The sequence below is a fragment of the Crotalus tigris genome, unplaced genomic scaffold (genome assembly GCF_016545835.1).
Source record: "Crotalus tigris isolate CLP2741 ecotype Arizona unplaced genomic scaffold, ASM1654583v1 scf7180000018559.1332295, whole genome shotgun sequence".
Lineage (NCBI taxonomy): Eukaryota > Metazoa > Chordata > Lepidosauria > Squamata > Viperidae > Crotalus > Crotalus tigris.
In genome coordinates, this window is record NW_024097076.1 from 470,523 (window position 1) to 542,611 (window position 72,089).

Below are 72,089 nucleotides of genomic sequence, written 5' to 3' on the forward strand. Positions count from 1 at the left end.
CTTTTTGTTGATCTGATCTTTATTCTTTGTAATTGATTATTTTTTCATTCTATTTTAGTAAGAACACTCCAAAAACACTTCTAAAGGATCATTAACTTTTTAAGCAAAAACAAATGGCAACCAAGTAAATTGAATTTAAATATCTGACATATATACTTACATGTCTGACATCTTACATAAATTATTTTCTATTGAACTAATCTTAGATGTGCTCCAAACTATGTAGAAGAAAGAAAGAAACTTCCTGAAAGTTAAAAATGACCATAACTTTGAAAACTATTCACACTCACATCAATAGTTTCCAGGAGACAGAATTTAAAATTTCCCTATAGCTTTTCAAATATGCATACATACCTAGAACTCACAAAAAGAGATGTGAAGGAAGTTTCTTCCATATTACAGTATCTGGTTGGGGTTTGGGGATATGGTAAAGGAGAATCCAAGGGAGTTAATTAAGCAATTATAATGAAACTATCATCTGTTGCCAGCTTTTTTGTAAATTAAAACTAATTGAGAGTCAACCATTGGCTGATTATATTATAATCTTTTGTTGCTTGAGGGGTAAGAGTAATGGTACATAAAGCTTTTAGCATAGGGGGACTACATTTATTCTGTAGTTCCAGACTTTCACTGAAAGTTATTTATTTGGGACAATCTCTATCTGCAGTATTTGTACTGCTCTGGAACCAGAATTGTGCCACTGTGTCCCAATGACATTATCATGTTTTACTAGCTACTTCAGAATGAAACTAATTAATATCTGCCAGAACAGTTCTTGGTTTTTCCCACTCTTCTCACTCCACACTAAAACAAAAACTGAAAAGCCACATTGCTTTGTGACTACTTCTCTGTCCCTTTTAAATTAAGCAGCTCTTTCTCCTCCCTGTTGAAGTCAAGGCACCCTAACACCTAATCACCACTTCACTTTGCTTCTGGAACAGAATAACAACACTTACTCTAATCAGCCCTGGTAAGAGGACAGCTGGAGTACTTTGTAATGTATAACATATTGCCAGGAGAATATTGCAAATTAGAGAGGGTTCAGATGATAAAGGGACTTTAAGATACATTCTATGCAGATAGGCTGATGGAAATTGAAATGTTCAGTCTGGGGAAAAGAAGGCTGAGAAGAAACATGATAGCAATATGCATAAGAGAGTCAGAGAGAAGATGATGTGCAATTATTTTCCATTGCCATAGGAACAAGGACCAGGGATAATGGGAATAAGTTGCTTCTGCCTAGATTTTATTTAGGTAAACTTCTTTGCTATAGCAATCTGTCAGTGAAGATTGTGGGTTCTCCACTTTTGGAAGTTTTAAGAGGAGACTGGATAGCCTCATGGCTATGTCTCATGGATAGCTTAATTGATTTTCCTAGTGCAGAGGGTAGGACTAGATGATTTTTGACATCTCTCCCAATGCTACAATTCTATGATTGTATACCTACTCCCTCTGAAAAAAACATACACTGATTTTGAATATTTGCCGATGGAAGTGTCACTGAGGCATGGAGGGCAAATATGTGTAACAATAATGGAGGATTTGTGAAGTGCAGCCAATGGCTATATGGAAATGCCCAGGCATTCATGTTGTAGAAAAAGAGAAACCAGTAATTGTTGAAAAAAGAGGTAGTAATTTCTGGCTAGGCTTCCATGAAGTGAATTCAGCACTATATAAAAAGCAGCACCCTTCTGTGCAAAATTATATAGCAGCCTTCCATAGCCCACTCCTGTTGTTTCTTTGTAAATCAGCATGAGACTTTTAGATGAACAAGAAAAAGTTAGCTTCTTTACAACAGCAAAACTGCACACAACATTTACTCTTCTGAGTCAGCTTTTTTTGGTGAAAAGCTTCCCTTCTCAGTTAACTTCTACTTCAGTTATTTCTTCTTCTCTTCCATGAAGGATGTTGGTTTCTCCTTTTATTCACTGAATATGTTCACAATTCACTGTAACTTCCAGCCACCATTTAACTGCAATTAAACCAATTGTAGCATTTGTCATAGCTTTGCTTACACCAGTGGTTCTCAACCTTTCTAATGCCGCGACCCCATAATACAGTTCCCCATGTTGTGGTGACCCCCAACCACTTATACATCACCGGGTGCCAGGGGCGTGGCCAAAGAAAAGGGGGGAAAATGGCGGACAGCCTTGTTTGGCAACTCCCTTGAAATGGTTGTTCGACCCCAAATGGGGTCCCGACCCACAGGTTGAGAACCACTGACTTACACTTTGAGGATTGCAAGCATCCCATACTGTTTGGTGGAAAGGGCATCAACTGTGGACAGCCCCATTCTATAACTATCATCAGGCACTTTGTGGTAAATAATCTTATTCTATAACATTCCCAGAGAAGCTGGGAATGACACGTTCTGCAGATGACGGATGCTGAATGTCATTTGCTACTCCTTCCAGTGCAGCATGTGTTGGCTCAGGTGGTTCAGTGGCTTAAAGACACGAGGTGGTTGTTGCTCTGATGATTTGAGTTCTAGCACCACATGGCCGAGTGAGTTCCCATCACTTCTCTCAGCTTCTGCCCCATTTAGCAGTTCAAGAGCATCTACATGTAAGTAAGTAACACTTTGGTGGGAAATATATGATGCAGAAGGTTGGACCCCCTGGCAGGGCTGGACCTGCCTGGTTGTGATGCCCAACTGTGAGATGTTAGTGATGAGAAAAGACCCTGGATGATACTGCAGGATGCCATTCATTTTTCTTTCTAGTGTGAAGCTAGTTTGCCCCCTGTAATGCACCATAAAGAGTGTGTGAACACAAACAACTACTACCAACACTCTAGTCTCCTGGCTAATTGTGACTTCATCACCATACACTAAATAAATAAATCCGAGGTTGGCTATTTCATTGAAGAGAGGTGGGGAAAAAAGAAAACAAGATGACAACTTCATCACTTGTTTTTTGAACTGAAGCTAGGGCAAAATAAACTTGAAACTTAAAAGACTTGACAAGCAATTGAAGAGTAATTCTTTCTTAATTTGTGATGTGTGCAATTTTGTAATTATTATATAGAGATGAGATTCTGAACAGCCTGGGCATGAGTTACAGTGTCTTAAGAAAAGGAGAGAAGCTTGCAACCAAATTTCATTCTCACTAAGAAATGCCAGCTCAGGCTCACAGTAGAAGAATGGGTTAAAAAAAGCAAGGGATGTAGCAGAGATAGGAAAATTGACTGTTTTAATTAGAGAAAAGAACATATCCAGTTTTATTTTTACTTGGCAACCACTTTGGATTTTATGCTCAAGACAGAAAAAAATAATGAAATGTTGAATTTGAATTGTGCTGGTAAACTAGTTTGTTGTTATAGAAATGGATAGTATTTAAGCTGGTAAAGTAAAAAATTGAGTTTGTTATAATTCTATTTTGCATTTTGCTGTGCTGAAAAAAAAACATTGAAAGTCAATGCTTTTTTTTCTCTTTCTCGTGTTCCTTTCTTTCCTCTCTCTTTTCCTTTCTCATTTTCTTACTTTGTTTATTTTTATTTTTATTTTATATGATGATAATCTTAACAAACATAATTAATAAAAAAGAAATGCCAGCTCAGGGTTAAAACTGAATTTCTGAAGAATACTTCCTGTCCTGCCTCCCTCCTTTATGTATCTTTCCCTAAGCAGCGAACAGCTGAAACTGTACTCAAAATATTCATAGCTTTGTGTGATATAAAAATAATAGGAATTCTCAGGTTGCTGAAGAACATGTAATTCATAACTGCAAAGAAAAGGAAGGATATAATACATCAAAGCCAACACATAGCGCTTTTTTGAAAGTTTTAGGAATTTTACAACTTTGCAAGTGGCACTACTCACAGAGATGAATCTGAATGCAGACAGGTAATTGAACCAAAAAATAATTATAGAGTTAATGAATGTAATTTTTAAAAAAGAAACTAGCACAGTAGTTCATAGAAAATATAAGACAGAAAAATCACTGGTTTGGCGTTAGAACTAATGAAGGCCAGGAAATTTTAGAAAGAAAATTAAGATATGAATCATATTATTTCTAATATGCACAGAAATAAACCTGATCCAGATTTCCAATGCACTAATTTTCTAAGGATAATTTTCCTCATTGTGATTAACATTAATCAGGCTTAGTGTTAAATCTGTATTGTCATTAACCAGAGCCAGTTTCATAATTTTGCTAATTTCCCTACTCCATAACCATTATAATTGTACCTGATCTCTATATTAGATATCCTTTCAAAAAAAGTATTACTTTTACTATTTGTTCACCTTCTCCTGGTACATTTAACCCTGATATTCATCAGCTGAGTGTCCCATTTTTTAAATAGCTAGAATAATTCCAGGGGATCTTTCCTCATTTTTAAATTACAGTGCTTTTTGCTCAGCTTAAAACAAACAAATGAAAATGGAATTTGCTGTTTCCATTGTTGATCCCTATTTTGTCATCTCACTTCATCTCAAGGTAATGGGTGACAAACATTCCAGATTTTATATACCTTGATGTTGTCCTTGGACAGAGTTGTCATAAAATGGAAATATGCACAGATACAGCAAATAATAATTTAAACATCTGTCATTCATGGAGAGGTCACAGCCAGAAAAGGAGAGGAGAGGGGAGGGAGTAGAGTAGAGTAGAGTAGAGTAGAGTAGAGAAGAGAAGAGAAGAGAAGAGAAGAGAAGAGAAGAGACATCTTGCAGGCCCATCTTCTTTCCCTAGTTATAGGTAAATGGGGAAAGGCTCTTAGTCTCTGCCAGCTTTAGAATATAAAGAAGAAAGCCACATGAGACTCGGGCTCCTCCAGTTTGTTACTATTGATACAAGGTGACAATTTTCTTTTTAGCACTTTTTCAATCTTGGCCAAGGATTCTGAAATTCACACCTGGGACATTTTTCAAATAACATGACTATCTGAGCTTTTCTGTCGACATCTGTTTCCTCTATGGTTAAGAGGCATTTAGCATTCAAGTATATTTCCTATTTACCTGTAAACAATATTGCACAGCTTTTAAAGGTCATGAATCTGCAGAGATTCTCAGGAAGCTTGTGGCGAGAAATATAGAAGAAAATCTAGAAATGTGAACATCTGTAACAGCAAAGCCAAAGTAACCTTTGTCTTCTGCCCAACTTCTTGCTTGGCTAAATTACTTATTTCCTATTCCTGTCTGTAGGAGTAAGCAGGACATTATTCTATCCATGGAAAATAGGAAGGAATAGTAATCAGTTGAATTAAGTAAGTAGAAAAATTGGAGAAACCTTAACTTCATCTTCTTCTTTTAGAGTGGGAGAAAAACAGGCTGAGGTTCAACGCTAGCATCTGTGGATTCACAGATGATCTGGTTCCAGGATCCTTGAGTCTTGGAAGGAATGCCCTTTCTATGTGGAATGTATAAGTAATTTGGGCTTTTTTATGGACTCATAGTTGCTGCTGAAGGACTGAATAGGCACTATAGCTAGAAAAAACTTTATGCAGATTTCATCCAATCCACCAACTGTGGGAGGTGGGAACCATTGTTAATTGATCTATCATCTCTACTGTAAACCCCCCCCCCAATTGGGGAGACAGGCTAGCTGGCAGAGCCAAGTCTTTAGGCTCTTTCAGGAGGTATGGAGGATTGTGTCTGACCTCACACCAAAAGGACAAGATGTTCCACAGGGCAGATGCAACAGCAGAGAAGGTCCTTCTCCTGGCTTCCACCAGCTGGAGTAATCAGGTTGATGGGGCTCACAGCATGCTTCCTCTGCTGGCATGGATGGGGCAGGCCTCTGCTGGATGAGATGGTCCCTCATAGCCTGGACCTATGTCATGAAGGGGTTTAAAGATAATTATCAACATCTTGAATTGTATCTGGAAGCAGACCTGTAGCTAATGCAGCTCACAGAATAATGGTGTTACATGGACCATTCTTGGGGCCCAAGAAATGCCTGCCCCATCACTCTCTGTACCAGCTATAGCTTCTGAATACTCTTCAAGGGTAGCCCCAAGTAGAGTGCAATACCACTATTTTTAGATGTTGTAGTTTTTGTCCTCCAATATGGCTGTTTTCTTCATATTTGAATTATATTGTTTTTAATTCTTTGTCAGCTGCTTATTAATAATTAATAAATTCCCAAGACTCATTATTTTCTTTCAGAAACAATGATATATTAATTTATTTATAATTTATTCAGGATTTTTTTACATTAATCAAACAATTATGAGGAGCTCATGGTCTTACATTTAGTAATAGGTTTGAAACAATACCAAAAATACCAAAAATATCAGAGAAACAATACAATTCTCTCACTTCAACAGTCTGTTGTCTCTATTCCTTGGGAGACTTGAAGCCCTTAAATACAATAACAGGATGTTTTATTCAAATAATTTATAAAGCATTTTAAAAATTACCTCTTGTTAGCTTCCCCAGAGTCTTTCAGATTGATAAATGACTGAAGCTTTCATTGCGATAAGTGTGTGCTTTTTATTGTTCAGTTTATTGAAGAGGGTCCCCAGAGGCTTATAATGGTCCTATAATTTAAGATTTATTGTCACATATGTACAGGCTGAATATAAGCATTAATACTCCAATAGATCTCTATAGATCAGTGTTTCTCAACCTTGACAATTTTAAGGCATGTGGACTTCAACTCCCAGAATTCCACAGCTAGCATTGCTGGCTGTGGAATTGTGGGAGTTGAAGTCCACATGCCTTAAAATTGTCAAGGTTGAGAAACACTGCTATAGATGATCACTGGATGTAACATAGAAATAGAGTTTTCTGAATCTCTTTGAAGCTTTATGGGTCAACTGGAAAGTTAGCCATTTGAGACCCATGATGGGGTGAGCTCCCGTTCTTGCTTCAGTGCCTGCCAACCTTACAGCTCAAAATCATACAGGTGCAAGTAGATAAATAGGTACCATTTTGGTGCGATGGTAACAGTGTTCTGTGTGCCTTGGCATATAGTCGTGCAGGCCACATGACCACAGAACCATCTTCGGACAGTATTGGCTCCCTCAACTAGAAACGGAGATGAGCAATGCTCCCTAGAGTCAGAAGGACTAGTCAGGAAACCTTTATTTTTTTTGCCCTTCTCCAAAAGTTTTGCAGCTAAAATATGTTAATCTTATCCTTTTCCTCATTATATTTATAAAAAGGAACACTTAATGCTATTAAATTTTTCAGAGAAAGAGATCATTTAGGTAAGTAGATGGAGGGATATAACTTAAAATTGAATTGCACTAAAGATAGGCTCTTTACCTTCTATATTCAGAATCTTAACTGAACAATAGTAAGGATCTTAAACTGAATATCTAATCATATTTTTTTTACAAAAACTCTAACCACAATTCGTAACCCATTTCAAATGTATTTGTGCTAAATCTTCCAAACAACATTTTTTCCTATTGTTTTCATGTAAAAATCATCTGTAGAAACTGTAGAAGCTCAAAGCAATTCTTAAGCCTTAAAGTACCTGGCAATTTGTAAGAGGAAAATGTGCTTGAAAAATTAGTGCTCAGGAAGACTGACAAATCATTTATAATCAGCAGACTTGTACACAAGGAAAATAGATGTCTCCAAAAACCCAATCAAATATTACTTGAAGGCTTTGAAAAGAAAAGAAAAACTTTTTCTTCAGCTCATTGTCAGTCTACAGAAAACTTTTCTTTAGGAAATTTCATCTAATCTTGCAACAGAAATTAAAGCATTAGTAGATAACATTCTTATTACAAACTAACAGATCTAATTAAGTGAGGAGTAAAGTACAGAAATGCATTACATAAAAGGTCAAGATAATTGAATATGGTCCACCTGGAAAGTTTTGTGCCATTGCACTCAAGATCCATTCCTTTTGTAGAACATCATAACAATGGCACACTACTCATTTCCTTGTTTGCCCCTAACACTACTTTAGGGATCTTTGGTGTGCAGTACTAAGATTTAATTCCAAAATGTTGCAGGGGATGCACACACAATATCATCTGCAACTCTTTAAAGTAGCTATATATTTTCTTGGAATCACGTGAGTGCAGTGAAGTGCAGCTGTGCCAATTTGGGAAAAGATACAGTAAGTTTAATGAGTTACGGGAGATGTTATGTTCATATCCCTAGATCACAGGTCGGCAACCTGCGGCTCCGGAGCCGCATGCAGCTCTTTGAGCCTTCCCCTGTGGCTCCCAGCCTCCTCTGCCTTTGCAGAGAGAGAAAGAGACAGAGAGAGGCAATTGCGCTTCCCTGCTTCTCGCTCTCGCTCTCTCTCTCTGTGTGTGTGTGTGTGTCTGTGTGTGTGTTGTGTGTGTATGTGTGTGTGTGTGTGTGTGTGTGTGTGTAAAAGAGAGTGCATTCACAGTGTTCTCCGAGGAGCTGAAAAGCTTACTGGGCAGAGCTCCTCCCTTTGCTGCGTCTCTGCAGGAAGCAGGAAGCAGGAAGGGCAGGAGAGAGCTAGATAGCCCAGCTAGGCTGACTCAGGAATTCTGGGAGTTGAAGTCCATGAGTCATAAAAGAGACGAGATTGCTTACCCCTGAGCTTGTTGGACAACAGCTTGAAGCTTGCCAGGTGAGCAGCAAGTAGGAGAGGGGGAGAAAGAGAGGGAGAGAGAGAGAGGGAAGGAGGGAGGGAGGGAGGGAGAGAGAGAGAGAGAGAGAGAGAGAGAGAGAGAGGAAAGAGAGAGAGAAAGAAAGAGAGTGGGGGGCAGACCAAGGGCAGATAGAGAGGGAGGGAGGGAGGGAGGGAGGGAGAGAGACAGAGAGAGAGAGAGAGAGACCCTTTTGACATTTAAAATGAAGATAACACTGCATATATCCTTTTTTTACCTTTGTGTGTATGTAATTTTATTCTCTTAAAGCATTCTCTTGGTGATCATTGTTTTAATAGTATGGATAGTCCCAAGAGTGATATTTTTACTTTTATTTTTAATGTGTACATATACATATACATATACATATACACACACACACACACACACACATACACACACACACACACACACACACACACATACACACACAAACACACACACACACACACACCTATAATAAAGGTAAAAAAGGATATATGCAGTGTTATCTTCATTTTAGATATCAAAAGGGTTTTGCGGCTCCCGGTGTTTTTTTTTTGGTGGGAAACCGGTCCAAGTGGCTCTTTGAGTGTTTTGGGTTGCCTACCCCTGCCCTAGATGCTTCAAAGCAGGTTTTTGTAACTTAATCAAAGCATTACACACTGTATTTTTTATCCAGTGCTAATATTAAAATCTGTCCTAAACACCCACTGCAGATGTAATCAATTGGCTGATATCCTGGTTGTGATTATGTTGTAGGTACATAAATTCACAAAATAACCATCAACCATCAATCTTTAACTCTAACCCATTTGACTGGAAAATAGGGCAAGAGAGCCAAAATAAACAGCATTATCAAATGGTGCATAAAACTTACTGGAAGGCAAAAGAGGAACAAGAACAAATTCTCTATAGCCTTTTTCACACATCATGCCAAATTATAATGCGGCTAAGCATGTAGTACAAATCTAGGAATTGCTTATAAGTGGTCATTTATAATTTAGCCTATTGAGAAAACCCATCCAATTTTGAGTTATTTAATAAGCCATGATTGATCAAACCCAAGCTTTGTTCCCTATGTGAAGATGTCTTTTCATTTAATCATAGGTCAATTTCATCCTGGAAAGTTTAAAATCTCCACTACTTGAGAAAAAAAACTGGATTCCATTCCTGCCTTCCTCAATTGTCTCTTTGTTTCAGAACAAATAAAGGTCCACTTGTAGGAAATAAATATAGATCAAAGCAAATATGCCAATGGGGGCAAGATGACAAGAGAGGTCTCCATTGCAGAAGTGTGAGACAGGTTTAGAAGTCATTCTCGATCTTCTGTCATCAATGGCCCAAGGAAACTGCCAAACAGAACTCCACTTGAAAAACCTTTCTCCCAGCTGTGTCCTGAGAATGCTAATCAAAGACGATCACAGTCAGTATTTTGATCTGTTGATGATGCAATCTCCCACTAACAAATTTGATTGAAGAAAAAGAGAAAAGTCATCTGAAAATATTAACAGCATGGAAAGAGAAATGTACATTTTTATGAGTGTCAGCAGCGATGGGGAGCTGGTCAACTTTGAATTACCCTATAGTGGAAGAGCAATATTTTCTCTCTTGTCTGCAGAATGCGGAGGGTTTAAAGGGACTATAAGCTTAAACCTTCAATTTCACTGCAATAGGCTGGTTTTTCTCATTCTGTGTGGGATTAGAGGCCAATAAAAGTGATACTTTCAGAAGGTATAGCAACCTAAAAAATACCATAATGTCTATAATTTAAATGTAGTACAATTTCATTGGAACATTTGGGTGCAATTCTAACTTAGCATTTGAGTTGATTCAGAGAATCAGTTCATGTAAAATGTTTAAATCAGCAGAGAAAAATCAGTCTGGCTTAGTACAAATTTGTCCAAGACCTTGGACTAAACTGATTTAATTAGGACTGATATGAACTATTACAATAAATAGATATATAATCAGTGATTCTCTGTTCAGCCTTTAGTAAGAAATGGTGGTTAACAAGCTTAGTGAAGACTAAAGCAGCAGCAGCTGTTTTTGAGCCCAAAATTTCTGTTTGTTTGACATTTGTTGAGTGAGTTTTGCCCCATTTTATGACCTCTCTTGCCACAGTTGTTAAATGAATCACTGTGGTTGTTAAGTTAGTAACACAGTTGTTAAGTGAATCTGTCTTCTCCATTGACTTTGCTTGTCAGAAGGTTGCAAAAGGGGATCACGTGACCCTGGAACACAGCAGAAATCATAAATATGAACCAGTTGCCAAGCAGCTGATCTTTGATCACATGATCATGGGGATGCTGCATAGGTCGTAACTGTGAAAAATGGTCATAAGTCACAATTTTCAGTGCTGTTGTAAATTTGAATGAACTGTTGTAAACTGAAGACTATCTGTACTTGGCAATGCCAAACATATGTTCCTCCACATTCAGAGAGTTGACCAGGAGAAAAGAGTAATCCTTTTCTGCAAGAAGCCATTCTAAGATCAGGGATTTTCAAACTTGGCCCTTTTATGACTTATGGACTTCAACTCCAAGAATTCCTAAGCCAGTGTGCCTGGCTGAGAAATTCCGGGAGTTGAAATCCACAAGTCATAAAAAGGCCAAGTTTGAAAATCTCTGTCTAAGATGATTGATTTCACCATCACTGTCTCCTGCTATTCAGTTTACATCCATGGTCAATAACCAAATGTTTCGTAATTTAAAATTAAAAACAGTTTATCTCCCTTTTTCATGGAAATTTCTTTCCTTATTTACACAGAATGTCCTACACATATAAACATGCACACAACTTTCTTATAAGTCTGGTCACGAGCAAGTTATTTTGCCTTAATTGAGTAGATTTGATTCTGGATTATTAAGTCTAACCAGGTTATTAGATTGTATTTTCCATGTATTGATCTATTTCCTTTTATGCCATTGGATTTCTTGGAGCTCCCAGTTGAGCTGAAAATGAAGGATATTTAAATGTAAGATAAATATGCACATAGACAGGAGGGAATCTCTTGTGAGGGAATCAGCCTTTCCTAGTTTAAGTAGTTAATTCCTTTTGAGAAAGAGCACATTTAATCAGAGTAATTCAAAATAAGATTTTGTTTGATTACAATGAATACTAAGGAGCAGTTCTGGACACCTTTTGTAATCACGCTCAAACACTTCACACAACACATACATACCTGCACACCCAGATACGACCTTTCCCTTAAAATAGAAAGCGATAGCTTCCCAGTGCTCCTGTTGGCTGCACATCTGCAGTTGATAGAAAGAGGAAGCATGTTCTAGGTGCTTGTTTCTTTTCTATATAATCATCTGTGTATTTTCCCCATGTTTGTTCATACGTAGTAAAAATCTTTTAAGAGTCCCAAAGAAGATAGTGGAATTTTATGTTGTGATCGAAGTACTCTGAAAATGTCCAGCAAATGCATTTGCACTTGAAAACAAATGAAATATTGATTTCAAAATTCTATAAATTCCATTTGACTTTCTGCTTTAATTCAGAAAAATCCTCCCCTGAGGTCCTGCAGTCAATAATGAATACTTCAGAATGTGAAGAGGACACATTTCACAGAGAGGGATCAAAGAAAAATAGATGGGGCTTTGCTGCCAACAAAATATCTCTTCATTAATGAGAGACCACACTTCTATGCAAGGAACAGTAAAAAAAAGGGGAAAAAATCGTTTCTCCTTAAAAAAAAAAAGGAAGTCTGCTAATGTAAGTTATTTGCAAAAAAGATTAATACTGGCCAATTGTTGTTTAAAGGTTCTATAGTATAATGTTTCTCTTTATGAAATTGTATAATTTACATCATAATGTGTCTCAATAGTGCAGAATTTAGCATCCTTTAACTTTATGAAACTTTAAGTAACATTACATAGTCCATTATTCATCCTTTCTTTAATTTGCACAATATTGCCTCTATTACTTTAAGGAGAAAAAAATCACTCCAGGTTTTCATTCAGTAAATGTCTCTATTTCATGGCAGCTTCTTACTGAAGACAGTTCATTTAAGTATAATTCAATATTTGAAGGTATAGTTTGATGTAAGAAGCATGTTTAGAACCACATTGCAGGTGATTGAAGGGGGGTGTCAATAAAAAAACGGTCTGGATATCATTTTGAATCAAAGGCCTGGACCAGATTTTGCTTACTCTGTGAAGCGGTTAACATCCTTTAAAAGTAAAAGTTGAAATATGAAACCTGTTTGTATGTCAAGAACATTTTAAAGATTTAACTGGCAGCCTGTATACCTTTATCCCCATCTACTTCCAACATCGTAGTTGGTTATTTAGTTCATTAATTTTCATACCAGCCATCTCATTGATACAACAACTCTGGGTAGCTCAGAATATAATAAAAAGTTTTTTTTAAAAAAAAGATGAGGCAAGAAAAGGCAATTAAAATTAGGAGAGTTAAATTGGAAAATATGTCTTTCCAGTATCAAGGAAAGCTACCCTCCATCCACACATCAAAGCTGCTCATCCATACCAAGATGCCAGGTCTACAGTAGGAACAATTCCAATACTCTGTTCATACAGAATGATATTTTCAGGATTGAAACCATACCTTGTTATTAACACTTGCCAAGCTGCATCAATGTCTGTATGAAAGTTCACTTTTCAGGGGTGCTCATTCCAGTGCACATTTCTCATCCTGTCCTTCTTACCAGCAAAGCCAGTTCACATATATCTATGTTTTTTTTTTAAAAAAAAAAAACAAACAAAATGTAAAATGCACTCAGCAGCATATCTATTAATTGATGGTTAACATAACTAACACAGGAAGGTCCTAATATTATGTCACATATTTTAGCTTGATATGCAAATAAGAGGATCAATTACATGTTTCTCTAGAGAGAACTGCATGCTTGTATGTCACCATGGAAGAAGCCTTGCTCAATCACCAAATTATGGGAATGTCCACTGCTAATGGCTTGATCAAGGACAATCTGTGTTTAGATATGCAAACAGATTCATGTGTAAATAGTGATTGTGTCATGGTTCCAATAGATGAGACCAATAAAAGCAGAACTCCAAAGCAAAAGGTTTATTGGCTGCAAAGTATCGGCACAGTCAAAAGTGAAAGCAAGTCTGGAGTTCCCTCCCAAGCGTTACAATGTTACAAAGTTGAACTTCCCACCCCAGCACATTCCCCAATAGAATACTTTGGCAGGCTTTCTAACGGGAGGCTCAGCCTGCTAAAAGTCAGGCAGCTATGACCTTGGTTCTCACAAGACAAAGTATTGTTTAGTCTAACCTTAAAACCACTCCTCCCTCCTCCTAGTACTGTGACAACCCAAAACAAAGCAAAAATGGCTTCAGCCAAGATCAATGTATAGATGGAAGGACAGACAGACAGACAGATGAGAGAGGTTTCTAGCATCTGTAGTTCTTGACCATGAGTTATGACCACTCCTCATACTTACAACCATTGCAGCATCCCCAGGTCATGCGCTCAAAACTTGGATGCTTGGCAACCTGCATGTATTTACAACAGTTGCAGTGTCCTGCCATTGTCATTTGATTGCCATTTGATTGCCATATGCAACCTTCCCAGCCAGCTTCTAACAAGCAATGTTTATGGAAAAGCTGGATTTCCTTAATGGCTGCATGACTCACTTAAGAACCATGGCAAAAAAAGCTGTAAAATAGGTGCAACTCACTTAACAATGGAATGGAACACTTAACAATGGCAATTCTAGTTATAAATAGAGGTTTATCTGTAATGTGGAAAGTTCTATTCATGTTTAAGTAATGCTCTGTTTAATTCAGGCAAGCCAGTAAATAAACAAATCCTTGTTTGGACATAAATATTTGCGCATAATTTCTATATCTGTTTGTTGAAGAACAAATGTTGAGGAAGAGCCAGCATGGATTCTGCCAAAGAAATTCCTGTCTTTTGGAGAATGTCAACAGAGGGAGATCCAGCAAACAATTTGATAAAAGAACCTTAGATGCATAAATGTACATTTCTGGAGTTAAAAACTATAGCACAAAATTTAGGAATCCAGCAGGAGTCATCCAACAGAACCAGTGTGATGTTCTAATGTTCTATCTGAAATTTTTTCCCCCTACAAGTTATTTGCAGCTAATGCTCCTGCAATGGGGATTCTGTAACGAAGACACCTGAGTTCTCCTACTATTTTGCAGAACTGTGGAGGTAAGCACAAAATCTTCAACTAATGATCCATGAAGCTGTAGCACTGCTGATTGCATAAAAAAGAGTAACGATAGCATTCATGGATTTTAGGTGATTTTTGTACTATACTAGAACAAAGAAAAGGTCATAATCATGACCCTTAAAATGACATCTGAAAGCAAATGGTTACGTCTTTCTCCATATCTTTCTATAAGGGCAACACTTAACATAATTTATTTCATAACTGACTTCTTTTAAAAATGTCCCTGAATGGGAAAAAAACTGATTTAGCATCTCATATGTGGGAACTGCTAGAAGTGGTTGCAAGGAACTCTAAAGGTAGTGTTTAAATCTCTTATAAACGTGACATACCCAGGCCTAAAAATTAGTACAAGGAAGATAACTCTTGCCTTGACTGATATGTTGAAATAATTGTACCATATATCTGCTAGTGTATGGTTTCTCTGCATGAGGTAGGCACAAAATAATATAGATGAATATGCTATGAAGAGGATAAGAACACTTACGCACATTTCTGAAATATGTTTTATCTTGCTTCTAGCCTAATGTCTTGTCTCCAGACTAGTGTGAGAAGAATGATAGGCACCCATAAAGGTTTATTTCTGTCTGCTTCCTTGCAGCTTCCATCTTTCTTTCTTTCTTTTTTAAAGTATGATTCAGACTAGTCTCTGATATAGGAGCCTTGTACAGATATTTCTGAATGTAAATCCTAACACATGAGGAATGGAGAGCAGATCTTGCTGTCTCTTAATTGGTGACACCGTTGAAGAACCAGTTCCATGACTAGTGCACTTGTCCAGGAAGAATTCACATGTATCAAAGTCTTCCCAACACCCTGAATCCAGAAATCCAAATGACATGGATGCCCTTATGAGTTACCCATCCAACTAACATGCATGCCCTTTGTACAACAAAGGCTTGTAACTGGAGACAATCATGATGTACTTTTGAAAATGTGATCTTCAGTGAAGTCATCAATGCAATGTGGAGAGGGGAGGGACTGCTCATCCCTTCTCATGTGCTGAATTCTGAATGTAAAGGGATTATCTGAACATGGCTAAAGACATACAGTGCCCCTGTATAATCAGAGAAAATTGGAAAAATCTATCTTGTAAGGATGCAAATTCATCAGCTTGGTGCATTCAACCAGCTCTCTTAACTGGGTCGTATCTTGTGTCATGATGTAGAAACTTTCATCTTTCAGAGGCAGAGAGGAATGCAAGGAAAATTATAGAACATAAAATCTGAACAAAGGTGATTTCAGTCATTCAAGTCTGGCCTTAGGTGAAATTCTGTAGCATTTTAGATGCACATTTCAAAAGCTTTCCAATGGTATTTCTAGATTTAAATTCAGTTGTTTGCAAAGTCAGCTTTCTTCCAAAAATCACTCATCCCTTAGCCTCAATGATACATGGATAACATTCATTTTGGCAAGAATGTCAGTTCTCTAAATCCTCTACGTTGCTTATATTATTGACCAAAATTGTATTCACTTTCCATTTCAACAGGAACAAATCCTTTGCATGCCCATCATTAATTCACTGAACAAAGATAGGCATGTCACCCTGTCAGATGAAAAAGTATCATAACCTCAATTAGCCATTATGCTATCCTTGCACGAAAGAAAAGAAAGATCATTGTTTTTTCATTCCTGATTCCCCAAATGTCAAGCATTCACATTTTTTTTGAAACAGTCTTTGCAGAATTGGAGAGGGTTTCTTTTTTTCTTCACAGATTTGCGCCATTTAGACCAAGATGATGACACATATCATATTCTTAGGATAAATGTGCAATTTTTCTTTCAAGCAAGTTGGAATAAAAATGTGATTACTGTATCTTTTTTCCCCTCTCACTTTCTCTCTCTCCTCCCTCTGTGTGCATTTGCAAACCTGCCAAATTAATTCTGAGAATGTGATATTAAGGCATTTTACAAAGCAGCCCACACTTTGATTCAAGGATTTAATGAAATAGACTTTGTGGACAAGGGGAAAGGAAGCTTTGCTGTACAGATGAAGCAGTCCCTTTAGTATATTAATAGAAACAGATGAAAATTCAGAGAACTTGAAGTAAACCTGCAGAGTTTCAAAGTGAAGCCAAGGGGTGACTCAGAGGAAAAAACAAGAGAAATAGCAGCCTGTTACTTGAGCCTAGTGGCTAGGGATTTTCCTTTTTTCAGATGAGTTATTAGTCCCTTTGGTTGCATTATATTGTCTATATATGTTTGATTATTCCATTCCTATAAAGGAGAATATGTGTGGCTCAGGATTGAAATGAGGGATCCTTGGTGCGCTCTGAGCTTAGTTGTTTTCTTGCAGATGTTTCATTACCTAAACTAGGTATCATCATCAGTGCTACTGCTAGCATTGATGATATTACCTAGTTTGGTAATCAAATGTCTGCAAGAAAACAACCAAGCTTAAAGAACACCAAAGACTCATTCCTTTTGGTTGTAGATATTTAAGTTACTGTTTGTTATTTTTGTGTTATATTATTGTAAATGTTAGCTATAATAGAACTATGTTCAGATGGTGGGAGTATAAATGAAATAAATAAAGAGGTGTGCAAAATAGTTACTGTTTACACGTGCTTGTTGCAGCTAAAATACATTGGCATAAGATATATCAAGGTCTCCCTAAAACAGAGAGATGAAGATCTTTCATTTGTAGATCCAGGAAGAAACATCTATTATATGTTATCCATTCCTAACCACGACCAGGATCATCCTTATAAAATATGTGATCTTCCTCTCATCTAATCAGATTTTGATTGGTGTACATGAAATCCTCTTTTACTAGCTGATCTATTAATTATTGGGTGTACAGCATTTTGGCCATGGGTATCCATTTTCGGTTCAAAAAAGTTAATAGGGCAGCCACAACCCTGTGGCACATAAAAAAGTAGAGGGCTTGTATCTCATGATTATGAGCTTCATTTTGATTCTTCTTGAAGCCCCTGATGACACTCCAATTTGTAATATTTATTTATGAGATTTTTTTTTAATTCTTTATTACTTTATAAGAAACTTCAATGGTGTCCTGATTTCTAGTCTGGTGCCTTAACACTAGACCAAACTGGCTCTTTTTGGTCCTAATATTAATGCTTTGCCACTTTAAAATGTAACAGCACCTGAAACTGCAGTAAATTTTTGATTACACAGGTACACTGTGAAAGGGATGTGAGGTAGCTGAAATATCACATGGCTGCCTGGCCAAACACAATTATCTAATGAATCTTGGTTGGAATGAAAATATGATTTCAGTATCTTACTTGTCTCTTGGTTGAGACTTAGATGAGAAGACTGATTGGAATCCTTAAACAATCTCCAATCTATTTATTGGAGAGTTGGATTTATTCTTATATTCAGAATAGAGCTGGAAGAGATCTTGGAAGTCATCTAGTCCAACCCATTGCTCAAGCAGGAAACCCTATACAATTCCAGACAAGTGGCTGTCCAGTGATGAAGCACCCAAAACTGGTTATTTTTTTCTCACTGTTAGGAAGTTTCTCCTTAATTTTAGGTTGCTTCTCTCCTTGATTAGTTTCTATCCATTGTTTCTTGTCCTGCCCTGTGGTGCTTTGGAAAATAAGCTCTTTGTAGCAGTCCCTCAAATCCTGGAATACTTCTATCACGTCACCCCTAGTCCTTCTTTTCTCTAGTGTCTAGACCAGTGGTTCTCAACCTTTTTAATGCCGCGACCCCCAACCGGTCGTAAGTCAAGGACTACTCAACCGGTCGTAAGTCGAGGACTACTCAACTGGTGCAGCACCATTTGCAGAATGGGACTTTTGGCGGGCTCAGCAGGGCAGAGACAGTCTGGACAATTCCTATTGGCTTTTGAAAGCCAATAGAATTAGATTCTATTCAAGAGAGTCTATTCTATTGGCTTTCAAAAGCCAATAGAATAAAAGGGATTGCACAGCTAAGGAAAAGGGGGGAAAAATGGCGGACTGCGTTGTTTGGCAACCCCCATGAAATGGTCATTCGACCCCAAATGGGGTCCCGACCCACAGGTTGAGAACCACTGGTCTAGACTATTACTAGTCCTTTTCTCTAGACTATATTGTTCTTATATGTTCTTCCCATTGTTGTGTGCTACCCAGAATCCTCTGGGATTGGGGCAAGTAATAAAGACAACTCATAAATAAATGGTTTTGTATAGTGTTTTTCCTTTAAGGGCCCAAGTCAGTGTATATGAAACAGTCTCCTCCTGTTACCCCCATAACAACAAACATCTGATTTTAGCAGGATTGAGAAAGCAAGAGACTGGACTAATCATCTCATTACTGATTGAGGTGGATTTGATCTCCCAATCCTAGTCTGATATGTTTTCCATGCCTCTGTCTGTCTTCGTGCCTAGGGAGAGCTAAGCACTTTTTCTTACAATTACTTACCAATTTCATCTACCTAGGAAGGCAGCTTTTAATATTTATTTTTGAACACCAAATTCCTGTGTGTTGAACCGTTTTTGAGTTGTTGAATTATGATTTCCTTTTCTTTGACAGGTTCCTCACATGACATGGTTAAAAAAATTACTCATTAAAAATCAAGTATTTTTATATGACAAGGGAACTGTTTATGTGGAAAACCCAGAACCAGAAGCAGAGGAAATATTGAGTAGGGAGAGGGAGACCCTTCTTAACTCTTTAAGAACTCAAACTTCTTAAAAATTTGGAGGATTATTAAGAAGAATGAAGATAGAATAGGGCAATAAAACAAAAATATGAATAATCAAGGAATTCATATCATAAAGAATTTCTCTATGGGAAAGAACCAATTTTAAAATATATCTTAGCATAAATAAGGGAATGAAAAGAGTGAAATAGATGTGCTTGTTTATTTTTATTCATGGCTTTCTTGTCTATGTTTTGTTGTATATTTTCACTCAAAGATTTGGAAGCAAAAATTATATATCTGTGATTTATCACTTTATACAAATATCATGTTCTCAGGTAACTAAAACAGATTTTTTGCTTCACGGTTTTGATGTTCCAGCTTAAGTCTATGTCACAAATGCACAAATGCCTTGGGAGATGACTTGGGAGAGAAGAATTGTAGTAAAAGCAAGTGCACTAAACAGCTGAAAAGAGGCTGTAGGGAATTAATTTAGAACATTTCTGTTTAAAAGTTTAAGATGGTGCTATCTCCATTGAGAATAATTGCACAGAAGAGTGAGAATTTGTTCTTAGAACTTAAAATTCAAATTGCTTAGAAGCAATTTGAAAATTAAGCTATGAATGTAATAGAATACAAAACTGGCAGATATTTCTTTCTATATTTATAACTGATGCTTTGACATTTAAAATGCTAGCAGCAAAGCAAAAAATGCATCTCCTTTTTTGTTACATGTTAATCAAATGCTAAATTTGTTTGAAAAGACAAATTGCTTCTTTTTAATGTCTCAAAGAGAAAACACTAATTTTTAAATGAAAGATTCAAGCAGAGCAATGAGACAGTAATTCAATCAGCAGTAAGGAGATGTTTCTTAAATTTTGCAGATTTCTACATATTTTCCTTGAAGCTATTATTTAATCCTTGAAGCATCTATCTTCCTTTGGAAAGAAGGTTAATGATTCCTATTAATTAAAGGGTGCAATTAAAGATTCTTATATATATGCATACCTGGAACCTTAGTAATTTATCTAAATTGGATGGATCCACTTAGTCAATTGTCTACTCTGGGTGGCATATTCTAAGTTTAATGCAAAAAGCTATACATTTTTGGCTTCTCAATATTACTATCATTATAATGCCATCCTTTGTATAATTGTATTCCCAATAATGCAAAATAATATTCCTCCTATCTCTTCCTTTGCACACTGTGTGTCACTTCTCCTCCAATTCAATCAATCAATCAGTCAGAATAGCGCTGGAAGGGACCTTGGAGATCTTCTAGTCCAAACCCCTGCTCAAGCAGGTGACCTTATACCATTCTGCAGAGGAAGAGACATAATGGATGAAGCCAGCCTCACATTTCTATTCAAATCCTTTATGTTATGGACAATAGTTTGAGTTATGGGCCTGATGTTTTTGTTTTATTGTTTGGAATCAAGAAGGTCATAGGAGCATGATGATGGTAGAATGACATTCTCAGAAAAATGGAACTTAAACTTTGAACTTTGCTTTTGAGGAGTTCTGAGAGTTTGTGTCATCCTTCAAACAGGTATCTGGGAGACTTTAAAACAGTGTTTCTCAACCTTGACAATTTTATGGCATGTGGACTTCAACTCCCAGAATTCCACAGCCAGCATTGCTGGCTGTGGAATTCTGGGAGTTGAAGTCCACATGCCTTAAAATTGTCAAGGTTGAGAAACACTGCTCTAAAATCTTATTTTGTCAGAAAACCTAGAAAAAAAGTCTCAGTGGCAAGATCTTGGGAGTTTCTGTCAGCCACAAAAAAAAAAAAAAGCTTGAACCTAATGGTATGTGAAGAGTATAAAATTCCCACCCTTTCCATTAAAGCACGGGTGTCAAACTCGGTGTGTCACATGACGTGTCACAATGTATCGTGACTTTTTTCACCTTGCCGGAGCTGGGCTGGGCGCAGCCTTCGCATGATGCAACTGGTCCATGGGCTGGCAGTTTGACATCCCTGCATTAAAGCATAGGAATTTCCATTCAAGCTTGAGTTTGTTATATTTCTAAGATTTTTCTACTTCTGTGTAAATGTTAAAAAAACTTATAGATGCACTAGACTTCCTTTTCTCGTTTCTTTCTGAAATGTTAATCCTTCAGAACATCATAAGTAACAATTCTAAAGGGGATTTCCATTATAATTCATCTCTAATGAGCATACCTTTTTTCTTCCCTACTTTATAATATGAAGATGTTATGAACTATCATGAAATGGCTTGTCGAAAACTAGATCTAATTGGCCAGATGGTGAGGACTCTTAAGGGACACTATAATTAAAGTGATACACTATAATTAAAGTGATACACTACAATTGATTCAACATGTTCAGCCACCATACCACCCAATTCTTTCTAATGATAGCTCATTCTTTGCTTTCCTAAACATTAGGAATTAATGTTTAATTCTGGCAATTAAAAACTGAGAGAATAAATAGTAGGAGAGAAGAATGTATTTAGAGGCAAAAAGAAGCTCTTTGGAATTTTAAAATTCAGTCATAAATGAACTCAGTATTTAAAAAATCTATTTAGACATGCAACTATGCACTGCAAAAATTGGAAAACGTGGTGTTGTTATCTTACTGGGCTTAGCTCCATGTAGTTATAAAGTCATGTTTTGGCCAATTATCAAATTATATGTATTTATAGTTTTCCATTTTTTAATTAAGCATTTTCTCCTTGTACTTTCTCCTAGTTAAGCACTGCTGAAAAGAACACATCACCTATAAACCTTGAGGATTTCAGCATTATTCTAAATTGCCTCTTGAAAATTAATGAGCTGCTTCCTTCCATGTTTGCTTGAATATTCTAAGCAGATATGACGTTTTTGCAATGAAAATATTATGATTTTATAGAATAATTCCAATCACAGACCCTATGCAGATTCAAGTCAAAGTTAAAGAAATCAGTTCGAACTGTATTTTACCAAACTTCCTTTGTCTGATGGCTTCCATAACTTCCTTTGATTGTTTATTAAAAATTTCAACTGTTTTTGTTCTCTTTATTTCTAAAACACATACCACTTTTAGATGTACTTCTGTGGGGCTTAGGAATGATAAAGTATTTAGTTTCCAAATTCTTCCCACTATAGCTGGCAATGTGAAAATGATTCAAAGCATACTGTTCCAGTAGACCAGGGGTGTCAAACTCACCATGTCATGTGACAAGTCGTCACATATCATGACTTTTTCCCCCTTTTGCTGGATTGGTGCAGCTTCCACATGACACATCCGGCACGTGGGCCAGTAGTTTGACACCCCTGCAGTAGACCATACAGTAATGAGCAATTTACAGGAGAGCAAATCTATCATACGGGGGTTGGCTCAGTTTCAGGTTAAGGTTAGTTTCAACCTATTTCTATAGCAGTTGAACATTTTTCATGCACATTTCTCTGACATATGTATTTGTGTAAGTATGTTCCAGAATACATATTTTGTGTACATTTCTCTGATTTTAGTGTGAACTGAGCTGAAAAATCCATAAAACTGTGGATCTCAGTGTATAAGCAAGTCCTGGCTTACATATACCCAGCCACTGGTTTAGAACCAAACAAAGTGAGGTGCTACATATTATTGGGAAAAGGGCATATGGGGAAAAAGTTAAAGAATGCTTCAGTCTATCTTAATTATATGCTATCTTAATTATATTAATGTCTTCCTAAAACCTAACTGGCTATTCTGCTCATTCTGTTGGTTGGAACTGTATGGAATACAAGAAGAAATTAAGCATTGTGTGGATTTTTTAAAGAGGTTTCTATTTGTTATATGTTGAAAATAATATTCATACAGAGAATCACCAACTGACTAATTCGTTAGCCTAGAACAGGGCTGGGGAATTCTGAAATCCACAAGTCTTAAAGTTGTCAATTTTGGAGTCCCCTGGTCTAGCAGCTCATGATGATGATGTTTCCATTCAGTCAATCTGATTCTTGGCTATTCTAATGGAATAAGAGAGATAGCTGAGGAGAATGCTGCATGTCGCTCACGACTTCTTGTAGAAATAATAATCTGTGGCAGAAAAAAAGAAAGTATGGTACAAATTCTGAATAACAAACACACTATTTACAAGGACTGCTCCTTAAATTAAGTAGCCATCTTAATTTTCACTGAACGTATCAGCTGCTTGCTAAATTGCCATCATTTGTATTCTACCTGGGCAAATTTCTCTTTAAGGATCTCCTCCTAGTGTAATGATAAGCAAACCATTCAATGATTGATTAAATATTCTGTTTTATTCCTCCATTTAAGATTGTGAATTCCTTTGCTTTGCCTGTTAAAATGGTTGTATTAGGGTATATGATAAAATATTCAGAAAGTAATTTAGAAACTACTCACTCATGCTTGCGAGAGTCGCTTCAGCTGCTTCAGAGGCAGAATTTCCCTTCTTATATTTGCAGTGAATTAAAATTAGGCATTTGGCTATCTGAAAAGATAAAGAAATGGCTCATACTGAAAACATCACTGTGCTGATGTTGCTATTGTATTATTTAGTTGTGCTTCTTCCCTACTTATAAGTGGATCTTGCATTGAGTTTGGGGACAGCAGGACTAATCCATCATGATTTTTTTATCTGTATTCTAAGAATTTGTTAGGTTATGGGGATCAAATGGCCCAGCATTTGCTCAGAGTATGGTAGTCTTTGCAAATTTGCATCAGGAAAGACATGAGTGGGATAAAATGTTCTCAATATCAGTGTTTGTGTAGAATCCTGACCTGGACATATAGTTATCAAGACTGGTTAATGTGATAAAATAATTCACTTACAAAAATGATATTAATATTTTATACTAATGGGCAGTGGTGGTATTCAAATATGTGAACAACCGGTTTTCTGTGTGGATGCCACTTCTGGAAGCCTCTTCTGGGTCTGGGCAACCAAAAATTAGCTACTGGTTCTGCCGAACTGGTGTGAACTCGCTGAATTCCACCACTGCTAATGGATATATAAGAGAACCACAGTAAACTCAAACATTCAAATTCCTAAGTGGGTAAAAAGTGAATTTAATTTGGAAAGTAAGAATCAAGCTTCTGATTTGGGTCTTAACAAAAGAAGAAAAAACATACAAACAAATTTTTCCATTATCTTGTAGCTCTGCTTTGAGTCTCACAGGAAGAAAGAGGGAAGGCACCTTAAAAAAGAGGAAGCATCCACATTATGAACTCTTGACCAACTGTCTCTTCCATAAGGGAATTCTCTTCTCTTTCCCTTTCCCTTCCCTTCCCTTCAGAGATCCTTGCCAGATCAACATACCTTTGAACTTTATTTTTCTTTTGTTTGCTTCCCCCTTAATAGCAAATTTGGTTCCATTGTCTTTGGTCTTAGAGAACATTTTATTATGTCTTGTAAACATCAGCCAAAATCTCAACTATTTCCATAATTTCTTCAGCATAAAGGGGAAGAGGTCTAACACTGTTGAGCTTAGAGCCAATGGTTCTTCAGAATTCCCTTATTCTCAATTGAGGACTCAAACAGGATGGTTATGAATTGGGGCAGACAGGAAGAGAGAAGAAACATAAATAGAAGGCAGAGGTGCAAACCAAGGACTATTTTGTTTCTCTTTTTGTTAAAGGGATTCTTGCTTCATGGTGAACTTTGGATTTCTGATTAAATATTAATTGGCTTAAGACTTTCTATGATTTGCTTTGAAATGATTTTTGCTTTATAGTACATGATTTCATTGGAACTGGATGAAATGCTCTTTGTGGACACTAGAAATTGGCATTAAACCTTTAATTCCTAGAGTCCTTGGAAATTAAGGGATGTTAATATAAAATATATCAGATTCAATATTTATAAATGTTTATATTTATTATTGTATTGTATTTTCAAGATTCATTTTTTTTGTTGTTATTATGATTGGTAGTATACCCCAACCTTCTTCTTTTGTAATGTAAAGTTATCGAGCAATGTTTTATTTCTTTTTAATTTGAGCCCCACAAAGGAAAATGTTCGGCTGTGATTTTATTCTTCATTCTCTGACATTTCCATTATGAAAAATGAAGAGGTAGTTGAACATATGATTCTTTGAAATGTTCCTTGAACATTTTCTAACTAAGAAAAGAAGGTACATATTTTTGACAGATAACAAATCTGTCTGAGGGACCATCTCTTCTCCATCTAACCCATGTGAGGAGACAAGGAATGTTGCGGATCCTGTCTTCTAAGGAGGTATATCTGGTGGAACCCAGAAGTGGCTCTCTCCCTTTGGAATATCATCACCACAGAGATTAGACTGGCCCCCATTTTGACACTCTTTCACAAGCCCCTGAAGACTTGATTTTGCCAATGGGCCTGGGAATCCAGAATGAGATTAAGCCCATCAAATGGCTCATTTGATTGTGTGTTGTCACCAAGGGGGTGGGGATAATTGTTTTTTATTCTTCTATATTGTAGTTTTTATTGTTTGTAAGCTGACCAGACTCACTGAGTGACCATATAATCTTCTAAATAAATAAAATAAGTTGAGTAGTTTTCATAAAGTTTCATTCAGAAATAACAGAATAATAGAGTTCAAAAGGGACCTTGGTAGTTTTCTAGTCCAACCCCTGCTCAAGCAGGAGACCCTACACCATTCTGAACAAATGACTGTCCAATCTTTTCTTAAAAACCTCCAGTGATGGAACACCTAGAATTTCTAGAGCACGGGTGTCAAACTCGCCACATCACGTGATGTGTTGTGATGTATTGCAACTTGTTTTTGCATTGCCGGAGCTGGGGTGGGAGCAGCCGCCATATGATGCAACCAACCTGTGGGCTGGCAGTTTGACACTCCTGTTCTAGAGACAAGCCATTCCACTGATTAATTGTTCTCATGGTCAATAAATTTCTTCTTAGCTCTAGGTTGGATCTCTTCATGGTAAGTTTCCTTCGGTTACTTCTTGTCCTGTCCTCAGGTGCTTTGGAGAATAGATTAACCCCTTCCTCTCTGTGACAGCCTCTCAAATGCTGGAAGACAGTTCTTATGTTATGTCTACTTATTCATTTCGTTACACTAGACATACCCAGTTCCTGCAACCATTCCTCATATGTTTCAGCCTCCAGCCTTATTAAAGCTTAATAGTTAGGATTCTTCTCATTTCTTCTAAAAAAGTTTTCAATGAAATAAATTGAAGAAGTCTTTTCAATAACTGCAGAATATTTTCTGTAGCATTCAGATTGAGTCAGAGTATATGCAAAAGTACGTTTCTTTGATCTTGTTCTATTTATGGACCAACACATTTTAAAGGAAGTTGCTTGAGATCATGGATATTCAGATTTTCTGTGCCACTCCATTCTTCTGTCCCATTTTAAAAGTATGATATGCATCATACCTGTTTTTCTCTCAACATTTTAGATTCTTACTCAAAGTGTTATACATCTATGCCATGTGTCTACAGGTAACCTAATGTGTACTTAAAATAATTCAAACAGATTCCTAGGAATGCTTCTCAGATGGTATAAATCAGTTTGACTCTTTTTTAAGGAGCAATGCCAGAAATATGCCAAGATGTGGCTCTTCTCAAATAAAACTGTTATATATTATGTATCATCAAGGTTTTTATGAACAGAAGCAGAACAGATGGAATTATTTTTATATGTCCTACTCATAACTGTAGGCAGTAATGGAGTGTGGATAGCTAGGGAATGGTTTTATAATTCGCCTTTTATTGCATTTATGCAGGAAAAAATATGACTTTCTTCCATTATAATTGTTCCATTTTCAACGCTATATTTATGGAGTCAAATAATTTATATCAGTGAATCTCTTCTCTGACTATTGTCAGTGAATGTTTCTTTTTTCCATACTTTTAGGAAATTGAGCCTGAAATTACAGTAATATTTAAAGAAAATATATCACAATGCTCCAGAATGGCATATTAATTAATACAGACACAGAATATTACATATATTGTAAGGTGTAATCAAGTGATAGTTACTGTCCAAACATTTCTCATTAAAGTCTTTCAAAGGTTCTTCTTGGTGATATATTCTATAAATAGTGCTAAAATGATTTAAGGTACTAATTCATACATTGTATAAAATAGTGCTTTTTTTCTGGGCAGTAGTACTAGAGAGGCCAATCTGTTTTTTTTTTTTTTTTTTTTTTAAAAAAAAACCCTCTACATATTGAAAAAAAATTTCCACAAAGCTTTTCTAATTTTAAACATTCTTTTCTAATTTTCATATGATTTTTTAAAAACATAGCAGCATGCCTTTTTTTGTATTATAGAATAGTATCCAGAAATGTTATTTTACTTACTTATCAAATATCCACACCACCCATCTCCCATGAAATGCTTTTTAAATATATAGGTCAGGCTGAACAGTAGTCAATGTAATGTTTACACCTCACTTTAAAGTGATGGTTGCTTAAGCATGATTTATTGAATAAAACTAAATGGTTGGATTAATTTAACATGCTCAGTATGGTTTTCAGTGATTGTATTCATGTCATCTACTAAACCAAAGCCAAACAATCCATTGGATGGCTTATCACCAAGTATGAATTCAATTACATAACTGGTAGAATGACTCTTTGAAATTCAGTTGTGCTAAAGCAGAAGGGATGGGTTACAATTGCACCTTATTCTGTTGATAGTACAGCTATAATAAAATGACTGAGTTAGGATATGGCAAATGGAACCTTTAGTAAAAGATGTCCATTCTTTACTCTTTGTTATAAAAGTTTTGAAAATACAATATCTTGCTATCTCCATTAATACTAGCTGACAGCTACTATGATATTAATGGACACTTCTGCACTGTTATAACTAATCTTGTATCAGTGATGGAAATATTACAAATTATGATGCCTGTTCTTGGGGTGGGGGAACTCTTTTCTTTTCTTCTTCTTCTTCCCCTCTTGTTTAGCATATAAAAATGACCAGCGTGGTTATTGCTAAGAATTCTGGAAACTGAAGTCAATATGTCTAAACCTGAGGAAGATGACTTGTTTTAAAATGTTAAACTAAGAGAGGATTGATGGTAAATCAACATACATAAGATTTAGCCTTCACTTTAATCAGGCTTTCCAATTTTAGTATTAAATTCAGTGTCCATTAAACTATTGAAAACGAATCTGTAAGAATTTTATTTGGACTCTTTCTAATTTGGTAAAATTGCAGTAAGAACAGACTGCCGCCTGAAGAAGCTACTTGGAAAAGCATCAAATATTTTAAACAAAAAAAAAAAAAGAAGAAGAAGAAGAAGAAGAAGTCCAGTTGCCATGACTTAATATCCAGACAACAGGACCTGCATGACTGAGAATCTCTTTCAACATATTGCAGTAAGAACAACCTTAGAGCTATCCAATTTCTGGACCAGAATTTCAGTCCAGAAGACTTTCATCCTTATATCAGTTGTGTACTGTTCTTGGCTCATCCCAAGTCTTGTTGCTCCAAAGATCATTCTTGGTTTATATCTGATTTATGGCATTGCAGTGGATTTGTAGGAAATGACCAGGCTGAGCCTGAGGGGAGGATCTAAGTTCTCTTTTCATAACTTTGAGAATTAAAAAAAAAACAGTATTTCATTATTGATAAAAGTAAAATAGTGATATGTTTGCCAGCTAATTTTGCAGGAAGGAAATCTGGATTGTTCAATATGTTAATAAATTAATATCAAATTAAATAGTATTGAGACTAATAGTCATCCCTGTTGGACTCCTCTGTGGTTTGTGGTACATTTTAGTACAGACCCTGAGTATTCTAATGAAGGCAATACTATAAAGTAAGTGAATGAGCAAAAAATATCATGTATGAGTAAAGAGTGCCTGTTTAGATTGTCAGAATGCTACAGACATAATATACTTTGATTTTAGAAAAGCATAAAGAAAACTAATTAAAGCTGGTTAAGTGCCATAATAATTAAGTAGATCTCAAACTGGATGAAACATCATATTCAAATTTCTAATCATTTATTCTGCATCTAACCGGAAAGAGATGTTAAGTAGGGTGCCACAAGAATTAGTCTTGGGCCCATTACTCTTCAATATTTCTATTAATTGTTAGGTGATGGCATGGAGAGTAAGTGTATGACATTTGCAGATGACATGAAAATAACAATGAATGAGATATGGCAGAAATAAAATTTAAAATGATCTTGATAATTTGGAGAAATGGGGTGAAATTAGAGAAATTTAACAGTGTTTATGCAAAATGCTTTTCTATTGGGAAACAAAAAATAAATTCAGAAGTATAGGATTAGAAATATTATCTCATAATAATTGCAAAAAAGAACTTGACATATTAGCTGATTGCAAATTGAAAATGAGCTAGAAAGTGACATGGCTGCAGAGAAAGCTAATGCAATTTTAGGCTGCGTGAACAGTAGGATTGATTGGTTAATTAACTGAAGGTATATCCTGTCACAATCAATTCAGCTGTCAGAAGCTCATATGATAGAAAAGCAATTTAAAACATCCATGTTAGATTGGTGTCCAGATCATGGGTTGAAGTTGGTCTTCAGTATCACTCAAATGTGATCAGGAATTGTGACAGGTTTATTTGTGTAGGGAGGCTATTCTAGAAAATAGATAATGCAAACAAGAACTCCCTTTTCTTCTAGAAATGGAACAGTAGAAGCAAATGTTCCCTAGATGATTTAACAGGTCAGATTGATTCATGGATATGTAGCAGTCCCACAGAGTACCTAGGTGCCTATGCATAAGTAGTTTTATAGGTTAAAACAAGGGAAGATAATTGAAATAATGGAAAACAGTATCTCCTGTCCTCAAGCTCATAAAGTAACACGAAGATACTGTAGTTTATGGTAGCAAACACTGCAGAGACATCTAAAAGGACAAAGAGAGTTTCATTGCCTGCATCCAGGTCCTGATAGTGATCATTAATGAAAAATCTATGCTATCTTGGTCTCATGGCTGTGCCTAAATTGTTTCATCCAGGGAACTACAAAATTGAACCACCACACTGTTTCAAAATATTTTGGAAATAAATAAAATTTTCAAATCATAAAAATATTCAGAAGTTTGGAAGTACATTTTCTGACCAAGAGATTTTATTTTTTTTTTATTGAAAATTTTTAGGTTTTACAAAAAGAAAAGATTCCCCTCCCCCACACCCTCCCACCCCTCTCCTACCCTCCCCCAATCTTCCCAGAGCTGAATACAGGCTTAATTAAAAAAAAAATAAAAAAATCTTGAAACACTTATAAACCTACCAAGAGATTTTATTAAAACACATATGCTTCCATGAGCTACAGTTTGCTTCAGCAGATACCTGGAGTGCTACCAGATTCTAAATTTTTGCACCATAAATTAACACAGCTTTCTTTCCACAAATCACAGGAAGCAATTACTCCACCTAATTCATTTTTGATCAGAATATAATTGAGTACTGTGTCTAGTTAGGCCCCAGAGGATTCAGAGGAATTGAAACATGGGCCATGAAGATGACCAAGGAGCCAAGTAAAGAGAAGCTGAAAGAGTTATACGTTTAATTTCACAAAGAAAAATTGATAGGGATATGATGATATTCTTCATATATCTGAAAGGCTATCACATAGAGAAAGGTTCTCCAAAGGGCAGGGCACAGGATAGTGGAACTACATTTCAGGAAGATTCAGACTGGATGTTTGGAAGTGGAGTTAGGTTGAGACCACCTTCCTTACATTTAGAACAATTTAACAGTGGAACCAATTATTCCAAGAGATAATAAGCTTTCGTTCACTGAATGGATTCTAAGGGAGGCTAAACAACTAATTGGAATTGGTGGCTTAAATGCTTCCATATAACACTATGATTTTTATGAGGGTACTTTAAACGTGATGTCCCAAAGGTACTTTTTCAAGAGGCAACTGGGCTTCTTTTGCTGTTCCTTGTTTCACTTCTCATCCAAGAAGTGAACTGAAGAGGCTTCTTGGATGAGAAGTGAAACATCTTCAGGGAAAAACAAAGAAAACCCACTTGCCTCTTGAAAAAGCACCTTTGGAACAACCATAACTGGATGAATCCACATACATATAAACATGATGGTATTGCCGCTCTTTTTCTGTTGTTACTTTCCTCTCATGATCTTTTCTGTAGACCACGGTGAGGAAACTATGGCTTTCCAGGGGCTGCTACACTTTTGGTAAATAGTATAACAATATGATAATAAATAAATCCATACTTTGCCTTGAATTGGGCATTCTGGTTGAAAATATTCCAAATATTTTTGTTCTAATACAGTTCTAAAGCAACCAACATTTCCTTCAGATTGAACTTGACTCCCTTTATCTATCTATTCGGGTTTGTGCAATTGTAATTGTGAAATGTCTATGGAAATTCTCAGTCATCCAGGTCATGGTTGTCCCAAAGGTGCATTTTTCAAAAGGCAACTGGTCTTACTTTGTTTTTCCTTGAAGATGTTTCGCTTCTCATCCAAGAAGCTTCTTCAGTTCTAACTGAAGATCAAGTTATACACTACAAACCAGTCAGTATCCAAGGGAGTGAGGAACAAGAAGCTTCGTGGATGGGAAGATAAATGTCTTCAAGAAAAAACAAAGAAAGTCAAGTTGCCTCTTGAAAAAAAGCACTTATGGAGTAATTGTGAAATGTTTGCATAATTTTCTTGATAACTATTTAGAAATATCTTGCCACTCTCTTTTTCTGTGAGGTGTTTTCAACTTTCCAGTTTAGCCCAATCTACTTTCTCTTCCGGGTACTCTGCCCCAACTCTGCTCATTTTTCATACTCATTAAAGATAGCTATTTAAAAGGGAATAGAGTAAATATATATTAAAAAATACCACTAACCTTAGAAAGAAAACACATTTGATTAGTTCTGCAATAGATTTCAGTAATTCTATTTATATTATTGTGAACATCACAGATTCAGCATCTTTAATAGTTATATTGCATGGCTAATTGCACATAAAATAAGTATAAACCGGGATTCAGTTTTCTGATCATCATTGCTCCCCCATGTGCCCAATTAAAATGAATATAGCTGACATATCGGTCAATCAATTTCTCTCACTAGCACAGCTCCTGAGATACATAATTAGGCTCCTAATTTTGCTACCTTTCACTTTCCACAAATGGCAAATTATCAGAATGAGGCTGATAATCACATTATCAAATGCTCATATTCTTTAGGTTCTTGAGGATATTTGTGACCTTTGAAATGATGTACTATTGGTCATGTTCTACCTAATTCCCTATTTTGCATTCAATAGAAGTATTCTATTGAAAATTTAGTCCACTGAATATAATACAAATGAACTGTAGAATAGGTATTGACATGTCCATCAAGTTACTGTATTTTTCTGTCTATAAGATGCACCCTTGTGAAAGACAGCCCCCAATTTTCTAAACAAAAATTCAGAAATCAACATTTTAAATATTAAACAAACCACATCTTTAGTGGCAGTAAAACAAGGGAGGTGAGTTCCTCCAATCAGATGGTGCTTTGCAGGCTTAGTCTCGCTCACCCCCTTGGCTGTCAATCACTGTATTGAGGTGGCTTCCTCTTGTAGCTTCAGCCCGAACTGCACTGGTGAAAAATGGGTCATAGAAGGTAGCTTCAGTGGGACTGGCGGCATCCTTGGGGCAGTGCGATCCTCCAGCACCAGGCAGCATCTCAGGCCAGCTTTCTTCCCATCCAGGCGGCATCCTCCTACACCAGGCGACATGGCAGCAGCATGTAAAGAACCCGCACAGCATGCCCTGGGCTGTGGAGGTTACCATTATTTTTCCATGTATAAGACACTGCACTTGTATAAGGCGCACCTGATTTTTGAACAGGGTGTTTGCAGGAAAAAATAGCACAGAAAAATATGGTACAGACCACGAACCAGTAAGTACCCAAGGGAGTGAGGAACAAGAAAACAAACAATAAATAACTCAGAGTTAATGTGGTACAAAATGAGTTTAATATCACCACAACAACTGGCACTAAATAACCCATTGCCAATCAATAGCGAACCATAGTGATACAACTTACTTTTGAAGATATCAAAACTATTTTTAAATGATCATAAGAATGCTCAGTTAAAAGTTTTTGGTTTTGTTTTTAACAAAAAGTCTGGAAAAGCCCATGCAATTTTTGGTAAAAAAAATATTCATTTCAGTGCTAAAGGAACATTAGTATAGGCTCTTTCACAATCTAAATACAGAGAAAGGCTTCTATTGATGAGTTTTTTACAAGGACAAAGTCGTTGAATCAAATATCTTACCCTCAGAAATAGCTCTTGGAATGTCATTACATTTTGACAGAGTTAGAGCTCTTCCAAATTTAACAAAGATTACTCAGCTTGAATTATATTCAAGCAACAGGAGTGCTGATTCCCTCTGGATCTTGCAAAAACGAGAAGGGAATGTGGCAGGTGGTTAGAATTTAGGGATGGTCACAGATGAGTCAAAATAGTCAAAAGTGCAAGGGTTCACCAATTTAACAGAGGCCTAGTATGCCCCCGTATTGTACTCAATTAATATTATCATTTCTCATTTAGAATGACATCATCAGCCATGTATTATACCACATTAACAATTCTTTCCCATTCCTCTGTATCATCCCTAATTTATTATCATTTCTTCCTTCCATAGTTAGATTGCTTCTATTAATCCCACCATATGGAGATGTGGTGAATGAAAGTCACAAAACCAGAAGCCTTATTGCGACTTAATTCTCTAGGAAACATATGTTTATATGGATTCTACATGAGGCTGTGTGAACATAGCAGATGTATTTTAGAAAAAAAACAAATGCATGCATGTTAAAAGCCCTATTAGCATTCATAGTCTAATGAAAGTTCTAGTTTTTGACTAACATTTTTCCTATCTTATGCCAGCCTTTTCTGCTAAACAGTTCACTAATGTTTGTAAATTGCAATCATATTAATAGAACCTGCATTGTCTGGCTCTAATGTGTTCTGTCATTAAAGAAAGCTATATTTGGAAATAAATGCTATGTAAATCTATATTTTGATTAGCCTTTCTAGATCTGAGGTGTCATAGCTGAGACTCATGAGAATTGGTGCAACACATCCAGAGAATTTTAACTAGATCTCACTGCTATAATTCTTGACCTCCTGATTCCTTCTTTTTGGGCTAATCATTAGTTCATTCACCCCCCCCCAACATGTCTTAAACATGTTCAATATCTTCAATCACTTTTATTCCATAATAGTTCTAATCTATAAACTACCTAGTCTATCTCTGAACACAGTCCTAATTTGTATTCTATATATAAATAATTTGTGAACTTACAGAGCCGTTTGCAGTGCTTTTTTCTTTTATTATTTTGTGTCTTAACAGAAATATTGATTTGTGTGTGTGTGTGTGTGTGTGTGTGTGTGAAATCAAACATTGGATTTTGGATACTTAAAGGAATTCAGTGGTATTTTATTTTTAAAATGTCCAAGTAAACTTATTTAGTCAGAAGTAGCAGTGACCCCATTCAAACAATCAATTGAGTTCACAGAACCAGTTTTAGAAATATATGCCAGAGACATCTACAAAGCACATAAAAAGATTTTAGAAGGCAGGAGTGACTGCGTGATCAAAGTCCTGTCCTTTTTATATACACACCCCTCCCGGTGACTTCATCTGGTTTTTGACTTCTAGCAACTGCAGGTTTTTTTGGCAACGTTGATTTTTGCCATTGCCTCCTTTCTAAGATTAAGAGAGAGTGACTAATGGTAGAGTTATGTAGGCTAAGAATGACATCCACCTAAACACATGCGATATTTATTAGATTATTAACATTTAATATTCATACCAAGTCTGCCAATGAAGAGGACAAACATCCAGATTAACACTAGATGGCAAGAAAATGATTCAAAAATCCTAACTATTGTGGGAGGATAGGTTTTAGCCAAAATAACAAATGTAGATAAGTACAGATAGGACTTGGATTAAATTGATTTCTTGACCCCATTTCTTCTCTATTGGAATACAGAATAACTGATCATATGAACAAATGCCAAAGATGGTCCATGGTTGAAGGTCCTTGGTGGTCTCTGAACTTGGTTTTTTTCTTGCAGATGTTTCATTACCTGAACTAGGTAACATCATCACTGATATAATTTGCTATCATTGTACTGCTATGAGACATGCTACCCCTCATTTCTACTCTGAGCTACAAATATTCTCCTTTATCAGTCCATCCTTAGAAGCATCTAGCCTCATAGCATGAATAATGGGCAAACTTGAATCTACTAATATCACAAATGAAACAGAAGATTTGGAAATAATCTAACCACAACCTCTATTCTTATGTTGATGTGATCAGAGCAATATATAGAAATATATGTTTATCATTCTAAATCTGTTGTTCATGATGCACCTCTTGACTAAAAGTATCTTAGCTAGCTTAAGAATCATCAAATCCATTGAGATAGAAAACCACTTGTCCAGGAAAATCATGAATTGATACTTCTTTGTTTGCAAAATCCAAATAGAGCAGGTCATCTGCTAGATTTCTGAAAAAAAAAAATCTAATGTTGAATGACAGAATATGCAATAAGAGATTTAGAGGCCACAGCTGAAATTAGAGACATGGAATTGTGTGATGAATGTTATTGGCTTTGCTTGGAAAATTTGTCCCTATATGAGACTTCTAACATTTCAGCCTTTTTAAAACAAATTATTTGGATTAAATATGTCCTGAGGGTGATGCTGGGTTATTAAGAGCTATACCAAGACATTTAGATTTTTATGGAGAAATAAATATCCCAAGTAATAAGTAATGTTTTTTTTTCAACTCCTTGCAGCTGTTTATTACAATTCCCAGAGTTACAGATTTACTTTTTTCCCCCACTTGCTTTTGATCCATATTTCTGCATTGTAAAATTGAAATATGATCTCATAAATTCTTGTATATATGTATGAATTGAAATATTGGTTATTGATTCCACTCCACTGTTTAGCATAAGAATCGCTGTCCCATGCTTGTGTTACTCTACATAGTATATGACAAGCCACAATGTAAGCCAACTAATACTAATACTAAACTTAGAAAGGAAACTGACCAAACAGCAGAGGTATAAAAGATCAGCTCCTAATTCACAAGATGATTTTGGAAAACTGCAAGAAAAGAAAGATAATATTAAATGTAGCTTGGATTGATTCAAGACTCCCTATTTGGATAAATCAAGTTCTTAGAAATAATAGAAGTCAGTAGAAACATCAGAAAACATCAAGCACATTGAAATAAGAAGAAGGTTAGTACTGAATACGTAAGAAAAGTGATGTCCAAACTGAGTGGTGGACATATTATCAAGACAATTAGAACCTGGGCAATTCCAGTCATTAGATACACAGCTGGATCAGCAGACAGACTTAAGCAGAATTAGAAGTCCTGGATAGAAAAACCAGAAAAAATAATGGCAATGAATTTCCTTCATCCATGCATTGGAGACATTGACAGACTCTATGTATCAAAGAAAATAGGTAGATATGGAATGGTGTATGTCTACCAGACAATTAAAGAAGCAAAAAGGACACTGGAAAAATATCTGATCACAGTGAAAAAGTTGCACTAAAGCTAGTACACCAGGAATACTGAATAGCAAAGAGTCCAAAATGATCTATAAGAAATACCAATAAATAAGAGGAAAAAAAAGAAAAAAAGGAATAGGGCAAGGCAAAGTGGCCAGTACATTAAAAAAACAAAGAAATCAACAACCGAGCAGGCAAAGCACATAACAAAACCTGGCAATAGCTAAACAGCAGGAAAGTTGAAGACAGAAACAGAGGAGATAATTATGGCTGTTCAAGACCAGGCTTTAAGAACATAGCATTCAAACAGAGAATTGAGATGACAGCAACAGACAGCTGCCTCCGCAAAGAAGCTGAAGAAACTGTTAGCTGCTGCAAGATCACACACTATGACTACAAACCATGGCATAATAAAACAGCAACAATGGTGCATTGAAATATCTACAAGAAATACTATTTGACTGCAAGCAAGAACAAAGGGACAAAATAGACAAAGTAAGTAGAAAATGAAGAAGCTATAGTGTTCTGGTATTTTAGAACTGAAAAGACAAGCACCTGCCACATAACCCCCCCAAAACACTATCAGCATTGACAAAATCACCATCCGTCAATTGCCAAAGGCAGCTTAACCTGAAACAGCAAATTCAGTCTAAACATCTGTCGACCAACTATAATAGCATCAACAAAATAATAACTAGAGGCAAAAATGGCTATATAAGGGACTGTTGGTACATCATTTAGAAAATTGGAGAAGTGAACCGTTAAATGATAAATACAGTAAAAAGACCTTAAACTAAAGTGCACAAAATTAAGAATTGGCAATGGTTATAAACTGACGCCATTAGGAAAAAAAAAAAAACAGAAAGATTCATTTTTCCAGCTCAAGAAGAAGCATTACAAACAACTCTGGTGAAATCAAGGATTCAGCATCTATCAGACAGCTACAAGTGCAGAATTTGAAATGAAAAGATGAAACCATTTATTATGAGTAAATGGATGCCGAAAAATTGCTTGGGCTGACTATAAGCAATATAATGACAGAGTAGCCATTGCTAGCTATTGGCATTGATGCAACAGCTATAATTTCAGAATTTCCTGAATGTGACATGATCACAAAATTGAGAAAGTAGCCGACAATGATGGAAATGGGATTTTTGCAATACACTAATTACCATCTGGAATACAACTAACCAGTTATATAACAATAATTGAAAAGAGTGACATTTGCAAATGGGGCAATGCCAAGAGAGAGAAAAATTAAGGAAAAATAAAAAAAAATAAAATAGAGTTCTAACAATAAACCTGAAGGATTTTGCAAAGTCATTCTACAGTTATTGATGCAATTGGTGGAATAAAAGTAGATTAAATAAATGTTCGCAGGAACTAAATATTTCAGCTTTATAAATTGCAGATTTGTAAAAAACTAAAAATAAAACAAAACCTCCACTGTATTGGATACATGTTATTCTCAGCCATAGAAATTAACTTGGTGTTTTGGCCAAACTATATGGACTTCCTGAAGCACTTGAATGAAAGGGCAGGATATACATTCAATAAATACCGTATATGCCGGCGTATAAGGCAACTTCCGCAAGCGCTAAAATCGGCGCCAAACTGGTAGTTCCGGCGTATAAGACGATGTTCTAGAAATGCAGCTTGGCAACAAAAGACGGGGGTCGTCTTATATGCCAGATCGCCTTGTACGCCGGCATATACAGTACCTGGTGTCATTTATTGTTTACAAAAATGAAAAAAAAAGAAAGTTGGGGGTTTAATTTGAAATGAATATTTAATACAATGATCTGTGGTGGGAGATTTTTTTTCCCCTTTGGATCATGTGTTTTAAAGGTCACTAATCTGATTACTTATTTTTTGGACAGCAGGAAGAAAGATTCTACCACAAGGGATCTAACTCTTTTGAGCTATCAGACAATAGCAAAATTATATTTCTCTGGAAGACTGAAGGTAGATGACAATATGAGCATGATTGTCCAGCTTCATCTTCTCCAGCATCTTTGACTGTACCTTGAAAAATTTAATATCTTCCAATGACATGAAACATATTTTTGATTTTTTCATCATCTAAAGTGAAATCTTTTCCTGAATGAACTATAAAGAAAGTCTCTAATTATTTTGCTGACTGGGGCAGATGAATTGAATCTCCAGATCTCAGAAACACTTTTGACTGCAGTTGTTGAAAAATGATAGCATAATTTTGGTTCTAGGATAAAAATGATACTGTAATATTTTTATTGTGCATACAAGCTTTCTAAAATTCTTGCTGAGGCATAAAAATATTCTGAATGGTTAAGAGTCTTTGGGCCATACAGACTTTACAAATTTAAAGAGATTTTCTTTTTTCCCTCACAACTGAATTTTGGTGAGATTGAGACAGAACTAAAGTTGTATTATTACTGTGATTGATCACACAGTCAGCCAGATGTTTAGACTGGATTTGTCATTTTTATCCACCTGGGATAGGCAGATGTTGTTTCTCGATGGTGTTAAAGGTATCATCACAGGATCATCTGGGTAAAGCTGCATTTTGCAATTGACTGATGGTGATTTTTTCAATTCTAGTGGTGTTCAAGTGGTGCTTCAGATGTTTTGGGATTGCCTAATGGTGCTTCAGATTTCTTTGGGATAATACTGTTAGTATATCTTTGCTTTCATTTGCCACAATTGTTCTACTTCTATTTGCCATGGTGGCGCAGTGGTTAGCAGTACTGCAGACTACTGACTGCTGGCTGCCTGCAGTTTAGCGATTCAATTCTCACTGGCTCAAGGTTCACTCAGCCTTCCATCCTTCAGTAAAATGAGGGCCCAGATTGTTGGGGGCAATAGCCTGACTCTGTAAACCACTTAGAGCCCTGTGAAGCACTATATAAGTCTAAGTGCTATTGCTATTGCAGTTTATTGTATTTTTTTATTTTCTTTAGTTCTTTTTATTTCACTCTCTCCAGATATTGCCATGTCCATTATCCACACTTTTTGGTCTTTCTTGTCCACAATTGTTAAGTCTGGAATATAGTGTGGCAGATGCTTGTCTGAATTGTGAAGTCCCAGAGCACTTTGAAGTAATTTCTATTACTTTGTCTATTTTGTGATCCCACCAGTATTTGCTTGCAGGCAAGTGATATATCTTGAAAACATTCTAATGCACCATTGTTACTACTTTGTCATGCTGTTTTATTATTTATTATTATTTCAACATACCATTAAACATGTATATCACAACATTAAAAAAAAAAACACAAAATTTCCTAAAGTCAAGAAGCAGTGATGTGTTAAAGGAGGAAAAAAATCTAATCAGACTTCAGAAAGTAGAAAGTGTAAAAAAAGAAAAAAAAACTGATTTTGATTGGTATAAGATAGGGTAGAGAGACAATCTGGCAGGCTTTCTAGATCCTGTTATTCTAGCCTACAACAAAGCTAGCATTCCTGGAATCTCTGTTGTTTCTGCTCCTTTACCTCAAATGGCTGGCATTAATTCAGTTATGGCTTCCAGCAAAAGAAGGTGGATGATCAAGAAACATTGTCCCTGTATTGAAGATTCATGGGAGAAGAGTGAGCTACTTTTTCAAGGTGAAGAGCCTCATTAAACCAGAATGACCTTTCCCTATGGAAGATTGTAAGTTAAAAGTGCCTGCCAAGCACTAATGGCAACCTAAATGCATAAGAAATACAGATGGCTACTTGGAGTATATTTTAAATGTATAACTGTAATATTGTGATCTCAGAGGAAAACTTTGCATTGACAGTAAATATGCATGGGATAAAAATAATTTTTTAAAAAAATCTAGTAACCCATTAAACTGGCCTGTCCTTCAGGAAATTCACATTTTTGTTTGGAGATGTTGCAGAAAACAGTTGCTAATATATGAAAAGTATAACCCAGTGGTGGGATTCAGCCAATTCGCACCACTTCAGCAGAACTGGTAGCTAAGTTTTTGTTGCTCAGGCCCAGAATGGACTCTTGGAAGCAACATCCACACAGAGAACCGGTTGTTCACATATTTGAATCCCACCACTGGTATAATACAATTCTATTGTTCCTGTACTCTGACAATGGATAGTAAAAGGAGCAGCGTGGAACAAAGAAAAAGTGGCTGGGCCTTAAAGAAATCAATTTATTTTGAAGCTAGGATGGAAAGCATTGCTGTTTACAATTGGTGGTAGAGAGGAGATTTTACTTTGTCTTACCGAATAGAGTTGGAAGGGACCTCGGAGGTCTTCTAGTCCAACCCCCTGCTTAAGCAGGAGACCATATACCATTTCAGACAAGAAACTGTCCAGTTTCTTTTAAAAACCTCCAGTGATGAACACCCACAACTTCTGAAGGCAAGCTGTCCCTTTTATGTATTCGGGATTCAGGCATTACACGAAGGCACATTGTGAACAACAAGCTTCTTTATTGATCTTCTCCTTACAACCAGCAAAGCAAAAATGGCATGCAGGCCTTTTATAGTGTCCGGACCCTGGACAACAACAACCAATAGGAATCTGGCTATTTCGTGCCTTGCACATGTGCACAAGGCTGGCGCCAGCCAGTCTGATCCCGGGCAGCTTTTGGTTTGCCTGGGACCGTTTGCAACATTTCTGAGCCTGCTGAATACTTCAGCAGGCCCAGGACACAACAGTCCCACTGGTTAATTGTCCTTACTGTTAGGCAGTTTCTCTTTAATTCTAGATTGCTTCTCTGCTTGATTAGTTTCCATCCATTGTTTCTTCACTTGCCTTCTTGTTTTAGCTTCTTCCCTTCTGTATGAATCTATGCACCAAGAGGAAGGGTATATCACTGTTTCTGGGTGGATTTGATTGAGAAGCTATTAAACAGAGTGAGTATACAGATCCCTCTATGGGAATGATGAAATTCATTTATATTAATTAAAAATATAATATAAAATATATTTATTACAATTAGTGTTCTTATTAATCTACATTTTTATACAATCCTCGCTCACTGCTCAAAAGCCAAAAGGACATAAAGAATGTTCTGCATTTGTGATTTAGAGCTCAATATATTTAATGTAAAACAAAATTATTTGTGGGTTTAAAAAAATGAAAATAATCCCTGTTGTATCATAGTCCTGGCAAATAATAATAATAGAATAATAAGGGCATGATTAGAAGTTTTAAAACAGAGAGAGAGAGAGAAAGAGAGAGAGAGAGAGAGAGAGAGAGAGAGAGAGAGAGAGAGAGAGAATATTACAAGAGTTTCAGCACAATGCCTTAAATTTTGCTTCAAAAAGACTGATGTTACAATGATCCAATATACCATTTGGCATTTTTCCTTTTGGTTATTTCTTAGATTCAGTGGAAAATAAAGTTATACAAGTTGAGAGTCTCTGTTGGAAAAATTCAATCTGAATTTGAATTAGATTTTTTTTTTTAAAAAAAAAAAAAAAGATGCAAACAAAATTCTGAACAAAGATAAAATGATGCACAGGGAAAATGCTGCTGTTTCAACCAGTCACTATTTTGCATTTATCCCCAAAATAAGGTCTTATCCTATCAAAACTAACAACAACAACAAACAACAAAACAGATTAAATAGGGAAGGTCAACTGTACCCATGTATTCAGCAAATCTATGATGATTTTATTTAAAATTGATTTATCTGAAAAAAAAAGTATTTGGGGCATAAGGGTCAACAACTACCTGAAGAACTTGAGGTTCTAAGAAGGCAAATCAGGAGATTCAAGTGGAGGCTTCCAAGATAAGCAGCACTTTAATTGATCAAGTGAAGTTGCTGGGTGGAACACTCTCTGTGGCAGCTGTGTTCAGAAGTGCCACACCATGGTCAGTCAGGCATTTCCTTATATAGGAAGCAACAGCCAATTAAAGAGTTACACATGTCAGTACACATAGTATCAGCCAATCATATTTCATTCTTTTCCCACTCTTTTCCTTGTCTCTGTGTCTGTGTACGTGTTCTTCCTGCCTTCATAAAATGGTGTCCCTAACGCAAGGACAGTTTACAGAAGCAAAATAGTGGTAGTTATGTTAACAACAAGAATAAGTTTTCATCCTTTTATACAAACCCTATAGGGGGATATGTGTATTCATCAACTAGGTTTTGTTAATTTTGGTTTAGCAAATTATATTAATCCAGGCAAAAAAAGTAATTGCTTCTGAATCAGGGTTACAGTTGACCCCCTCAAGATTGTAAAACTTTCACTGTAGTCATTTCATGAGGATGCACTTCTTATTCCTTCTCCTGAATATCCCTATGTAGTGATCCCAGTCCCATAGAAGGCAATCTATATAGTTCTGAGACATCCTTGGTACTCTCTGAGCTTGGTTGTTTTCTTGAAGATGTTTCATTATCCAAACTAGGTAGCATCATTAGTAATGATAATGACAATAATGATGATAACTATGATGTTACCTAGTTTGGGTAATGCAGGGGTGTCAAACTGCCGGCTCGCGGGCTGGATGCGCCACCCCATTGCCAGCAATGGAAAAAAAGTCAGGATACGTCGTGACACGTCACGTGATGTTGCAAGTTTGCTACCCCTGGGGTAAAGAAACATCTGCAAGAAAACAACCAAGCTCAGAGAGTACCAAGGACCCCTCATTTCAGTTCTCATTTATTGATCTATATAGTTTTCTTTTCATTAGCACAGCTTGGAATATTTAGAGAGTGCTAAAACAGGAAGCAGATTATCCTATCCTGTCCCACTGTTTTGTTTGAAAAAAAATCTGAAGCATTGTTTCTTTGCAGGATCAGAGATATTAGCATATTTAAAATTAATGATTACCAAAGCTTTAATATTTGCTTTCTATAAAAATGCTATGCCTCCTATAATAGAAGAACATGTGGCTAGCCATACGTTAGTTGGTACTGACCATATTTATTTAGATTCTGTATACAAATAGCCATTTTTTCCTCTATCTCATAGTTAATCTCATAATATTTGTTAAAACATATTTTTTGTTGTTGTTTCATTTCTTGAGGGATTTCAGTAATTAAGAAAATCAAATACTCAGGAAAATGGAGGACTTCTCTGCAGGATAGTTCACAATCATTCTGACTGAACAATAAGACAATATTGCCTTCAAAAAAGTAAGGAGTATGTGTTAAGGGAAATAACATTGCTTTTTAGAAAAGAATATGAGAAAATTGATGTTAATTTATGCTGACAATTCCATGTTATTTTTCTTCCTCAAAATCAGAAATATTGGAAAATGCTCATAAGTTTCAATTCCAAATGCTTAGTGGGGATACAACAATGTTTTGGGTGGGCTTTTGGCTCACTACACAAATATATTTTAGAACAGTGGTTCTCAACCTGTGGGTCGGGACCCCATTTGGGGTCAAATGACCATTTCACGGGGGTCACCAAACCATGCTGTCCGCCATTTTTTTCCCTTTTCCCTAGCTGTCCTACTCCCTCTTATTAGTGGCCACACCCATTTGGGGGGGTCACCACAACATGGGGAACTGTATTATGGGGTCACGGCATTAGAAAGGTTGAGAATCACTGTTTTAGAATAATATTTTTTTCCCACTGACGTAGTATGAAGTGGACACATTCTTCTTCAACACTTTTTGAGGTGAAGGTAGTGTTTTAGGCCTCGTGAAATGTTGATCTAGATCAATGATCTTTCATGGAAGAATGTACACATTCATCTTTTTGAGATAAAATAGTAGAGACACCCAGAGCAGATCTAGTTTTGAGATGTGTTTCACTCAAAATTTAATGATGAATTAGGTGGATTTTTGGAGCTCCATAACCCAATAATTACTAGTGGACTCTGGCATAGAAAGAATGAATTTTACTTGTAAGTAAAGACATACAATAAGAAACATTAAAAAAAACTCTATAGCATCATTTCCTGTATCAATACCTATGTGTGGATAAGGAAATATAAAACCAAATATAAAACCAACCCTCCAAAACCAAAACTTGAATTTTGGGGGCAAATTGTTGTCTTGCAAAATGTAAACTAACACAAAAGAACACATGTATTCCTGGAAATTGTGAATTGAGTAATGAATCTACAGTACAAACACTCATGTCTTTAAACCATTCATTCCTTTGAATTCTGGGGCTAGTTATTTCAATTGGAATTGAATCCAGTCCTTATGTTGTCTGTTCAGAAACAACTCTAATAATTTAGCACACATGGCAGTGAATACCTTGTATTCATAATGATTGTGCATTTAGAAACATTTACAACAATGTTCAAATGACATGAAAGAACATAAAAGTAAATCCACCTTTCTAATTAATAATCCTTTAAAAGAACAGTCAACTGAGGTTAATGCTTCCAGTCCAAATGAAGCTTCATTTCAAAGAAATTAATTCAACATCATTCTACCTAAATAGAATAATGTACATCATATCTATTTTCCAAATTGATGCTTGACAATACATAACAGTACATTGTTAATATATGCCAACTTTATTTAAACTGTTCTTCTCTCTCTCTATGTAGAGAACTTCAAAAGGATTTGAACTTCTTTGTATTTAATCATCACTGGAGATAATTCAAATGATCCTTTTCGGCATTGGTACCTCTCACTCTCTTTGAAAGGCTCCTGATGATTACGAAGTGTTTTTCAAGTTGGCAACTTGAAGATGTATAGACTTCAATTTCCAGAATTTCCAGGCATGCTGGCTGAAGAATTCTGGGAGTTGAAATCCACACATTGTAAAGGTGTGAATAGCTATTTATATCTGTTAATATCTATATATCTATATCTATATCTATATCTATATCTTATAATAAAACAAAGTGAACACCAGGGTAATAATAAAAACTATAAAAGTTTAATTAAAAAGCGCCAAGCTTTCGCCGTCACCTGCCGGCATCCTCAGGGCTAGTGCGCCAGAGAGTGGGAGAGTCATTTTATAGGTATGTCAAGGCCTGCGCGCGGCTCCTCGATCTCGTCATCGGGCCTGATTGATTCAATTGCTCACGACTAGTCCGTTCCTTCCTGTTCCTTTCAGTTACGTGTCTATCTTCATCCATCCTGCCTTCCCTTAATCCTGGGGTGGATGGGTAATAACCTCTGTTATTTCGATGGTCCCTATGCTTTAACTCCTCCCCCCCGGGTTCGGATGGCAATATGCATTCCGTATTCCCTTCCCAATCGTCCTTTGTCCAGTTGTTCCTTTTGCGGTAGCTTTCTCTTTTGATCTTAATACTTTCCCTTTCTATACGCCTGTCATCCGGATGGTCTTGTAAGCCATTCCGAGTTGGATGTAACATGATGGAGGTCTGGGGTTGGGAGGTGAGTTGTTTAGCCATAGGAGGGGGCGGTTTTCTAGCTAGCTGCTTTGCACGCGCCGTGCTACGGGTAGTCGGTCTGGGGGGAGTGGTGACGGGATCACGTTCCCCTTGGTTGCCACAGTATCTTTCTTCAACTTTCCTTTTCTTTCTTACGCTGTTGGAATCTGTACGTATTTCACGGAAATCTTCGGGATCTACAAGTGGGGGGTGCGATAGTCCGATCTCTTGTGCCTTGTCAACCTCGCGGATCTCCCCCTCCCACCTTCCCTTCCATTCCGATCTGTTCTTTTCCTTCTCTCCAGTGGTATTTCCGGGTCTATCACTGGTTGCGCTCTGTGGCTCCCACTCTCCCAATTCGATTACCCTAGCCGAGCGGGGGGATCTTTCTTTCCTCTCCGAAAAGGCTAATGCGTTTCCTTCTGTGCGCGGGTAAGCTGTCATATTTAAAAGTTCTTCCCCACCTCCACTGGCTGTATCCTCCTTTGCATTGGTCGTATTACCTCGGATGGTCGTAATACCTGAGTTCTGGATCTTAATTTCCACCGTCTCCTTAGTCTTTTGGGGTTGTGGTAACATTGTTGATGTACTAGAGGTGTTCCACGGTTGCCTTTCTTCCTTTGGATTGCTCTGGATCAGTTGGGGGGTTAACACTCCCTCCTTGATGTCGTTAAGGCTGTCACCGAATCGTCGGGGGTGCTGCCGCTGATTATTTGTGGTCCACGATCTTAAGGCTACATATGCCGGGCACAGGTCAACATGTCGGTTAATAGAACTACTGTCCGAGAGCCATGCCTCCCTAAGTAGTCGGCCTCCCTTAGTATTGTCACTCGCCAATACGCTAACCTCGCTGAAGTTGAATCTATGGCCCTGTTCAGCCATGTGTGCCCATATCTGGGAGTATTGATCCCCCCTTCTCACTGCTAATCTATGTTCATGGACCCTGGTCTTAACTCGTTTAGCTGTCTCCCCAACATAATTACACTGGCAGTCCATGCAATCGATCTTATAGACGGCTGCCGATCTTTCAATGCTGGGGAGCGGATCCTTTGGGCGCATTACAGCCGCCCGCAGTGTTTGATTTGGTCTATGGGCCACCTGTATATTGTACGGAGCCAAGATTCTTGCCGTAGCTTCCAAGACGTTATGAATATAGGGGAGGGTAACACGTGTAGTTGTCTGAGGTGTAGGTTCTTGGGGTGTGGGGTTACTCCGGGGTCCAGATGATTTATTGAACCGATTAATAAACTTGGCCGGGTACCCATTACCTTTGCACACCTGGAAGAGGTGGCTTCTCTCTTCCCTCTTGGCTTTGGTAGTGCTGCAATGCGACTCCACACGTTTAAACAAGGTGCTGACACAGCTGACTTTATGGGCTATTGGATGATTACTCTCAAAGTGGAGAATCCTGTCCGTGCATGTTGGTTTTCGGTATACCTTGGTAGTCAGACATCCGTCCAATTGGCGCTGCACTAATACATCCAAAAATGCTAAACTGCCCTGATTTTCCTCTTCCATAGTGAACTGGATGTCTGGGTATACCGAATTCAAAATGCCCATAAAGTCAGTCTTATGTTGCTTCTTGATGACAACAAACGTGTCGTCCACATAGCGGGCCCAAAACTTTGGTTGGTATTGGGCCATCGCTATGTGTTCCAACTATTGGAGCACTACCTCTGCAATCACACTGGAGATCGGCGACCCCATTGGTGTTCCTTTGATCTGTTCGTATATGGTGCCCTGAAAGGTGAATAGGTGTTAAGGCAGACTCCCATCAATTTTATAAGATCTTCTGTCTGGAGGGAGTCTTGATGTTGCCCCTGGTCTTCCTGATTTAACCGGTCCCTTAAGATCGTAATCGCAAGTTCTTGCGGGATGGATGTAAATAAGGAGACCACATCAAAGGAGACCATGAGTTCATCCTCTTCCACTCTCAGGGCCCCAATTTTACTGAGGAATTCCTCCGCCGATCTCACAGTAGTATTGCTGTTGTTTGTCAAGTGGCCGATGCGTACGCTCAGCCACTTGGCTAATTCAGAGGTGGGTGTGCCCCTAAATGCAACAATGGGACGGAGGGGGACGTTTGGCTTATGTATCTTCGGTAAGCCATAAAACCTGGCAAGCGCTGAGTCGCCAGGACGTACCCTCCTCAATACGTCTTCCCCCATCCTCCCAGTGCTGCATTGCAGCACTGCCAAAGCCAAGAGGGAAGAGAGAAGCCACCTCTTCCAGGTGTGCAAACGTAATGGGTACCCGGCCAAGTTTATTAATCGGTTCAATAAACCATCTGGACCCCGGAATAACCCCACACCCCAAGAACCTACACCTCAGACAATTACACGTGTTACCCTCCCCTATATTCATAACGTCTCGGAAGCTATGGCAAGAATCTTGGCTCCGTACAATATACAGGTGGCCCATAGACCAAATCAAACACTGCGGGCGGCTGTAATGCGCCCAAAGGACCCGCTCCCCAGCATTGAAAGATCGGCAGCCGTCTATAAGATCGATTGCATGGACTGCCAGTGTAATTATGTTGGGGAGACAGCTAAACGAGTTAAGACCAGGGTCCATGAACATAGATTAGCAGTGAGAAGGGGGGATCAATACTCCCAGATATGGGCACACATGGCTGAACAGGGCCATAGATTCAACTTCAGCGAGGTTAGCATATTGGCGAGTGACAATACTAAGGGAGGCCGACTACTTAGGGAGGCGTGGCTCTCGGACAGTAGTTCTATTAACCGACATGTTGACCTGTGCCCGGCATATGTAGCCTTAAGATCGTGGAACACAAATAATCAGCGGCAGCACCCCCGACGATTCGGTGACAGCCTTAACGACATCAAGGAGGGAGTGTTAACCCCCCAACTGATCCAGAGCAATCCAAAGGAAGAAAGGCAACCGTGGAACACCTCTAGTACATCAACAATGTTACCACAACCCCAAAAGACTAAGGAGACGGTGGAAATTAAGATCCAGAACTCAGGTATTACGAGCATCCGAGGTAATACGACCAATGCAAAGGAGGATACAGCCAATGGAGGTGGGGAAGAACTTTTAAATATGACAGCTTACCCGCGCACAGAAGGAAACGCATTAGCCTTTTCGGAGAGGAAAGAAAGATCCCCCCGCTCGGCTAGGGTAATCGAATTGGGAGAGTGGGAGCCACAGAGCACAATCAGTGATAGACCCGGAAATACCACTGGAGAGAAGGAAAAGAACAGATCGGAATGGGAAGGTGGGAGGGGGAGATCCGCGAGGTTGACGAGGCACAAGAGATCGGACTATCGCACCCCCCACTTGTAGATCCCGAAGATTTCTGTGAAATACGTACAGATTCCAACAGCGTAAGAAAGAAAAGGAAAGTTGAAGAAAGATACTGTGGCAACCAAGGGGAACGTGATCCCGTCACCACTCCCCCCAGACCGACTACCCATAGCACGGCGCGTGCAAAGCAGCTAGCTAGAAAACCGCCCCCTCCTATGGCTAAACAACTCACCTCCCAACCCCAGACCTCCATCATGTTACATCCAACTCGGAATGGCTTACAAGACCATCCGGAGAACAGGCGTATAGAAAGGGAAAGTATTAAGATCAAAAGAGAAAGCTACCGCAAAAGGAACAACTGGACAAAGGACGATTGGGAAGGGAATACGGAATGCATATTGCCATCCGAACCCGGGGGGAGGAGTTAAAGCATAGGGACCATCGAAATAACAGAGGTTATTACCCATCCACCCCAGGATTAAGGGAAGGCAGGATGGATGAAGATAGACACGTAACTGAAAGGAACAGGAAGGAACGGACTAGTCGTGAGCAATTGAATCAATCAGGCCCGATGACGAGATCGAGGAGCCGCGCGCAGGCCTTGACATACCTATAAAATGACTCTCCCACTCTCTGGCGCACTAGCCCTGAGGATGCCGGCAGGTGACGGCGAAAGCTTGGCGCTTTTTAATTAAACTTTTATAGTTTTTATTATTACCCTGGTGTTCACTTTGTTTTATTATGAATACTCCCAGGGTTCACGTTTTTAACCTTCTTAATCATATCTATATCTATATCTATATCTATATCTATATCTATATCTATCTACCTACCTACCTACCTACCTACCTACCTACCTACCTACCTACCTATCTATCTATCTATCTATCTATCTATCTATCTATCTATCTATCTACTTTACATGATAGATAGATAGATAGATAGATAGATAGATAGATAGATAGATAGATAGATAGATAGATAGATAGATAGATAGATAGATAGATAGATAGATAGATAGACAGACAGACAAACTGACAGAATTCTTTATTGGCCAAGTGTGATTGGACACACAAGAAAGTTATTTCAGTGCATAAACTTTCAATGTACATGCAAAGTTATAGGTTATATGTCATAGATCTTAGTTACAATAATCATAAGATACAACAGCAAGTGATAATCATAGATACCAATAAAAACGGTAGTAAGAAAGATAAGAAGATGATGAGGATAATAGCTATCCAGTCTACTACATGGGTAAATATCTTTAGGCCTAAGTCAGTGCTGGAAATTAGGTATTCAGCAGAATGATGGCACAGGGGGGAAAACCTATCTTAGTATCTAATTTTTTTGGGCATGCAATGCCCTATAGCAGCATCCAGAGAGGAGAAGTTGAAACAGTTCATATCCAGAATATGAAGGGTCTGTAGATACAGTATTTTCTCAGCCTTCTTTCTGGTTCATGCATTGTACAGATCCTCAATGGAAGATAGGCTGGTTGCAATTTTGTTTGCAGTTTTAACTATCCGTTGAAATCTATACCTGTCCTGTGGAAAGTGGAAACAATGTGAAAAAGAACCATGTGCTTGTCAGGGTTAAGGAGAAAAAACCCTCTCTTCCAACTAATATATACAATACTGTATGAATAGTAGAAAATAAAAATAGAAGTAGAAGACTGTTTTAGATACCCGCAGCATCCGCAGGCTTTTCTACAAAAAGGATATTTGAACTGTGCAAATGTTTGAAGAGGTGCATTGCTTTGATGGAATGTTTCTCCAGACACCTGCTCACAGGGTCTTATGAAATGTCTTACTTATTTAAGCAGCAGAATGGCTTTTTCACTTCAGTTTGTGGAGAAAACAAGCTTCTCTTCATGAGGCCTTTCTAGGAATAGCACTGAAAAAGTCATTTATGTGATGCAAAGCACTTTAGTGAAGGAACACAAATTTTCCCCATTTTTCAGCAACATACAGCAAAGTACCTTGTAGTGGCAATGAATGTCTAACATAACTTTAGATGATATGCAGGTAAAATTCAGATCTATGCACATATACGGACAGGTACACGCAATCTCCACTCCCTTTTATTAAACATTTAACTTCATGCTTCAGCCAAAAATGATTCCAGTGCAAATTAGTAAAAATAGTCACTAGAGTTGCTACTATCATGCTGTAGGGACCAAAAAAAGCAAAAGAAAATTTGTGAATAGTAAAAGGAAAAAAAGGAAACAAATTTAGACTCAAGTTCTTGAAATTATAATATAATTAACAGTTTTTATCAAAATTTTCTGTGGTCATATAACTTCAGCATTTTTTCAAGATATTCAAATCTTCCCAATTCAATTAGAGATTTGGGATCTGAATAAATACAAAAGTTATTGTTTATAAAATCTATATCCTTGAATTTCATGACATAACAAACAAAGCTTCATTGTTTTACTTCCCTGGCTTGTCTTACGATATTTATTCAAATGTAGAAAGCAAATAATAATGTACAGTGTTATCTCAGAAGTGAACACATTGTAAATCGGTTTGATCTAGTGGATAAGATACCAGGCTACAAAGTGGGAGACTGTGAATTCTAGTTCTGCCTTAGCCATATAAGTCAGCTAGGCAACTCAGCTGAGTCATTCTCTCTAGTCCAGGGGTGTCAAACTGCCGGCTTGCGGGCCGGATGCGTCACGCCAAAACCACACCCACCCCATTGCTGGCAATGGAGAAAAAGTCGCGATATGTCATGACACGGCATGTGACATCGCGAGTTTGACACCCGTGCTCTAGTCTAACCCACCTCACAGGGTTATTGTTATGGGGAAAATAGGAGATGGTGTGGTGGATATGTTTGACACCTTGAGTTATTTGTAAAAACAATAAAAGTGGTAATGCTAATTTTCTATGCAGAACAAGATTCATTTGGAAGCTTTATGCTTTTTATAATAGAGGAACATGGCTCTTTTACAAATGACATTCTAAGTCTTTCATTGATTATAGCTTGGAAAAAAGACTCTTTTTAGTTACAGATGAAATGATTGAGATCACGAAAATTATTGTTTGCCCTATATTTTAGTCCAGTTGAGCCAAATCAGATAGACATATATTTGAAAATTCACATCTCCCTGAATATGGCCATACAGTTTCCAACAAGTGTTCATATTAGAAAAAGCAACCTATTTTTCAGTTAGGAAAATTGTATTAAAGTTAGGTGTTACACATGGGTGTCTATAAAATGTGGGCATTAATATAAACACAATTAAAATGTTTAGAATTACATTGGACCCTCTTTAAATGCATATATGGTATATATATTTTTTTAAAAAGCTTGCCTTTTGAAAGGAATGGTATATACTGTTGAGTGAAGATTGCTCACCATATGCAATTTGAGATGTGAGTGAACTATGGAATTGTAACTTCACTTTCCCACCTTAGCCTATTTATTCATTACATGCAGTTTACAACTTTCAATTCTCTAGGCTAAGTTCCCATCTAATAGGCAAATGGGTCCTTTGATGAAATGTATTGTAGAATTAATTTGGTTTTATTTTATTTTATTAACAATTTTATTTAACAATAGTACTAGCAATAGCACTTCAAACTGCTATTAATATATTGCTTCATAATGCTTTGCAACCCCCTCTAAGTGGTTTACAGAGTTAGCATATTGCTCCTAACAATCTGCATCCTCATGTTACCAACCTCAGAAGGATGGAAGGCTTAGTCTGTGAGAATTGAACTGCTAGCAGTAGGCAGAATACTGCATTCTAACCACTGTACCACTATGACTCTCTAGCTCTTTTTCTAATTGTTTTCTTTATTATTGTCCAGTTATTCCTGGCTGCAAATAAATTAATTTGTAATGCTTAGATTACCTGATTTTTTTAAAAAATAATGAATATTCCATTAGTTAAGCATCAGGTGAATAAAAGAAAAATGTTCATTTTGGCATATAATTTTCAGCAATACCCACAGAGATGCTTTAGTTATTATGTAATTATCTAATTACTGTAGCTTTGGTATTTTTCTTTAACATCTCTTTATCATGAAGACATTTTAATTGTACCTTATCACTCAATACTGTTCTCATATATACACACAGTGTGAGATTATGCTGCACTTTTGTTTATCTTCTTAGTGTAGATTGCATTTATGGCTTCTAAAATGGGAATTGAGAACTTCTAGCTGAAAGACCACTAAGCTTGGAATGTAAGTCTATGATTACTTCCTAACTAGTTCCTGTCTCTGCAGCAGTCCCAATGCAATAATGTTCAACTGGCATTTAAGTCCATCATCCCTTTTGTAATAGCCCATCAATACACACAAACCATTGAGGAAAGTCAACAAATTGGTTGTTTCCCACAAGAGCATTGCAAAACAAATCTATGCTTGCTTAGGGTTTCTGGCAAATAGGAAGATTTTTTTTTTTTTGAGCAGGGGAGGAGTTTATATTATAGCAGTTCCATACTACTCTTGTCAAGTGGTTTTTTAAGCTATTCATATTAGTGAATAGTGAGGTAATTTTTTAACAATTTATAGACAACAACAACAAAAATAACAAAAACAACAGCAACAACAATAATAATAATTCATGTTATTTGCTACTTCCTGTTCTTGGGAAAAGTAATGTGGTTGTAATCTAGCTATTTGCTTGAAATATTCCTGCTTTGATATATAAATTTCATGTATAATTAATCCTTAGGTAGTAGAACAGTAGCCAACCATCACCATATTACTACCAAGAGAAATACATAAATGTATTCACATATTTACCAAGAACCAATTTTGACTCAACAAGGTTTTAACATCTTAATAGATGTTAACCCCCAACAAATATTGGTTGAATTAAAAAAAATGATAAGAGTATGAAAAACCCAAGAAGATGAACCCAGGAATCTCATCCAAGAAGGGTGAAATTGCAAAACACTTTTTTGTCTAAGAAAACTATAAGGATGTGTCCCTATAGTCATTATGAATCCAACTTCACTTGAGTTTTAATTTTATTTAAGCTTTACTTTCTCCCTTTTCCTTTTATAATATATTTCCATCTAAATATATTGACTCTACTATAGGAGGACTGTGACAAAACAAGTCATTTTAAAAGTAAGTTATAGCATGGTGGAACTGAGTTCCTGAAAATCTATTTTTTAAATCCAAAATAAGAATGTGATGCTCAGGTGGTTGGTTGGCAAATCTTCCAACTGGAATTCCAAACAACTCTCTCTGTGTATCATCTTTCCAGAACCAAATAAAGAGTGCAACCATATGTTTTATATATAATATTATATATCAGAGGCCTGGAGGATAAAACATATGAAGAACAGTTGCAGGAATTGGGTATGTCTAATCTAGTGCAAAGAAGAACTAGGGGTGACATCATAGCAGTGTTCCAATATTTGAGGGAATGCCACAAAGAAGAGGGGGGAAGGGTCAACTTATCTTCCAGAGCTCCAGAATGCAAGATAAGAAACAATGAATGGAAACTAATCAAGAAAAGAAGCAACCAAGAACTATGGAGAAACTTCCTAACAATTAATCAGTGGAATGGCTTTGCTTCAGAAGTTGTGGGTGCTCCATAACTGTAGGCTTTTAAAAAGAGTCTGAACAGCCATTTGTCTGAAGTGGTATAGGGTCTCCTGTTTGTGTAGGGGGTTGAACTAGGAGATCTTCAGGGAAGTCCCTTCCATCTTCCTCTGGTGTGTTTTCAAATATCATGTCCAGTAACAAGCTATTTTATTGACTTACTGTGTTGGCTTTCATTTAATTTGAAACTTTAATTTTATATTAAATTTTAAACTTTTAAAGTTTAACCAGAAGGAAATCTAACAAATTGTCTCTCCATGGAAGAATAAAAAAAAAAAAAGTTTAGTCCTTTGAAGACATTTTTTCTTGGTTATTTTGTTAATGGTAAGAAGAAAATAAATGCTTTTGGGTTCTTTCTTTCACATAAAGTGAATCATAGTGAAAGACTTAAAGTGGCACTTCAGCAAAATGACAGAAGCTTATGCATTACCCTTCAGTTTCCCAACACAAACTATTTCAGGAAAATGGAATTGCTGAGCTTGTCAGATTGAACAAGTCAAGTAAAGTTCAGGAGACCGGCATTTTGTACAACATCAGATATATGATGTAAGAATTAACGCCCTTTCAATTTTCCCAGAGTGTTTCTAAGCTGTGCATCAAATTCTCAGCAGGATGCTGGAAACAGGACCTGGGGGAAAGGCAAACATATCATCTGGCCGTAGATTCATCTGGCCTTAACAATGATGAGTTTTGCAGAACTTGCAGAAACCCAGATACCAGAGCCAACCTGCTAAAAGATGAAAGCATGGACTCACAGATCACTTGGTGCTGTTATAGAGTTTATTACAGTTACTTCAGCAAGTCCCTTTGAAAGCTAGGTACTGTCATTATTTTTTAAAAAATATTCAGAGCTGTTCTCTCTGTCTCTGTCTCTGTCTCTGTCTCTCTCTCTCTCTTTCTCTCTCTCTCTCTCTCACACACACACACAATTAACATTTCTAATACACTGATATAGCTATCATTTATTTAAATTACTACATTTTCTATAAATATCATTATACCTGTTCATCAAAGTCTACATCTATAGGCAATCTGCTCATAGATGGAGAGTGTAAATCAGATCCTTAATCCATTGACTGAAACAGGCTGTACATTAATCTTTTCGATGCTGCAGTATCACTCTTTTGGCCAGTGTAAGGGCATGGAGAATACATTTACATTGTTTGGTTGTCAAAACACATGCACTAGATATGTAGTTCAAGAGAATATTAGCCCCTGAAAACTGTAGAGTTTGTCTCAAAATCATATTTATATAACCCACTCTAGAATTAAAATGCAGGACCCAGAGCAAATAATCAAGGGTCAACACAGTGTTTACTAAACAATATGTGCAGGGATATTCTTCAAAAGAATAGTTACATATCCCTTCAGATGAAGATATGCATTCATATTTATACATTTCAGAAAAGGAAGAGAAAATGAGGCAGGCATACATATGTATAAGTAATACATATTCATACATAACAGGTTTCATGTTACTTCCTGCCCTTCTGCTGTTTATAGAGAAGAATAGTTAAGAAAAAAACATTTACATTTTGAGGTTTGGGGCTGCAATGGGAAAGCTCTGATAAAAACTTTTAATGGATGCAGGGAGGAGGATGAGGATATTTAAAAAGTGAAAGAAATATAACATTTTTTTTCTTTTTAGTTATTAATTAAAAAAAGAAATTTTAAAAAGTATTGGACACAAACAAAAGCCTAATCTTTTCTATAAAAATGTAATGGAGTTCAATAAATTTTATATATGTATGTATGTATGTATGTATGTATATATATTTTCTGAGGTGTTCGCGGGTGTTTGTATGTAGGAGGAGCATGAAGCTGAAAACACCAGCCTGAAGATGACGAATGGGACTTCATCGAAATGTCGCCAAGACACTTCCAATTTTACGCGGGAGAAAACCCGAATAACCAAAGACCTACATATATATATATATATATATATATATATATATATATATATATACATAATTTGAGGTTCATTGACACTTTTGCTATAGATATTAAGACATTCTCCAAATGTCTAGGCACTATAGGAATCTGTAATGCTTTGTTGTACTCATCTTCATAAAATCTGGGAAAACAAAGACATCCAATTGGGGGTTTTTCTCTTACACTTTTCAAAGTTCTGTATTTACCCTCAATGAGTATTAAAAAAAATTTACTCTGCAGTTTTTGTTTCCTTACTCTTGTCCAGCTACTGAGGGCTTAACACATAGAAAAACACATTTGAGGGAAAGTTGGTGGATATTGGTTGTCAAAGACAACCAGCCTGCTCGTTTTATTTTACAACAGGAGTTGGTAGTGAAACATTTTAATTTAAAGAACATGATTTATGTTATGTACATATGCATGGAGGTATTTATATCTAAATGGGAATAGTATTCCAAGAGCAACAGTGATTATGACAATAACAAGACAACATCTCCTGAGCAATTGGAGTTGAAATCTGTTTTTGTTTTACAAAAGTTTGGGAAACTTGTTTCTGATAAAATTAACTATGTTAAACCTTAACTGATTTTGAAAAATTAAGCAGCCTCAAACTTAACTTCATTAGTCTTTGGATAGAAAATCTCCATAAAATCCCAAAGCTATCAGCTATACTGAAAGTTGGATAAAAATCATCCCTGAAAAAAGCAGTGACAACCAGCTTTCATATTACTGCCAAGAAAAATAGGTGAACTCAGTCACAAGAATTCAAGCTCAGCTGGAGGGATTCTGTACCTTTTTAATAGCTTACACAACTGAAGTTTAATCCAATTCTTTGTGGTCTATTTTGTGGGTTAGAAAAAGGGAACATTGAAAAATTTCTAAATATTGTTGGCTAATCTCTGGAAGCCACAAAAATGGAGTTGGGGTGACCTTTCAAATTACTCATTTATTCTGAACTGGAGTAAAGAAAGCTGAGTTATTAGAAAGATTTCACACTAAATAAAATAGAGGAACAAATGGAAAAATAGGAAAAACTGATAATGTTTCTTGCTTCTAGTCAACTGCTGCTTGCATGTTATCCCTGTGTTTAGAAGAAACTACTTTTGGGTAGAAAAATGTATATGTTGCATATGCTACAAAGATACAACATATAAGTATGTCAGACCTGGTTCAATAAGATTTACACAAGGCTGCATATTCCATATGCTTCTGATGTTGCAATCTTTCACCCCATTTATATTATGGTTTCTTGTACTTAGCATTTTCCTTTTATCTAATACTATAAAGCTAAAGTTAATTCATTATTAGTTAGAAATGAAGGCTACGTGCTGAGAAAACATGATAAGTAAAATCACAGGCAGAGGGAATTTGCAAAAGAAATTCTGAGAAAAGAATGAGCTAAAAGACAAGAACCAAAAATAGCAAAGACAGATGGCCTGATGTCAAGGCTCTTGGGCATGTTCCAGTTATCTGAAAAGATTTAAATCTATTTGGACCAACTAGAATGTTTCTCAACCTTAGCAATTTAAAGATGTATAGTCTTCAACTCCCAGAATTCTCCCACCAGCTTGACAAGGTTGAAAAACACTAAGCTAGACCAACAACTGAGGAAGCTATAATAATAAAGAAAAACAGTATAAGTCCAGTAAACCCAAGACGTGCTTGAGGGAGGAACATTTGTTCAAGAAATTCTAGATTGAAATTAGGAAGAGGTATAAATTTCCCCCTTATAAAGAAAGACAGAAAGGAATTCACCTGCAATTCTCATTTAAGATTAATCACACAAGTTTCCTGCAGCTCAAGTATGTTCACCTACAGCAGATTTCTCAACCTTATCAACTTTAAGATGTGTGGACTTCAACTCCCAGAATTCCCCAGTCGGCATGAGAAAGGAGAAAACATTTGCATGCTGTCTTCCATGGTTGACAAACATTCTCATGGATTTGCTTTCTACAGGTTAAGTAGTATACATGTTGCTGGAAGAGACTGGGCAGTTCCTAATAAAATACTTAAATGCAATCTTTATATTCTTTCTGTTATTGATTGATAATTAAAGGTTTTTGTTTATTTTGTAAATGATAATTTAATTTTGGCTTTTATGGATCCTCATTATACCTGTTAGGTATTCTTTTATGATATTGTCCACCAGAAAGCTGTAGGGATTATGGTGGCATGCAAACAAATGAATAAATGAATGCTCTTTAGTAATGATTTAATTTAACTGCCAACAATGTTGTTTTGTACAGAACCCAAAGTTATGATAATATAAACGGTTAAAATGCTCTCATGCTTTTTCCAAGAGGGGTGTTGTGGGAAAATAATAATATGCCATGTTATTACTAGTGGTACAGAAGTTAGAATTGCAGGCTAACTCAGCCCACACCCTTGAGTTTGATGCTGACAGACTCATGGTTGCCTCAGCTTTCCATCCTTTTGAGGTCAGTAAAATGAAAATCCAGATTGTTGGGGTCAATATGCTGACAGACAGTGCTGAAAAGTTTAAGTACTATTGCTATTTAATAATCAAAGGCCTTCTGCCTGCCTGTTTGAAGATAGCTATATCTCCATCCTGCCTTCACCAGGAAAACCACCATAGTCATCTATCCAACTTTCCATTAAATTTAATGGGAGACATAAGGAAAACTCCAGCCGTGGAGTTTTTTCAGTATCCAGGCTCTTAGCACTTAGATGACATCTATCCCTTGAGAAATTGTAGGAGAACTTCATCTTTCTCTTCTGAAATTTCACCCCACTACTTTTTTTTTTTTTTTACAAAATTCTATGTATGATTTTGTATGATGTTTGTGCTCAGTTATAGTTTCAATTGTATGTTCAGTGAATTTTTATTACAGATCAGAATTAAAAATTAAAACATTGAGATAAAACAAAACAACAGAATAAGACATACTAGTATATTGCAGTTTGTGGTGAGATCATTGATAGGTAGCCAAAGTTTTTCTAATTTAGTTATCTTTTAGGACCAGCCCAAGAAAGACATAGATCAATCCAGCCAAAGTTCAGTTCTTTATTTGCTCACGCCATATAGACAGAATCTTGCCAGACTAAATATATACTACTTTCTCTTTAACAGATATACCCTGGGAGATTCTAGGGAGGCAGAATCTTGTCTTGAGCTATGTTTCCATCCTTGGAATATGCTGAGTCCTTCCTAGAAAGGTGCCTGTTGCTCATGATTGTTCTGTGTAAGATGGATTGTCTCCAAATTTAATAAATAAATAAAGTGTCACTTCACATTACCTCTCCCTTCACAGGTAAACTCCATTACATCATCATTATTCTCAGCAGAATTTAGTTATGTTCAAAAAATGTGTATCATACTGATCTGATAGTAACAACTGCACACAAAATTAGAATTTTCCAGATGGTCAGATAAGTTATACATCTATGAAGAATTGTGGGAATTATAATATAAAAGAACATGAGCTGTATTTTCATTGATTCCTTGTCCACAGTGGGGAACAATCTCAGCTCATATGAGACTTATCAGCCCTTCTGAACTGGTGTAGAAATTCAGTTCTAGTTAAGTCCTCATAAGTACGGGGAAGTATGAGTGTGTGTGTGTGTGTGTGTGTGTGTGTGTGTGTGTGTGTATCAACCTCTGTGAGTCTTTATTGTCCTTCTGAACCAGATATTTTGTATTCTCCTTTTAATAAATTATTCTACTACTACCTTAATTTGCACACTCTTGCAAAAATACCACTCAATCTGTGTCTATATTTTTATAATATAAATGCTGTATATTTTAATTGTTGTTTTAATATAAAAATAGTTCATACACAATTTTAAAATGCTATAAAATGCTTTGGAGAGGACAACATACACTTTTTAAAAATAAGACCTTGCCAAAATTAATCGGGTTTTTCAAAAACTTAGAAAAGTTTTTTAGTTATAACTGGTGAATTTTGAACATGGGACTGTCTTCATGGAAGACATATGGTAATATCTGTTGTTCAATATGTTAATTTAGGAAATTTAAATGGTTAATTAGGCTGTCATTTTTGGAAAACTGCCATTCCTGGTAGGCTATTCTGTGTTTTCTTTCTTTCTTTTCTGGAAATAAAGAATAACCCATATGTTCCACCAATAAAATATACCCTGAATATATGAGAGAACTAGCTGAAAAATACAAGCTGAAAATGCATAAATTATGGTGAAGGTGAAAATAGCATCATTTATAATGATTTTTTTAAATTAAGATTAAAATTACAGGAAAAGTGAGCAAGTGAAAAGGTGTGAGCAGCATGATGGTTGATGTGCATAGAGCTAGATATCTGACATGGAATTCCTGATTCATCTAATCTAGATCAGGCAAATAAAGAAATATATGTTGCTATTAATGAGGATTCATCTTTATTGTTCCTTTCTGTAAAATATATTTAAGGGTCAATAAAATAAAATAATAAAAAATAGAGCTATTTCTTAGCCATTTGCTAGATTATTGCAGAGTTAATGATTACACAGTGGTTGAAGAAGGAAGGAAGGAAGGAAGGAAGGAAGGAAGGAAGGAAGGAAGGAAGGAAGGAAGGAAGGAAGGAAGGAAGGAAGGAAGGAGAGAGGGAGAGGAAGAGGAAGAGATAGGGAGAAGGGGAAGGGGAAAGGGAAAGGGAGATGGAGAGAAAGGAGAGGAAGGGAAGGGAAAGGAGCTAGGTTGGGGGAGGGAAGGAAATCTTTTGATAATATTCAAAAGCTTCTCTGGTAATAATTTAATATAGTAGAAATCCATAATATCTATGACTCAGAGCATGCTTTGTTTCCAGTTGTTTTACAAAATAATTTAGCCTTACTTGGACTGAGATTTAGGATTTTAGTTTTCATATCTGACAGAATTTGAAGGCCTAAAAGATATCTAAGAGTGATCTTAGAATAAAAGATAAATACTTTAAAAGCAATACTGTACATATCTAGAATAAGTTTTGGTATTTAGCTCAAAGTTGTATATTTTTTCCCATTGTATTCTCATTTTCATAGATCCCCCCCACTTCCCTTCCCCATTCTGTGACTGAATTTCCTGAGCCACAAATGAGATCAAACTAAACCAAACCTCTTCTCTTTAGATACCAACAAATACCTTACTTTATTTCTGATTCAACAGGAGTCTAATTTCCAATCTCCTACCACTAAATAAAGTAAATACTATGATTTCTGAGACTTTTATTTCCAAGTACTAGCAAAATATCTTCTAGGCACAGCCCAAGAAAGATATAGATCAATCCAGAGAAAGTCCAGTTCTTTATTTGTTCAATTGTATGTTCAGTGAATTTTTTATTACAGTCACACAACAGAATTAAAAATTAAAACATTGAGATAAAGCAAAACAACATAATAAAACATAATAGTATATTGCAGTTAGTGGTGAAATCACTAATGGGTGGCCAAAGTTTTCCTAATTTAGAATAGAATAAAATATCAGAGTTGGAAGGGACCTTGAAGGTCTTCTAGTCCAAACCTCTGCTCAGGTAGGATACCCTATACCATTTCAGACAAATGGTTGTCCAATCTCTTCTTAAAAACTTCCAGTGCTGAAGCATTCACAACTTCTGGAGTCAGGTTGTTCCACTGATTTATTTAGTTATGTTTTAGGCCAGCCCAAGAAAGACATAGATCAATCCAGCCAAAGTTCAGTTCTTTATTTGCTCATACCATATAGACAGAATCTTGCCAGACTAAATATATACTACTTTCTCTTTAACAGATATACCCTCTTTAACAGATATACCCTCTTTAACAGATATATTCTAGGGAGGGACTATCCTAAATAATTTTCTCTTTCTCTGTTCCAGCTCTGAGCTATGTTGTCTCCATCCTTGGAATATGCTGTTTCCTTCTTGAAAACTTCTGTTGCTCATGGTTGTTCTGTGAATAAAATGGATTGTCTCCAAATTTAATAAATAAATAAAGTGTCACTTCACTGCACTTCAGGGGTGTCAAACTGCTGGTCCATCCGGCCGGATGAGTCATGCAGAAGCCACACCCACCCCATCTCCTGCAAGGGGGAAAAAAATCACAAAAAGTCATGACACATTACGTCACGCGGCGAGTTTGACACCCCTACTGTACTCCATCACATTACTTCTGCCTTCATAGATAAAACCTATTACATCATCATTATTCTCAAAACTTTGAGTTTGGCTAGTTTTTTTTAAAAAAAAGACATGTATTATTTGTTAATAGATGTTATATTGTAATGATAATTTTTTGAGCTATTGTTTTTTTTTAAAAAAAAGAGTCAAGGATTTGTATGGAATGAAAAAGGAACTGAATAGGAAACAGTTTGAATATTTGCTTACTAAGCTATTTATCTGTCTTTGTGACAGTAGCCATAGAAATGGAATTTCTATAATCAAAACTGGTTTCAGGATAAAAAAAAATGAATGTTTTTCTGTGTTGTTCCAGTAAAGTAGCCACATCCAGTCCTGTCTGCCAAAATGGCTATTTCAATAGCAAAAGAGCAAAATGTAACTGATTTCAACTGGAATTGACTGTGTCCAGTGGAACTTTTTGATAGAGAATTGCATTTAAATGTACCAAATGAAGACATTCATGGAGCAAACTGTAGTTAACATGCTGTTTTCTAAAGGCGACATCAAAATATTACATTATCAATATAGGTTTTCAGCACAGACAGGTTGGAAGATATGTGAAAGTAATTGTTCTTTTTAATTTAATGGGCTCCTATTGAGCAAATAGTAGGTCCTTTGATAACTCTCTTCCAGTACATTAGCTCCGTAATTGGCAACATGCCTGCCGGTTAAGATTCTGGTACATGAGCAAGGTAAAAACAGCAAGCAAATGAAAACATGTTTCTAAGTGAGATCAGTAAGATGTCAAGGAGAAAAGATTGTTAAGAATTTTATCCTTGTTTCTTTTACAGGAAATGTACTATTGCTATCATGGAAATAAATATTTGAAATATAGTCAAGCTTTTTAATTTACTTTGAATATACTTTCAGCTTATCTTTGACATTTATCATTTTAAAGATTCTGATCATTATTTTTCTATTTTCAGAAGGAAAATAGATACTTTTGTTTCAAGTATAAGAATAATCATTATCACATCTACATTCATAAAACTCTGTTCAGCTTACCCAATAATATATTGGTTAGTATCTGCTGTTTTTATTATGCATATGTTTCACCAATTATTTGAAAACAGAATATATCTTCACCATAAGAAATACGTTAGTCTGAAACACAGTGAAATTAGTTGGTAACTCCACTAATTTTTAAATAGATTTTACTTCTAAAGAAAAAAAAAATATTGTCTCTCCAGGAACCTTCCTGAATGCTCAGTGTATTATTAGCTAAAAAGTCGGCTCAGCCAGATGGGCAGAATAGAAATCTAATAAGAAAAAATGAATGAATGAATGAATGAATGAGAGAAAGAGAAAGAAAGAAAGAAAGAAAGAAAGAAAGAAAGAAAGAAAGAAAGAAAGAAAGAACTTTAGTCAGGCAATTTGGTTAGAAAAAAACAAAGAGGAGGCAAAAAATGAACAGATCTTAGAGTCATGCCTCTACCAGCATATTTATACAAAGACCCTTCAGATCAGTAAATTAAGTTTTCATTAATTTACGTAAAACATTTACATAATGTTTTAAACAAAACATAATGATCATCTTGGAACAAACACTAGATTATCCTCCATCAAAAAGGAAAACAACATACAAACTTTAAAAACAAAGATTTATTAGGTACTGAGCAGTGTTTGACAAAGTGAGTACCAGAGTAAGGGGGAAAACACCCACAAGAGGTGAAGTCTATGAACAGTTTGGTAGATGTTCTCTCTTGGAGTCTAACAGAATAGAAAGACCTACTGATTTCAAAGGTTTTTTTTTTTTCCTTCATGGTGCATCCAGTCCTGGTACCTAGTCAATCCACATAGCAAGACATTTTTATCAGAAATTTCTAATCTTATAGCTATTGCTATGAATCACACTGTCATCTCAGTGTAGGAATTGTCATCTCAGAGTTGCTCTTGGCATACAGAAACACTGACTTGACTGTTTCAACCACCAACTTTGCAGAAAGAGAGAGAGACAGAAAGAGAGGGGGGGGGGCGAAGTTTCAATTTAAGATGTTCATATTTAGCATGTACCAATAGATGCCACCATTACACTGTAGTAATTGCCTTGTCTCAAAGCATAAACTAAACAAGACAGGGTCTGTTATGTTTTGTTAAATGTTCTTTCTAAAACAAGAAACATTTTCTGCTTTTCGTTAGAAAAGGCAATTTGAAGAAGGCAATTTGGTGGTTTCTCCCCTCCTTCTTGTATTGTGCATGCCTTGCAGCAAGAATACTGTAACTGGAAATTCTTTGAAATTATTACCTGAAGCTGTTTTAGCCCTGATATCAGAACAGTTCAATCCACAGAGATTGTGGGAAACTGGGGAGCCAGGGGACAGAGAAGCCATAATATAATTTTGGATATGTTTTCTTTCCCTTTGAGAGTCTATATAAGATTAGCTAGCATTTAATTCTTAATACCGTGTTTTTCTGTCTATAAGATGCACCCTTGTATAAGATGCTCCATGCCGATCAACTGAGCCGAACAGCTGAGCTGACAAATCCGGAAGTTTGGCCGGCCAACGATCTTGCCCCCTCTCCCCTCCCATTAGTGGCAAGCCCACAGGGGCTTGACACCAGCACCAAGTGGCATGGCAACCCACACAGGCATGCCCTGGGCTGCAGAGTTTACTATTATTTTTCCGTGTATAAGACGCTGCACTTGTATAAGATGCACCTGATTTTTGCACAGGGTGTTTGCAGGAAAAAATAGCGTCTTATGCACGGAAAAAATATGGTGGTTCAATTTCAAGAGTGCAGTTAGATAAGGAATTCAGTTCACAAGGCCCCAATGTCATATTACCAGATCATATGAAGAAGAATAAAAAAAATAATAAATCTTGAATTATTATATGATCTCCATTCTTTGCACCAGAGAAAATCAGTGTCAGAGAACAGAGTTGGCACAATCCAGAAAGTTTAAATTACCATATAGTCATTTAATTAACACCAGAATTTGGTGTTGATCTTTCTCTTCCTGGTTTTACCAGTTCTCATTCATTTTTAATGAAAGACAATTTATTTCTAAAGGAAACAAATGCATTTCAGGATAGCTTTCCCTGAATGGAGCATGAGTTTCTTACACTTATTTAGTTATGAGATGGTGAAGCTGTGTTATTATACTATTGTTTTCACTGTGCAATTGTTCAATATGAATTTACATTCACCCCAACTTGTTATTCATTTCCTGCTTAATTCTCAAAGAAGACCTCACAAATTGCTCCCACTGAATTCTTTTGGACAGGGAAGTAGAAAGAGCAGACATGGTTTCAAAACAAAATATATGTAATAGCAAGAAACAAACAAATAAATAATGTCAGAAAGAGTGGTTCTCTTAATTCCTTCCAAAAATAAAATCAGCTCATCAAGAAAAAATTAAAATAAATATCCAACTTCCTAGAATAAAGTAGAAAAACAGAAGTTTCTTTCACAGGAGGCAAAACATTCTTTTGAGAAAGTAAGGGCATTTTGGTATTGTAGTTATAGTTGGCCTTGAGTGGCAAGGCGGCCTAGAAATGAAGACATTCATCTCCCACTCAGAATGTTGAGAATTCAATCCTAGGTAGCGGCAGATGTTTCTCTCTCAAAGGCGCAAAGAGAAAATATCTGTTGGGAACCCTGCGTAGGTGTTAGGAAGGGCATCCAGCCAGTAAACACTCAGCCCATCCAGTTGCCCTGACCCCAACCTGAAAAAAGGGATTACAGGATTGTAAAAAGAAAACAAAAAGTATTATAGTTGGTTTTCTTGTGCCAGTCAGAATTAATCTTGTTTTGCTCAGAATATTCAATCACCTCAGTGTTTTTACATTCAGGAGGGTAAAGCCAGATACTTTTTTTTGAAAACATTGAACAAAGTATTTTAGGAAAAGCTTAAATAATATAAAAATCATATATAAAAATATAAAATATAAATATATAAAAAACATTCAAGAGGCAGGCAGCACCAAAATCAAATAAATGCCTTTTCAATCCAGACACTGAAATAATTGAAAGGTTGAATGAGGAAACTCAAAAACTTGAAAAATTCTGATCATTTTCTGAGTACTTGATGCTAAACATATTCACTTAGATGAAATTCCACTTTTGATCAACCTGAAATCTACATAATTGATATATATATATATTATGATTCTACTTAATCATGTCTAATTCTTGGACATGAATATATCATCTATGAATTTCAGTTCTTAACATGTTGCATTGATTTATTTTTATTGATGTTGTACTTCATTATCCTGTCTTCTGTAAAAGCTCAGAGGTCATATAATAATCCTTCCATCAATTTGTTCTCAGTATAATGGGAGGTACTATTAATCTAAAGTCACCCAGTGAGATTCTGTGGCTGAGAGTAGCTTTGAACCTTGGTTACTGCTATCATAGTCAAACACATTATCCATCATACTACTCACCTATAAGTCGCAGAAGACAAAAAATTAACCCAAACAATTCTTATCTTTATTATCACAGATAATTGAAGCAAAAACCTGTCACAGAAATGCTCAGTGTTGTTTTTTCCCCTCTTCGGCTTTTAATCTTGCAGAGAAGGGGAAACTTCACTCATTATCAAACTTCTTTTTCCAATGGAATATAAAAAAAATTATAAAATAAGAATATATTAGATTAGGTAATCAGAAGGCATTGACATACTTTTGGGGGTAAAAAGTAAATGAATAATATATGGATAATAATACTCTAGGTAAAATACCTAGATGTTTAATTGCTTATATTAATAGATTCCAGATGCTTTCATTTATTTATTAAAGTCCTATCTTGGGAAAAAAGATAAAGTTATTCTTTAAACTTGCAGGATTTTTTAAAGTGTTTTCCCCAGATTTGTGTTTGTGATCTTTATTCCTCCCATATGAGTTTGATCTAAATGGTTCTAGAGCAGTAAACATTTTTAAGCATATTATTTTTGAATTGTGCACCAGTAAATCATACTGTATTTCCTGGATTTTCAAACTATTAACACATATGTTGAATGATAATGTGTGTGTGTGCTTATCAGTACAGTATTTTCAGCTGCTATATCAACTGAAAACCTTCAAAAAGAGAAAATATCTGTTTCCGTCAGAGAAAGGCTCCTTTTGCATCTTTAATCTTTCTATTGTTATTATTACTATACTTTAAGAAAACGAGCTGTGTAAAATTATACACCTGCTATTGGGAGTGCTAAGTTGTGTGATTCTCCAGAATTTCAGGAAAGGTTTTTCCTCCATTCTTATTTTCAAATAGTAAATTTAAACTCGGGCCCTTTTATACATTGTACACTGAATACTGCCGTATTCTCCAAATTGGCTATATATTTTTTTATTCTTCTTCAATTTTTTACATTAGTGCTGGGAGAGGGGTGAAATCTCTAATACATGTAGAACATATATAGAGCTGCACTTTTTAAATAGTCACCATATTTTTAATCACTATACTTTGTATGTGTGTATCTGTTTGTAAATATGTTTTTGTATCTAAACTAAACAGTCAAAAATTATTTATATTTCTAGCTGAGTTAGTTCTACCAATATTACTTAATTGTTAAATTTTGTATAGTTGGTTTTTAAGTTAAATTTGCAATTTTTTTATCACATTGACTTTACTTTTCCCCATCCTTATTATTAGGATATATGTATATGCTGATTAAATATACTTAAATACTCCATTGAGTAGAAATTAGTTCCTAATGAGTTTGTGGACATATCCAGACAGGTAATATGGAAGAAGTTTGCTACTGCCTCCTTCAAGACTTCTTTTGTTAAATTTCCTAGGTTACATATAGCCTTCAGTTCTGATCATCTTATAACCAAGCACTAAGGAAAGGATTCTTTATTTTTTTTTCTAATGCCTTTGAATTATTGTTAACTCTTGGCCACTGCCTGACTAAAAAGTGGATTGTTATTGCCTCCTTTCTAGGGCTGACAGACACACACACACACACACACACACACACACACACACACACACAGAGTGGCTCAAGGACACTGGTTTCATGTTTAATGGAGGGAACTACAACTCAGTTTCCCAGTTTGTTACCTGATGCCTTAATATCTGCACTAAACTGCTCAAGTTAATGTAATAGTTAATATAACTTAGTCTTTGTAAGATCAGCCAAGGCTGAATAGGTGTTGCATCATCAATTGCATCATTATTGTTTTTATGCTGTGCTTGATGGACAGAGATATGGACATCAATATACTGTAAAATAAGGCATGCTCATCATTTTTTTCCTGCAATTTTAGCAATGTTTTGCTAAGAAGTATTTTAAAACAATCAAATTTTACCCTCTATTACCCTCTATTGAAAAGGTTCTTGGACATACGTTAGACAGATGAGCAAAACTATTCATACAAAAAGATCATTAAAATATAATCAAGACAACAAATATCTTTTCACTTAAGGATTTTAGTCTGGAGACAGTCAAATTTCTTTTGGGTGTTGCTGATGATGAAAATGACCATGATGGTCTTAAGAACACTTTAAGTGCATGAATAACAGTAATTCAGGAGGGGAAAAATGAGCTGTTTACATAAACACAATAATTTGTATTACCTTTAATTATTAAAAAGAAACAAAGTGAAAATTTCTAGCATTTTGACTGTGCTGCATGAACAAGATCAGTTCTTGGAATGCCAAAATGCACAAAGACAATTTAATGCAGATGACCTTCAGAAGCTTCTGTACAGTCTTTATCTCATGGAAAAAGCAATCTGGATAATTCTGTGTCTGCATTTGGATTAAAACGTACTGGAGTACAAATGAAATGTGACCTAAGGAGAGCAGAAATTCAGTTTGCATTTGTTTGCCAGAGGATACAAAACAGCCCACTGTGTGAAACTGCCAGTAGTCAGAGAGAGCTTCGGGCATCCTTAAGGCTTCCACTATCATTTATCTCTGCTTCTCTTTTTTCTCCTTTTTTTAAAATTTACATTTTTATAATGCACAATGCAGCTGTTATTTATAAATTTAAACACATCCAGCTAACTTGCCAACTCAATTCTATTTTTTGGAACAATCCAGAATTATACAAACAAAAGATCACAAGAGTGAAATAAAGAAGATAAGCATTTCTGTTGTTTTCATCCTTCATTTCATTTCTTGATTATTCTGAATTTCATGTTTTCTGTCTTATACTAGCAAATTACAAAAGAACAATACATTTCATCACATTGATGTATTGGGGCATAGAGTTCTTTTCTGCCTTTCTAACCTCTTAGTCCAAAACTTCTTCTATCCATCTGCAGAAATCCTGAATCTTAATTGATCTATAGGCCTTGATATGTTCTTATAAGTAGATATTGATTCAAAATTTTTAATTTTGTTGAGAGTATATCACGGTTATTTCATACGTTCACTAATTCCTGGAACAAATCAATTCAGAGTTTTCACTCAAGGTGAAAATAATTAGGGTTGATATTCTGGGCATATTATATCATGACCTAATTCTATAATTCTGGTAAATGATAAGGAATAAGATATAAGAAGGCATAAGGTAAAAGGAATAAGGATAGGCATAAACATAAGCATAATAGGGTAGGGATAGGAAAGCAAAAGAAAGAGAAAAAGGAAAGGAAATAGGATAGGATAGGATAGGATAGGATAGGATAGGATAGGATAGGATAGGGTAGGGTAGGGTAGGGTAGGGTAGGATAGGATAGGATAGGAAAGGAAAGGAAAGGAAAGGAAAGGAAAGGAAAGGAAAGGAAAGGAAAAGGAAAGGAGCAAGATGAATGGAATTCATTGCAATGGAGAAATTGAAGAACTAGATCAGGGACAGATCTTCATAGAGAAATCTATCTATGTAATTGTCAATGACTTGATAGTACATAAAAATATCAACCAATCAATCAATTCAAATTTATTCTATTCTAAATCTCTTCAACATTTGACAGATTTTTATGGTAATAAATTCTATAAATTATTATTTGCTGTGTATTATAGGACATTTAGATATTAGCACTCTGGTTTGTGGTACGTTTTAATGTACATTACAATGGAATAAGGGGAAACTATTTCTGTATTGATCACTGCTAACCTGAGTGATTTTTATTCATTCAGCCAAGGAGCTCACCTTTAAATTTGGCAACAAGTTTCCTTAAAATCTCTCTGCTTCCTTTTAATTATTGTTTTCATTGTCTCATTACCTTCCTTTCTTCTAATGTGCTCGTCAGCTGTATCAGCTGTATCCAATATTGTACTTCAGCAGCTGCTGTTTTTTATTAAAAATATATGAGACTGAAAAAAAACACCAGAAATGCCCAAAATACATACCCAAGAACAACTTGTTGGGGATCAATAGGCTAGACTTAATATGGTGCTCACTTCATAGGAATTGATCTAATCAGACCTTCTTTTAGAAAGAAAAGTTTTCTCATTCTGCCTTGAAATCTTAATCCATCAACAATTATTAAGAAATCAGTCAATTGTCTGAGGACAGTTATAAAAGGCTGTTTCAAGAAACTTCATTCATTACCTTTCACACAAGATGTACCTCAAGGTGAATTAATTACAGCTGGAAGTCTATTGATGCTGCTTAGCAATATGTATTTGTAATTTTGTCTGAAGTGGTAAGGCTTATTGCTAAAATGTCACCTGTTCCGATATTAAAAAAGCACTTATTTTCTGCCTCTCAAATGTTAAAGCCAAGAAGGGATTTTATTCTGTGAATCTTTTATGACCCCTTGCATATAAAGCATTAGCTAATATAATTATATTCTGAATATTTTTCAGTGCTCCATAGGGTACATTTAAGTAACAAATTCCTTGTGTTTCTTCAACACACCTTACTAATAAGAATGCTGCATTATGATAAATAATAAATATAACAATTCAAAAGTATTTAAATACAAACCAATACAATTCTCTCATATCTCTATTCCTACTTTGTTTTTTTTTTTGTTTTGTTTTTTTGCCTAATTCTTTTGGAAAGGAACCCTGTCACATTTACCTGGAATCACAGAACTTTACAAAAAAAAAAACAAAAAACACCAAAACAAATGGGTGATAGTTTGGGAATGTGCTATCAAATCCATATGACACTTATGAACCATATAGATAGTTGTTCTCCAAGACAGAATGGGACAACTTTCCACGGGCAATTCACTACAGGACAAATCGCTGTGGCCAACTTGCTATGTGACAACTGACCATGGCAGTTGTCACATAGTTGTCAAATTCATTGTTGAATTATTTTAATTTTTGTCAATCACGTTTCATTTTGTCTCTCCTTTTGCATCCATAGCATATGACAAGAAATATCTGTAGCTTGCACTATTCATGT

At 36.2% G+C, this 72,089-nt stretch overlaps 1 long non-coding RNA gene across 1 annotated transcript; it reads right to left on the minus strand.

Annotated features, from left to right (window-relative positions):
• Nucleotides 1–23,137: 23,137 nt before the first annotated feature.
• On the minus strand, nucleotides 23,138–42,553 carry LOC120313043. Its single transcript, XR_005558021.1, has 4 exons — nucleotides 42,382–42,553; nucleotides 32,712–32,896; nucleotides 23,637–23,724; nucleotides 23,138–23,309 (listed from the first exon to the last, which is right to left on the minus strand). It is a non-coding gene; the product is annotated as an uncharacterized LOC120313043 (long non-coding RNA).
• Nucleotides 42,554–72,089: the final 29,536 nt, after the last annotated feature.